Source organism: Myodes glareolus, chromosome 5 (genome assembly GCF_982192425.1).
Source record: "Myodes glareolus chromosome 5, mMyoGla1.1, whole genome shotgun sequence".
NCBI lineage: Eukaryota > Metazoa > Chordata > Mammalia > Rodentia > Cricetidae > Myodes > Myodes glareolus.
In genome coordinates, this window is record NC_142030.1 from 47,186,629 (window position 1) to 47,258,717 (window position 72,089).

Here is a 72,089-nt window from a genome sequence, read left to right on the forward strand (position 1 = left end):
CCCTCCCTTTCTCTCCTTTCTCCTTCTACCCTCTCCCACGGTCCCCATCCTCCCAATCTACTCAGGAGGTCTTGGATTTTGACTTCTTAACCATCTTCTCCTACCCCATCCATGAATGTATTCAGTGATCTCTTGAATTTTTGACCTTTGATCTTATAGGCTGGGCATAAACTCTGGGGGATGCAATATCAGACTTACTTCCCAGAAATAGGTATAAGAGGACTTGTAATGATGAATGTGAGGGAAATACAATTTGAAACATGATGATTTTATTATTGCTATAGTAAGAGAGGAATTCGTGCACACGTGTGCGTAAGACATTTATTATATGTTGTTACTCTCTAAGTCTCAATAGAAATTTATATTTTACAATGATAACACATTATTTAAGTAACTTACAACCATAGCATAGCATTAATAAGTTATCCCTTACCACACAATTGTGGGCATTTCATTTGTATCTGTTTTTATCAGTTGAAGTCTGATTTATACTTGCACTTTAAGGGAAGTTCCTGAAGCCTTTCTGAGTCACAAAATGTGCTGGTAAATATAATCTTTGGAAGGTATGACATCTGACAAAGATGCAGTGAAGTAACTGGAGTCCATGCAGTTGATCAGTAACACACGGGAAGAATCTAAGACGGTATCAGTTCATAGCAAAATATATATTATTTGGAAGGAAGGTATTTAATCATTGGGAGGATCGTTAATTAGCTTAGAAATGCCTCATTTGGGGTCTAAGATGCGCCAGTTTTCATAGAATATGCTATTAGAATAAAAGATACCTGGTCTCTAGCACTTACCCTCCACTGGAAGGTTTGTGTATGAAAAATAGAAAGTAATATTGAAATGTAAAGAGAAAAACAGAGAGTTAAATTTCTCAGGAACCAGACCATGTACTTATTTTAAGTTGGCCCAGTATCTATAAGCTAGGGAACAAATGAGGAAAAGGATCAGAAATGCTTTTAAAAGTTGATCATATGGGGACTGAAGAGATAGCTCGGCTGTTAGGAGCATTTATTGCTCTTTCAGAGGACCCAAGTCTTATTCCCAGTGCCGACGCCAGGTAGCTCACATCTATGCATACTTCACACTTCCGGATTGCCTAATGTGGGTGTTGAAATTTGAACTTTGGTTCTCACAATTGAGCTGCAAGTACTGTTGACCACAGAGCCATCTTTCTAGTCCCCCTGTCTCTTGTTTTGTTGAGAGATCTCCTAAATGAGCTACACTACCATCTCATTGTCTCAGGTTCAACAAGCGTCTCTTCCACAGGCAGTGACGTTTCCTTGGTAGCCTTTTCGGCCTTGCTATGATAACTGGACTTGAATTTTTAAAGCCACTAATTTTCCTTTTCCTCTAGTCTGTTTCTTCTTATCAACACAACCAGAACCCAAAAGAAAAGGGTCTACTGCCGTGGAACAATCTTCATACACTGTAAATATGTAATTTACTCTCATTGTTTACTAACCAGCTGACCAGCCTAAAGGTGGGCAGGACTCCGGGAAGAAGAAGGGTGGAGTCTGAGGAGTCCTGAGCCAGATGCAGAGAAAACACAATATGTAGAAAATGAGGGAACAAGCCATGAACCATGTGGTAGAACTTAGACAAGAAATATGGGTTAATTTAGATAAGAAGAGCTAGCTGATAACAAGCCTAAGCTATCAGTCAAGTATTAATAATTAAAATTAAGTCTCTGTGGTTATTTGGGAACTGGCTGGTGGGGCAGAAAAGCCCATCTGCAGGGTACAAATTAAAAGTTAAAGGAATAAGAAAGAGCAAAGCCTAGTTTTCCCCTTACCAGAGGTAACTCTGAACCAGGGCCTCCATCTTGGATTCTTGATAAGTGCTGTCCTGTGGTCATACCCAACCATCTGGACCTGTTCACTCCTGGCACAGCAGCAAAGACCCTGGGGTTTTCACCATCTGCCAGCTTTCTGATTTATCTGCCTACGCAAACAGGCCAACAGCAGGTATTCCAGAGGCAGAAGGATATTAGCTCCCTGCCTTCTGCAGGGGTTGCCAATATGGCCACTCAGGCAGCCCTGAAAGCGCAGCGGGTGCCAGCCTGGGCCATTTGTGACAGAGGCAGATTGATTTCTTGGTGGGTGGAGTTTACGAGTAGGGCGTGCGCTCCACTGACCCGCTTTTGATTAAGTCGAAGCGAAGTGTTGAGGAGGTTTTCTTGTTGAATGACAAACAGCGAGTGCCCGTGGAGGAACCAGCAGCTTATGTGAGCATTTTATACCTCTGAGGCATTATGGGCATGCCAAGGTCATTCACAACTACTTCAAATAACTGCCTCAGGGGAGCGATGAAAAACAGTATACAATGTAATGAGAGAGAGGCAATATCGCCTAGAGAAAGTGTTTCTTTTTATTACCTAAAGCAGGTGAGTAAAAAATACATAGAGGATGTCTTTGGAGGAGTTCTCTAAGAACCAGCACTAAGATAAAGATGAAGACAAACTCAGTCTATCGTGAAAGCCCGAGGCTGACTGAGAATATAATAAAGTAGCAGGGACTTGGGGACACTGAACACAGCAAGATTAACCTACGAGAGAACTGGTGGACAGAGGAGGACTGGGAATGACTCGCTGTCCCCAGTCACCTTCCAATCCATGTTCCAACTTTTCCTACAGGAACAGTTGCTAACAGTAACAGATATTTAATGTCCAAAGCCCACCTCAGTGAGCTGAAAGGATGGCACGGCCTGGTGATTTGGAAAACCAACATGCATGGCACGCCTTTATGTTTCTATCCCATGCCTTGCTGACTTCTGCTTCTTCATGGCATACATAATAGGTCACCCTCTCTGTGCTCATTTACATTAGGCAGTATGGTCTCTGAGGCTATGGAGCTAATTCTCCAAGTAACGAGATGTTCTCTGGAACATGAGACTCAAAGGAAAAAGAAGCTGAGGCCTTTGTCTGGCTTCAGCACAAGCTAGACAAGAAGGTTTAAACTACATCATCACACTGAAACCAGACACAGTTGAAGGATGATGGGAAATGGCCATAGGCTTTCATGACCCTCTATTAAGATAAAGGATTATACACAATAAACTAAAGTAAACTCTACAGGACATGCGAGGAATGCAGTCTCACACCAGCCATCCAGTCTCTTAATTGAAAGTTTGAAACCCCATGAACACTGGGAATGTGTGTCCTTTTTCCAATCAGGGGCTTTCAACAGTGTGGGAAGAAGCTGGGAAGCTTCCCGAGGACTAACAATAGCTTACTATGAACATCCAGATACTCAGCTTATGGCCTTACATCAAAAGACCTCCGAGGAGAGTCCTATTCAGGTGACCAGCTTTAGACAACTGGCACCCAATAATTGGCCTTGTCTAAGTCTGTTTCCTAGCAACTGAAGAGATGGCTCAGGTTAGGAGCACTTGCTATTCTTGCAGAGGATCCGAATACTCTTCTTAGCACCCACATTGTTTACAACTGCCTGTAATTCAAGCTCCAGACATCCGGACTGTGCTCTGGGCTTCACAAGGAACCGTACACACACGGTGAACGGAAATTCACACAGGCAATACACATACGTAAAAATAAAAATTATCTTTAAATCTGTGTCCTTCTGAGTATAATCTTTTCTCTCCTCAAGATGATCTCTCAAACATCCATCTCTTTGCTTCCATGGTTCAACAGGCTCTTACCTCTAACCACTTGCCCAAGATGGTAATATGTCTTGTCTTTCTTCATTTGAGGCCTATTGCTCTGCTCTATTTACAGATGAGCGATTATTCCTAGAACTCCCTACCCAGATAACTATAGTAGACAAAGAGCTCTATTTTAACAGTGTTTTTAGATTTATTTACTTTATTTAATGTGTATGAGCATTTTCCTACATGTCTGTCTGGGTAGCGTGCGTATGGCTGGGTCCCGCGGGAGGTCACAGCCTGGTGCCAAGCCCCCGGGAACTGTAATTGTAGTGAACAGACATGTGGGTTTTGGTAACCATATGTGGACCAGGTAGGTTACAGGAGCTACAAACGCTACAAAATTATTTTATTACTTTTATTTTTTGGCATATCTGCTTTACAAATGTGTGCATACATATGATTATATTTTGGGACTATATTAGAAAGTCTGATAAATGTCTTATAAAATTGGGTACTTTAAGCTTAAAACCTATTAAAATGGTATTTTTGAGTCTATTAAATATTTCATTAAACCTTAGAATGCTATGTTTATATAAAACACTATTCATTGGAGTAACTAGATAAAAGTTCCATTAAACTGAAATTTTACCACGAATACATAGTTTTTGGCAAAGATTTCCTTACAAAACAAGTCTTGGAAAGGAAAAAAAAAAACTTAAAGTTTTATTTAATGAGTAATTCTGCTGGAGAGTTTTATGTCAATTTGAAACAAACTATAGTCATTTTGAAAGAGGGACTCTCAGTTAAGAAAATGCCTCTACCAGATTGGTTGTGGGCAAGCCTGTGGTAGTAGATTCCTTCCTTCCTTCCTTTCTTTCTTCCTTCCTTCCTTCCTTCCTTCCTTCCTTCCTTCCTTCCTTCCTTCCTTCCTTCCTTTCTTTCTTTCTTTCTTTCTTTCTTTCTTTCTTTCTTTCTTTCTTTTTCTCTCTCTCTCTTCCTTCCTTCCTTCCTTTCTTTCTTTTTTTTGTGATGATGTAGGAGGGCCTAACTCATTGTGGGCAGTGGCAATCTTGGGCTGCTGGTCCCAGGTGCCATAAGAAAGCAGGTAGAGGAAGCCACAAGGAGCAAGCCAGTAAACAGCACCCCTTCATAGCCTTTCTATCAGCTCCTGTCTCCAGAGTTTTGCCCTGTTTGAGTTCCCGTCCTGATTTCCCAGCGATGGAGTGCTATAGAACTGCGTGCCGAAACAAACCCTCTCCTCCTCCAGCTGCCTTTGGTTACTGTACAGACCACAGCAACAGCAATCCTAAGACAGCGACACGCATGAGAAGTCAGGAAAATGCTTCCTGCAAATTGACACACCTCTAAGTTACGTTCATTAAAATTATTGGCTGATCGCTGTGGATTTTATTTTCAGGAATATTATGAACACATGAATGATAAGTGTAACTTCAAAAGAAACTTCTTTTGCACATGCATATGGATGTGTGTCTGTGTCGTAGGGTTATGTGCACAAGGTACGTCAGCAGCCAGAAGGTGCTAGGGTTGGGGACTGAACTCAGGTCCTGCGCAAGCAGCAGTGACTGGCCTTGTTACTGAGCCGTCTCTCTGGACCAAATAAATGTGGCATTTTAATGAAAATGCTAGATACATGCGTCTGCCAAAGATGTTTGTGTGAGGGGCTGCTGAGATGGCTCTGTGGCTAAGGGCACTTGCTGCTCTTCTGGAGGACCCACGTGCCCAGTGGCAGCTTCCAAACTATCCGTATTTCCAGTTCCTGAAAAGTCCAATTATCTTTCTGCCTTTCATGGGCTTCAGGCGCATACACATTGTACAGAGATGTGTGTGCAGGCGAAACATCCATGAACTTTTCATAATGAAGATTAAAGGAGGTAAAACCCCAACAAGCAGTAGCCCCCCATATTCAGGTACCTTATTGTTTCAGCAGTTCCTCACACAAAGATCTTTGACAGACACACCTATCTAACATTTTTTTTATAAAAATACCAAACTTATTTGGTCTAGAACAGCGGATCTCAACCTGTCTGTTTCGACCCCTTTGGAGTGGTGTCGAATGACCCTTTCACAGAAGGCACCCAAGGCCACTCAAAATAGATATTTACGGTACTATTCATAATAGTAGAAAATTACAGTTATGAAATAGCAACAAAAAGAGTTTTATAGTTGGAGCTGTATTAAAGGGTTGCAGCATTAGGAAGGTTGAGAGCCACTGTTCTAGAGAGATGGCCCAGTGGTAAGAACATGCATGGCTGATCTCTTGCATGTACCTACTTACATGCAGTGGAGAAAGCCAGATGGGGTCAGGAGTCACAGTGTCTGAAGGAGTGGCTGTGGTGCCACTGGGCATGCACCACAATATGACTCCTCTCTGTCTGCTTTGTTTCCATTGTCTTCCACGAGGACCATCTCTAAGAAGTTCCTTAGCAGGCACCCTGCACACCAACCTCCACTCAAGCCATCCCAGTCTTCTTCCCAGACAGCGAGTAGAAGAGGCTTTGAATCTAAGATTTCTGTCACTCCACAGAAACCAAAGACATCCATGGCAGCAAATGCCAAGAACAGAGTATTGGATGGGGATATGAGAGTCATTTCTTTAGATTTATTCAGAGTTGCGATCAAATGAAGTCACGGAGATAATGAGCGTAATGGACAGACCATGGGGTAATGTGGGGACCACAGATCTTGATGTCTGATTTAATGGTGGCCAACTCAGAGCCCCAGGGTGTGGACAAGACAGGGAAGGTGCCTAGGTTCCTAAAGAGACCGCAGTCTCCAGAAGTGGGAAGAAAGACAGCACACTATATTTCTGTATTATTATTTTCTAAAGTCATAAGGTCTTTTTCTCAGTGTTACATTGCTTAGCCAAGCTTGCTAGCTCTGTCTTCCCAGTGTTCTGCTCTAGTTCTCTCTGCCCCCACCCCCAGCTGCAAAGCTAAGCCCTTACATCTGGATTTCTTTAATGGATTTCTCGTGGCTGTTTTCAGACTTACCTTTCCCATATCTATCTGCGGTGCAGCCAGAGAGGCTATTTAGCTGAACTGAGGATTGGATTATGGCCGGTCTTTCAGGTGGGCTTTCTCATAGCTCCCAGGCCTGCCTATCTGGTTCTCTCCTGGTTCTTCAAGTTCTGCTATCTCCTCCAGCTATGTGGCATTCATTGGCTTCCGCTTGTTGGTGGTTTCTCTCCTGCTCCTGAATACATCATCCCTTCTCCAATATCTCTCACGGCCAGCGCCTGGGTTCTGTATTCCCAAATGCAGCTGGTTGTCCATTCTGAGGGCTCTGTGAGTCCCTCTCAGTTCACCAAGGCAGACCCAGAGGGGTGATAAAGGAAAAGGTATGACTAACTCACAGCACCGGTGACTTAGCTGTGACCGGGCCTTGTCATCAGAGCGTGGTTCTCTCTCCACCTTGCTACCAGGGCTGCTGCTTCCCATCATTTCCCTGAGGCAGCCCTTGCTGACACCTCTTCCATCTCTGTCCTGTGTAGGCCAAGTCCAGTGACTCATTTCATTTCCACCATTAGGGTTCTCCAAAGCTTTTTCATGTCCAGTCGAGAAACTGTCTGTCTCTAGGATCTGGGTGTGCATTTCCCCAGCACATGCCCTATTTAGGACTAGATAACTTTACTGTAGACATGCTTCATTTCACTGAATAGAAGATACACGCAGCTGAAAAATAAACAGCTATTTAATTGACAACTTAAGGTACAGAAAATACTATTTGAGAGGCTGTGAGACAGCTCCGTGGAGAATATTGCCTGCTACCAAGCCTGAGGATCTGGTCTTGATCCCTGGAACCCACATGCTAGGGGAAGAGGACAGACTCCCATAAGCGCTTCTCTGGTCTTGATGTGTGTGCCCCCAAAGTAAGTAAATATAATAAAAATACTAATTAAATTAAAATACACAACTTCAAACCATGGACCCAGAATGTGAAGATACAGAAGAGAATCCACATGATCACTATTGTGAGAACCATGAGTCAGTTCCAGTTCTCCCTGCCAGAGAAGGCTACACCTGAGAAATCTGTCGGAGTCTCCAAATTCCTGCAGAAACTGCTATCGAGTCACTGTGTGTTTCTCAGCTCTGTATGTTTCTGTGTTTGATGTGAGAGTTCCCTCTGTGTGTTGCTTGTATTAGTTAATGAATAAAGAAACTGCCTTGGCCTGATAGGGCAGAACTTAGGTAGGTGGAGAAGATAGAACTGAATTCTGGGAGGGAGAAAGCTGAGTCAGAGAGACGCCATGGATCTGCCAGAGACAGACACTGGGAATTTTACCTGGTAAGCCACTGTCATGTGACAATACACAGATTAATAGAAATGGGTTAAATTATGATGTAAGAATTAGCCAATGAGAAACTAGAGCTAATGGGCCAAGCAGTGATTTAATTAGTACTGTTTCTGTGTGGTTATTTCAGGGCTACACTAGCTGGGCAGCCGGGATGAACAAGCAGGCCCCTCCTCCTTGAAACACATGATTTCTTTTTCTCCCATTCACAAGCAGGAACTCAGTGACTTCTGTGCACCTATCCTGGGAAGACAGCATCTTGTCCCTGTGTAAAGGTCCTACAAGGAGGAAGACGAATACCCATTGATGAAAACCACAGAGCAACACTGAAGGCAGACCAAATGGGAGGGGTGCTGGAGAGAAATCTATGTAAGAATTTCTTCCACCAGAGCCCGACCCTGGCTCTGCATGAACACACAACACCCGTATTCATCTTCCTCTATGCTTCACGGCCTCTCTCTGCACTCATTCCTTGCTCTTTTCCTCCAAGAAGAACAGTTCTGACTCCGAGAGAGAACCAGCGCTGTGTGAAGGCTTGCTTTCCAAGAGAGGACCACAGCTGTGGTGGAGGCCTGAACTCTGAGGGAGGGTTTGGGCTGTGATCAAATCTTGAGAGTCCTGGAGCTGCTATGAGTGACTGAGTCTGAGTGAGTCCTAGGGTGGGGTCAAAACCTATCTCTGCGGGCAGCCTTCCTGGGTTCCTGTCACTCACTTGTTGGGTTCTGCGTTAGATGAACCAGTTTCTGTGTCAGAATGTCACCGTTGTTAAGACTGTTCCTGTGAGGAACAAATGAATGGAAGTAATGAAGTATGTAGAAATGTGACAGCCCGGGAGAGCATCACAAGGATTGCTGTGTCTGCCCCGACTGAACTCTTTCTATCCGTGTTTACGGCTGAGCAGCTCACCTGTTTCTGAGCTCGGAGGCCTGACTTCACCGTTTAGAGGGTTGGTTTGTCATTTAACTGACAGCAGTAACAGCTGAGTTTTAAGGTAATTAAAAGGAGTGGATAATCCTAAATGCCTACCGTACTGCCAGCTTTTGGTGGAGATGCCCGCCGTTCTCACCCTGGAAAGAGCATCAACCCTCTTGCCAGCGTGTGTCCTCATGGCTCTCAGTGGAACTCCCTGTCTGTGCTTTTAGTGACTTCATTCAGGCTTTTAAAAATACCTTACACAGAGGAGGAAATGAGCAAGCACATGGTAGTGTCTACTAGGGACCCCCGCTGTAGGGATTGAAATCGTACCATACAACACAATACCGCAGCACACCACGCGACATGCATCATTCCATACATACTACAATCGTATAGCAATCATATCATATCGTACCATACTGTACCATATCATATCCTACCTCACTAAACTGTCCTGTAGGAAACACGAAGTCCTTGTTCTCACAGTTAAGCCCTAGGAAAACCAGGAAATTTAAATATGCAGGGTTGTTTCTTCAAAGGGACAGATGCACAGCCTGTGTCCACCTATCAGGCTGGAAGCTGGAGTTGCTGACCGCCTGCTGAGCTCTGTGCTGTCTGTATGGCCAGGCCAGGCTGGCAGGCAGTCTCTAGAGCTCTCCTCCCCAAGACCCTTATGGCTATTGTTTATTCAGCCTACTCCCTTAGTTAATCTCTAGAACCTGTCCTTATGAACGATTTCACATGTCCTTTACAAGAGTTTCGCTGTAGTCATATTTTAAGCTTTGTGGTACACGTGGAATTGGGTTAATTATCACCAGGAAACATTTTTAAATATGTCCGAAATAAATTACCCTGTGTCAGACTTTTGAAGTGTGAACCAAAAGTGACTACTAAACCAGACTTTCCATCTTGTCTCATTAAGATAGTGAGGGGTTTGAAGAGATCCCTATACTGTACCAGGTCACGTATTATACCATACCATACCATACCATACCATACCATACCATACCATACCATACCATACCACACCACACCATACCATACCACACCATACCATACCATATCATACCATACCATGTCACACCATGCCACACCATAACCATACCATAACCATATCATACCATACCATATCCATAACCATACCATACAATTTCACACATCATACCATCTTATATCATATAATACATACCATACCATGTCATTTCACCTCATCATACTTACCACAAAAGATCATATCATAGAATACTATGTGTTATCATGCCATAGCATATTTCATACCATGCTGTCTCATATATCCTGCCACACTATATCGTCCATCCTATTATGCTCTACCATGTTATGTCACATCATATCATCTTATCATGTACCATGGAATATCATATCATACCATGTTATATCATGCTATTCCATGTCATATGTCATACCTCATCTTACCATACCAAACTAAACCATGGCATATTATATATGATACCCTACCATACCATAGGATACATCACATCACACTATATCATATATCATACCATATCTTATATCATAACATGTTGTGCCATATCATAAACATATATCTTATGGAATCACATCATACTGTTTATTATGTCATATCACCATAACATGACAAATCATATTATCTTAATATATATCACATCACACCATATCTTATTATAGCATACCATATTATAGCTATTCATAGCATACTATATATCAATCATACATCAAATTACACTATATAATACCAGGTCATGCCATATCATATGTCATATCATATTAGATGTCTATGATCGCACTCTGCCTCTCAATTCTGCTCACAAGTGTAACGTGAAATTGGTTTTGGTAGAGGGAATTTTACCATTTTCCCCCCTCCTCCTGCCCCAACATATTCTCTGCTATGCTGGCTGTCTCTTTCCTTACACAGTTCACCATGGCATCCTCATTCTCCTGCTTTTGAGATCAGTGGGGATTTTAAGGGAAACATCTGGAAACCTGTGTTTTAAAATTCTGTAGTGAAACTTGGAATTCCTCCTGGAGGACAGCCCCTAACTAAGATCCATCAGGCTGGGTTCGCTGCTGTGTGTCTATAATCTCATTACTGGGAGCTGAGTGAGATAGGAGGGTCAAAAACTTCCAGGGCAGCCTGAGCTACAAAATAAAACTCAAACAAGACTCAAAACACATCTGCTTCTGGCTTTGGCTTTGCTACTCAGCAGAAATCTCTGACTCTGTGTGATCCCTCTACACGGTGATGCTGCACGGTAAACTCGGGGGTTTTACTGCCAGTGGCCCGACAAAGTCCATAGTGGTGTCCCTTCCTTCACGGCTCCCAGTATCAACGCAGGCCCTTCTGGCTCGAGTGCATCACCATTTTCACACTGTTCTTTGACCATTGAATCCAGCATCTGGCTTTCTTGCTTCATTAATTGCTAATTTATTTGGGACAGTTTTCAAGGCTAAGCTGTGGAAAGCCGGATCCGCATGGCTCTAGGAAAATGTTTCTCTTCTCACCTCGCCCACAACATGTCATTTAGAATCATGAAACTAGATCTTGGTGACAGACGTGTGTCACAGCTATTCTGTCATGTTGCACTCTCTATGATCTGTGTGAAATAAAGCTGGAGTTAAAATAAAAACGGGCCAGTTGTGACTACAGGTAAGATTCAAGCGAGGGTTGTACCTCCCTGTATGACTGCTACCCTGCAGGGCCGCTACCCTGTACAGCTGCTACCCTGCAGGGCCGCTACCCTGCAGGACCGCTACCCTGCAGGGCCGCTACCCTGCAGGACCGCTACCCTGCAGGACCGCTACCCTGCAGGGCCGCTACCCTGCAGGACCGCTACCCTGTACAGCTGCTACTCTGCAGGACCGCTACCCTGCAGGACCGCTACCCTGCAGGACCGCTACCCTGCAGGGCCGCTACCCTGCAGGACCGCTACCCTGTACAGCTGCTACTCTGCAGGACCGCTACCCTGCAGGGCCGCTACCCTGCAGGGCCACTACCCTGTATGACTGCTACCACGTGGGTCTTTGATAACACTGAAAGCAGGGAGAGGAAATGCTATTCTTGGTGCAGACGGCTCATCTGTCTGTTTCCCCTCTGTGAATTTACCGGCCCCCAGGACTTCACGTCTCCCAAGTCATCCGAAATCAGTCCGGCTTTCCCCACACTCAGGGTTACACCTTGGTAAGGCGCCACCTTCCCCCTGAGGTGCAGAAGTGGGAACCCTCGCTAGGGTTTTTAGCCAGATCACGTTCTGAACACTTGTATGACTTCCGTACTCAGTTCTGTCCTTCCTTGCTGTGCCTTGTTTTTATCAAGACCTTAGGGGTGTGAGCATGTTAAGCCATAAAACTTCTGGAGGCCCAAGTCAGAGGCTATATGTACACATGCATTTCCTATGGTACCTCACAATTCTTACCACTAAATCAGAGGGTCAATGGCATTCCTCCATCTCCAGAGAACAGGATCCCAGGCTTCTCCCTCACCATGCAGGCTCTCTTCTCTCTTCAGCCTGTGCTGGCTTTATGACTTGGTTTGAATGAGGAAGGCAGGAGACATATGATGCCATTTTCTATCTTGGACCTCCAGAGTTTCTGTGGCTTCATATGCTCCCATCCCTGATATCTTGGGAAAGCAAAGCAGGCTGCTGGGAGATGGGAGATACGTGGCAAGGGCCCATTAAGCGAGTCTAGATAGCTCATGGCCAGGCAACCGGGAATGAGGGAGTCAGTGGCACCCCAGTCAGCTGACCAGGTCTTGTTTGTCTCGAAACACATAGCCAGTGTCATTTGCTGTCTGCAACTGAGGCCTTGTGGCTATGGCATGAAGTGTTACTGTGACAACAGAATGACTTTGTGTCTGAAATGGAATATGACATCATGCTTAAATCCACGAGAGTATTACCCAGGTAGCCTCTCCCCACCACAATTTCCTCACTGTAGAGAAGACCTGATTTTGTTGAAGTATCAAGTGTTTTATGGTTCCTGCCCGTGATACATGGGCAAATACCACCAGAGTTCCTTCTTTCTTAAGAAAAAAACTTCACTACAAAGAAATAAATTAGATTTCTGAAAAATTCAATGATTCTATGCTTCAAAAGACATCATTTAAAACAATGAAAAGACAAGCCACAGGTTTGATAAATAATTCAAAAAAGGTTTTGAATTACGTATCTGATAGATGACTCAATACAGAATAGGAAAATTTTTTATAACTCAATAATAAGAAGACAGACAACCTTATTAAGGAGTAGGCAGGAAATAGGAACAAGCACTTTACTGAGGGAGGTACTCAGATAGCCAGCAGGCAAGTGGAAAGATGTTTTAGTCAAGCCTGTGATACTCCTGTATCCCCTGCTAAAGACAAGGGTACATTCCAGGCTAGCCTGGGCTACGTTCCTCTTACTTTCCGAAGCAGCTTTTGTCTGACTGTCTAAGTTGGTAATATGCCTTGACACTGTGTAATACCACATCTAAATCTGTTTCCCTGTTATGTGTTCAGCTTGTGTGGCATGCCTTTAAGCAAATTTTCTAGCCAACCTAACTGTGCCTTACACTACCCATGTAATGAGCTTTCACAGCCTAAGCTAAATGCATAGTTTTGATTTTAAACTGTGTAGTCTTTCGTGTTCCTGGCTCAGAAGTGTCCATGCGTGTGTGTGTGTGTGTGTGTGTGTGTGTGTGTGTGCATATATATATATATGTGTGCATGTATGTGTGTACATGTGTGGATGTGCATTTGTGTGTGTGTGTGTGTGTGTGTGCGCGCGCGCGTGCATGTGTGTGTGTGTATGTTTGTTTGTGTATCCAAACGGATGTAGACATAGACGTAGGCTCAGATTGAGACACATGCAGCAGACAGACTGAGGACAGAAGACACCAGAACTTGGAGAGAAGGCACATCTGTACTCATTCTCACTTAACTGACTCCCAGGGGAAGGGCTGTTATTTCTTCCCTTAATGTGACACAGATGTGTTATTGGCAACTTAGTTAATCACTGGTGCATGTAATTCTCCAAAGTGGGGACACTACACTCACTGGAATGGCCACCATTAAATACAGGCAATGGCAAACGTTGACAAGAATGAAGAAATAAGACCCTCTTCCATTATGTAGAGAACACAAAATGCATCTGCTCTGGGAATCATTTTTACATCTTCTTAATAAATCTATCAACCTCTTATAAATTTACCCTATGGCCAATCTGCTCTAGTCCTAGGCTGTACTTAAAGGAAATGAACAAAAATGTCCACATCAAGATTGGTACCTGTGTATTCACAGAAATAGTATTTATTATAGCCCAAACTAGAAAACCCTGAACTGGTGAACGAACGGATAAACAAAATATGACATTCTCACAGAAAGGAATATCATTCAACTGCAAAGAAGAATGACATAAGCCGGAGGTGATATGAATAGTAATGTCAACACTATGTGGCGTCGTGAGGCAGGAGGATTAGGAGTCTGTGATGTTCTACAGCTACACAGAGCTGGAAGCCAGCCTGTCTCAAAAATATGGATTAGTAATAAATACTGTAGCATAAATACAGCTTAGAAGCAATGTGAAGAGAAGGCCAGGTGCACAAAGATCACGAGCCATTTCTTTTATATCAAGGTCCAAAACAAAGCAGATTAGGAGAGAGATAGGGAGAGCAGTTGTTGCCTGGGGCCTGGAGGTGGGACTCATGAGTGTGGGCGAACATTGGAAACCTTTGGGTAGGATAGAAATGTTCTAAAGTGGGATGATTGGAAGTTGGTGACAGTGGTACAATTCTGTCAATTTACTAAATGTCTCTGAATCGTGATTCTAGACGTGTGTATTCCATAGTATATGCCACACCCCAGGGAAGCTGTGCAAAGTCACAGTGAGAAAAATAAAAGATAAAAATAATGAGGCAAAGCGTGACGCCCACCAGAGAAAGCTGTTGTCAGGGCAGCCTTTGGCTTTTGTCCTTTCCTGCCTGGAAGGCAGGCTTGATGCCCAAAGAGACGGCAAGTGTCTTTTTTTAAAGGCTATATTGGAATGTAACTGACACATAAAATTGTGTGTATTTATGGCGTGCAACATGACGCTTTTATATATGTGTGTGTGTGTGTGTGTGTGTGTGTGTGTGTATGTGTGTGTATGCTTTGAAATGATCACCACAATCACCTTAACTAATGCCCTTTTAACTTAGTTGCTATTTTACATTGTGATTCGCAGTTATGCTCAGTGTGTGTGTGTGTGTGTGTGTGTGTGTGTGTGTGCGTGTGCATGTGTGCATGTACGTGTGTGTTGAGAACATTGGAGCTTTGTTGCATTTGCAAATCTTGAGCCAATAGTGCAGCATTACTAATGACAGTCACCATGCTACTCTTCATCCTCCCATACACACACACTATGTAGTGAGCGGGTTCTCCACACCAGCCCCAGGTTCTCGCCACCAGCCCCGGGTTCTCGCCACCAGCCCCGTGTTCTCCCCACCAGCTCCGGCAGCTAAGATTCTAAATCGCAGTTCCAGCTCCGCTCTTGGCTGCCCTGCTGCCTGTCTCCGTGGATCTGACTTTTCCCGAGCTCCATGCCTGAGTGAGATCTCGCAGGATTTGCCCTTCTTGGCTACCTTATTTTCTTTCTCATTTTGACATCCCTGTCATTTCTGTTGCATGTGACAGGATTTCCTCCTCTTCTTCCTCTCCTCCCTTCTACCCCGTCATCCCCTTCCTGCTCCTTTGTTTTGGTTGGAAGAGAACTGCATGGCACCTTTTTCTTCATCCATTCATCGTATCACAAGTGTCTCTATTCACAAGGACGACAAGGATGGCGAATGGGGACTCAGGGCTGCCCGGGTTCCTTGCTAACTTGCTTAGAGATGGGTTCTCGCTTTTCCAGCTTGACTTGCTTGAGACTCATTGTACAGATCAGGTTGGGATTGAGACTCCCTGCACGCCAAGTGCTGGGACTGGAAGAGTTTACTATCACACAGGGCTAAGGTAGCTATGTCCCTCCTCCTCCCACCACCTTCCATCTTTTCCCTTTCTTTGTTTCTTTCTTTCTTTGTTTCTTTCTTTCTTTGTTTCTTTCTTTCTTTGTTTCTTTCTTTCTTTGTTTCTTTCTTTCTTTGTTTCTTTCTTTCTTTCTTTTTTCTTTCTTTCTTCCTTCCTTCCTTCCTCCCTCACTCCCTCTTCCTTCCTTCCTTCCTTCCTTCCTTCTTTCCTTCCTTCCTTCCTCCCTCCCTCCCTCCTTCCCTCCCTCTTTCTTTCTTTCCTTTTTTCCTTCCTTCCTGCGGCACTGTGCATTTGACCCAGGCCCTTGTATGTACCAGGTGATTGCTCTTCACTGAGTTCCGCTCCCAGCAGGGTGGGTCCTTCCTAACCTTCATGAGTTCTCCTTGGTTCAGAATTGCCTCCCTCTAGATTTCTAGTTATGCAAAAGAAGGACTCTGCCTTTTCACCTTAACATTTGTTAGATTTCATCCATTATGGGAGATACGAAGTGTGATATCCTCACAGACTTCCTGCTGCTCAGACTCATTAGCCTGACCAATGGAGCCCTTAGTGGTCTAGATATTGCCTGCATCTCTGTGAAGTTCAACAAGCCACTATGTGATTGCATTTGAAACTGATTGTCAGGTTCTTAATAAGTTAGTCAGTTTATCACAAATTTACCCTAAAACCCAGTGGCTCTAATGCCAAACTCACTTAAAAGAAATTGACATAAATGTCCATATGAAGACTGGTACCTGAATATTCATAGCATCATTATTCCTTATAACCCAAACTGGCAGGTGCATAAACAGAAGAGGACCTCTTCACAGAATGAAGCGCTATTCAACAGCAGGGGAAAAAAAGACATTGGTCAGGGCTGCTATGCGCAGTAATGTCCCACTTGAGAAGTGGAGGCCAGAAAATAGAAGCAATAGTTCAGGTCCACATCTCTGAGGCTCTTGTTCCATTCTGAGGTCTAGCCCTGAGGCATCAGCCTTTTTAGTACAGTGGCCACTCAGAGGAAAACAGTCTGTAGAGGAATTTGTCACTGAATTGTTTCTGTTTTCCAGGGATCAGGTTTGCACACTGGTCTCCTGGCATCTCATTCCAGTTTCAGATTGCCGTTTCTCCAAGCTCTTACCAGCTGTCTGCGAGAGAACAAGGGCACAGCAGATTTTCTTCTCTGTAGGTGCACAGAAAAGCTACCATTGTTACCTGGCTCCACAGACACCCCCGCACCAATGCCCTGCTGCATCGGTCTCAAGACTGTGGTGTGACAGGTGCTAAAAAGGCAGCTGGCTTTCCACTCTCAGAAGGCCAGGGGAGGCCCTCAGCCCAGTTAGAAGACTGGTTGGTCCCTCCCTTCTTCCTCCTCCAGGACGAGGGAGGGACTGGGCAAAATGATGGGCAGATGGTGGATGTTATTTTCTCTTGTTATCGTCTTCAGCTCACACAGCTGTGGGCAGGGAGCCATCTGGCTGATTGCCTATCTAAGGCATTAGGACTGGGCTTGAACTTGCTCTGACTTTTAAGTATTTAAGGGAAAGGCATTGAATATATTATTACGTGGCTCCCTGGAAAACTTATTCCAAGGCATTTCAAGGAGATGGAATGTCATTTTCCAAGGGCATTTGGAATATGAGACACGTAACTCTGCACAAATCTGTGTTTTCCCATCACACCTGGAGCCTGGCACACACCCCTGCTTTGCTGTGTCCAATATGTGAAAACACCTAGCCTAGCCATCAACACGGACAGATCTCTACTCTGTTTTAGATGACATGGCATGGTCCCACATGTCCTCAGTTCCGAATGGATACATCTTGATCGATGTATTTCAATGTCTCTGTCCCAACCTTGACTCTTATTCTTTTTCGATGATCTTCTCCCGGGAGCTGAATTTCTGTTTATTCCAGAAACCCCCGTGAGTCCTCAGCTTGTCTTTCCTCTTGGTACCAGCGGGCTTTGCAGCTGGTGCAGCTGGGAAATCTATACCCTCACCCCCAGCTGAGGGATAATTATAGCAATTAAAGCCGAGACTAGTATTTCAAGGGAGCAGAATTTCCATATTACCATTAAAATGCTTTAATCTGCTGTGAAGTCTGAGTGGTAAACATCCTTCCCAATGTTGTGAATTTTGAGACACTCATTGTACCAGTCTGAAGAGCGGACAGCTAACGGAATTACATCTATGCAGTGTACTAAGAACTGGGAAGGAGAGGTCAGCTGTCTTGGACAGAAAAACAAAAAATGTTCGTTTATCAGAAGTTAGGTTAAAATAAATAAATACACATGGGATGGTGAGATGGATCAGTGATCAAAGACACTTGTCCCCAAGTCTGATGACCTGAATTCGATCCCTGGACCTACATAGTGAAAAGAAGAGAACTGACTCTCCAAAAAAGCCCTCTGACCTCTACATGAATGATGGAGTATGCATCCCACTTCCAATTAGTAAATGTAATAAAAAACAATAAAGACCTTATGCTGTATGTTGAACAAAGTGTACACAATGGGAAAAATTGAAAACAAAACAGTAATAATCTTTTTCTGATGACAGTATACCTGAAGAGGTAGGTAGTTCCATTCTAACTCAGTCTGCCAAAGATTGAATTTTCTGTCATTTGAAATTTCATGAACTATATTTGCTTTTGCTGCCCCCTTTCTCTTCCCTACATTCACAAGTTTGACAAAGAGTTTTCCTGTTGGAATCAGTCAGTCTGGTCTTTCCTGACCCCTAAACTCACCTGTTGGAATCGGTCATTCTGGTCTTCCCTGGCTCACAGACACCTGGGGCCCAAAAAAACTGATCATCTCTTCACAAGCATCGAGTCTGGGAACCAGAGCAATGGAAAATCTGTAATAAGAAGAGATTTGTCTCTGTTTTAAACAGATCAGCAGAAATGATAGAAATGCTTCCACCTAAGAGAAGAAAGCAATTTGTCTTTTAAATAGTATTTCTCTGACTAGTACTGGTTAACTGGAATCCACTTTCTTTCTTATAATCTCAAGTGTTAATCAGGGTTTTTATTGCTGTAAAGAGACACCATGACCGTAGCAACTCTTATAAAGAAAACATTTAATTGGAGTGGCTTGCTGTAGGCCGATATTTCTATTTGGTATGGCAGCCAGGCTGCCACTGCCCTAACAAAGGGTCAGGATATTATTTTGCTCCTTTCTTTGTAATTTGGAGGTTGCCTGATAGAGATGCTGATTCAAGCCCACATGCTAGCTAGCATTTAAAGCAGATAGGTAGATGTGGACGTGACTAAAAGCCATTCACCTGGTTACCTAGGAGACAGAATGCTAATGTATTTCCCCTTCAGTTAAGTTTTGGTATAGAGACTGTTTGGAAAATAAATGAGAGGAATTCATCAGGATGTGAACTCAGGACTTCATGAGGGACCACTGAGAATCTCCTTCCCGATAAAGCCATGTGAGTTGTGTCTTTATTTCCGTGCCTCCATGCCAATCCAAAGAGATAGTTTATGTTGGGTCTGGTCAAAAGAAATAATTTATGGTCCAGGCTAGCACCGGACCCTGACAGCTCACCTACTGTTTCAGAGGTTCAATCCATTATTGTCATGGTGGGGAGCATGGCTGCACACAGGCAGATGTGGTGCTGGAGAGGTAGCTGAGTATACTACATCTTGTAGGCAATAGGAAGTCAACTGAGACACTGGGTGGTACACGAAACCTCAAAACCCGCCCCCACAGTGGCACACTTCCTCCAATAAGGCCATACCCGCTACTACAAAGCCACACCTTTTAATAGTGCCACTCCCTATGAGCCTACCACACCTGGTGTTTTAGCTATAAATGAGTATTGAAAATTCAGAATTTAAAAGATTGTTAAGCTGCTTGATATTACCTGAAAATGTATTCTTTCCCCTTTGAATCATAATTTACATGTGGAGTTTCTTAGTGACCATTATGATCCTTCAGCATGTATATCTAGAACAGCCAGAGTAAGGACCAGATCTTTAAATCAGGCTCCTTAAGTTCAGCCCCCACACGGTGAGTCCTTGACTCTCCCCATCCCCAGAATTGCAGCTCCATGAGCCGTTGTTGGATTTTATACTGAGTTTGGCAAATCCTAGTTTAAAAGTCACAGCTGGCCTAGATATCCCGGGACTCTGAAGAACCTTCAGATCGCCTAGAGATGAATCTAGTCTGCAGCGTTTCCTGCATACATTACACTTGGAACTGCTTAGTCTTTTTGTTGTGGGACATTTGGAGCGGTTCTGCATCCTGAGGAATGGCCTCTGGACAAGCCTATTCACAGCTCACCTTCTGTTCCTTCTGGCCTCTGCTCCAGCTGGTCCCTGAAACCACCAGGCAGTTACTGACTTCCCACTACCATCTGATCTCAGTGCCTAGCACGTTCTGATATTTTCTGGCATTGGGCTACTCAGAATCAGGTGTTTAAAAACTTAGTTCAAGGCATGCCTCCCTGGATATGCTTCTGCTCTTTCCCCTTCTCTTCCATGGGAACCTCTGCTGTTATTACTGCCTGGGTGTTTGATTTCCTTGTCTCTTCTCCAGGTCTCTGAATCTTAACCTCTGGACAAAATGACCATGTTTAGTTCTCCATCTTAGTCCCAGGACACAGAATATCCGAAGCACGCTGGCTATTGAAGAAGATAATACTTTCTAAATATAGAACAAATTAGTGCTGATGGTGCCTTCTCTATTGTAGCAGAGCCAGTCTGTTCCTCCTTCCATTTCAAGGCCCCTGTAACAGTTGGACTCAGTATGGGAGACTCATTGTAGCCAAAGACTTCTGGAGGTCACATGTTGAGATTGTGAAACTACACACAGGAGCATCCTGCACCACTCTGTGACAGAAGAAGAACTGTCCTACATCAAATCCCAGACATGAGAGGGCTGGTGGTTATAGCATCAGGGTTTAGTCTATCTTGAGGAAGGTATCACATCAAAGTTAGTGGAATTTGACTCAGGCTGCGATGTTGAAAATGATAGCATAGGAGATCTAGACAGGATCCAGGAGGGTGTTTTGGGTTCTCTGAAATCATTTTTGTTGAAGCTGGGAGGTGGTAATCAGAAGACCCATGAGTACAGGGCAATCTACCTGTCCCCAGACACTGGGTGTGGCTGTGGCAACAGATCGAGGAATCTGTTCCAGATGCCGCCACAGACAGCCAGCCATGCCAACAATAGCTACTTGAGTTTATACTAAGCTGCCTATCTTGAGTTCTTTAATGCAGAAGAAAAATAATATGTGGAGAGGTGAAAACCCAATGTTCCAAGAAGAAGAATCTTCTAATGAAGGGAGTGACTAAGGCTTATTGTCTGCACCGAACAAACTTGATGGACAATTGTTCAGCTTCTTTGGAGCCCTAACAAATTCCTCTTGGAGCCATTTGGTAGTAGTTGGAGGTGGCAGGTCCATAATTTTAAGAAATATAAACATTTATTCTTCACGTCTTGTGCATACAGAAGCATGACTCTTTTAAGAGGCTCTGCTAGTGAGCACATGAATAGGGTATAAGAGCTATGGGTGGCATGTTCCTCAATGGCGGGAGACGAGGTAGATGCACCTACTAGAGCTGGGGTAGATAGACTGACTCCAGGCCAGGACCCACAGGTGTGAGGCTCTACTGCCACCAGCCTGGAGGGGGCAGAGTCAGTCACCAGGCCATGTGCTAAGCAGAGCCATGCAATGGAGGGCCCCACCTCTGCTTAGCAGCTTAAGATTAGGACCACACAGTCATAAAGCATAAAGTCAGGTCCAGACCAAGAAAACCTTTAAATAGGTACAGTGAAAAATGGGTATAGTCAGTCATAGAAAAAGTATATAGTTTAAAAATAATAGAATCAAGTCTTTAAAGAGAGAGTAAAGTAATATTAAAAAATAACTCATATAAAGATGGGAAATGTTCAGGGTGTCTGGATCCTGTATGGTGCTTTGTTGACTTTGAATTTTTTAAATGCTAATATACAAAAAAACAATGGCTGCTGGGAGATGTTGGATTATGGAAACTGGTAAATTAAACCAACCTATATATTTTAATAATGTCTTAACTCCAAAATGGAAGTCAGAAGATATGTTACATTAGGAGAGGTCATGCCTTTGTTTCCAGAAAGAACAAGAAGTTATGGTTCTCTTCAAAAATCAATGAAGATCAGATTTGCTTGGGGAAGATCTCCTGAAAATCTTAAATACAGACATAAAAAAAGAAACCAAAAAAGACTACAATGTAGGTGATGTATGTATGTGCTGATCTCTCTACTATGGAAACAATTCTAAGACTGGATGAGACATAATAAATCTTGTTGGCTACAGAGTCCTCATGACTTTTTATTACATACCCTCCTTTAAAATATCATGGATAGAGTTTGGTTATACAACCCAAACAAACAAAGTTTACAGATACCTTTTACTTGCTCAAGCATCAAATAAAAATTATCTTTAACTGACTTGTGCACACTGTACATTTTATACTTGTGCTAATGTGTGTATATATATATATATATATATATATATATATATATATATATATATATAAACCTTTAAAAGTTTGCATGTTCTCAGAAAAAAAAGTATCAGATACAAATGAAAACAAGTAGCCTAGGTGATCCAGCCTCTTTGAATGATTCTGTGGTAGTTTCTTCAAAATTCTGCATCTAGAACAACATCAAAGCTGCCAGCTGAAATGGCCCAGCCATACAGACTACCCAGCCAAAATTTTAGATGAACTCTACACTTTCCCATCACACAGAAACCAAACAAAAATAAAAAGATAGCTTTTCCAGGACTTTACTATTATCCCAATTTTCTCAGGGCCTTCCAAAGAAGCCATCACCTTCAGATACCAGGAAATAGTCTAGAGAACACAATGCTCCTATTCCCAAGAGGTGGGGTGGGTTTTGCTCATTTGATGGGTAATGGATGTTTGTCATAATTTGGGGGTTGGTTACAAGTTGTTATTGGTTATGGTCAGGAGAAAAGCTAAACAAAGGAGGTTAGTTTCAGGAATCTCTTTCTGAAGGGAAAGGGCAGATATAGTACAAAAATGGTGGGATAAAAGGGTGGATGTCGAGTCTACTTTTGAACTAAAACAATTACTAGTATAAAATATTTTACATTAGTATGTACCTTTCTATATCAATACAAATTTAAGGTTATTTTTATACTGTATATATGCTTTTATTCTTGTTTAAGATGTTACACATATACAACTCATTTAAAAATGTAGTACAAAGTTTTATTCCTTAAAAAAACTATTTAGGATAATAAAGAAATACAGGGTAGTAGTTAGTCATCTATAACAATCAACAAATTTGTAGTTATGTTAAATATGTTTTCAAGGTTAAAACAGAGATATATTTTAAATAGATAGGTAGTCTTCAAACACTTCAAAGACTTATAGATTATGGCATTCAAAATACTTTAATAACACAAAGCTTTTCATGACAATGAGACACGTCTTTGCCTGGCAACATCAATTTACTTCATTAAAGGATGATAGGCATTGACATACCTCCACATGGAGCTTGCTTTCCTTATGGCAAAGTTAGACATTGGATAAGAAACTGTCCTTGCCTTGACTGTTGACAGTATGCTGTCCAAATTGGACATGCAGGACACAAAACTAAGTGACTATTGAACTTTGTTAAGAAAAGGTAGGAGAGTCCTTCAAAATTCCTGCTTCACAGAAAAGTCTGTCAGATATTCTAGGTATGTAGATTGAAGATGGATTGCCCCAAATTGCAGAGTAATCTTGGGTGACTTAGTAGGCAGCCAGTTGTCTCTGTCATTTCTATAATTTTGAAAGGTGTTTGCTTTGCCTTTTTTGTTTACTTTTCAGGTAATATTATATCCTTCTTGGGTCTGTGGTAGAGTTGAAGATGAGATAGTTATAGTTTTTAACTATAGTTTTCTTGTTACTAAATTCAGAAACAAAACTTATAAAAGATATATAAAGTGTATATGGTTAAGAGACATAAAAGTTTAAATTGTTCAACTAAGAAAATGGTTTGGGGTCTAAAAAGATAGTTTAAGATGGTAAAACAAAATGGTTTAGGTATAAAACTTTAAATTCTTCAAGAAAATACTCTTTTATAAATATATATATATATATTTATCAAATCTATATATTGATAATAGAGCATTTTCTCTGAATATGACAAATACAAATAGACTAGACATTGTGAATGTAATTCTTATTTGAGAATTGTTCTTATTGTATATAGTTCTACTATATTAAAGTTAAAACATTTTTTTTTATTTAGACAAAAAGGGGGAAATTTTGTGAGGTATTTGAATACTGTGGGAAGATATATTATGATTGGTTTAACAAAGAGTTGAATGGTCAATAGCTAGGAAGGAGGTATAGGCAGGACTTCTGGGTAGAGATGGATTAGGAGTAGATAATTGACGTGCAGGGGAGACTCCAAGAAAACATGGAGGGAGTCAAACATATAGAATGAAAGAAAGGTAAAAAACCACATGGTAAAAGATAGATTAATAGAAATGGGTTAATTTAAATTCCAAGAGCTAGTTAGGAACAAGCCTATTTAATGATAAGTCTCCATGTCATTATTTGGGAGCTGGCTGGCAAGACTTAAAAAATTCCATACTGAACAATGATCTTTTTGTTTGAAGTAGGTTTCTATTGCATCCTTTTATAAGGAGCATTGTATAGGTTACTTGTAGAGACAATTGGGTAGGCCTGACCATATAGTGTAGCTGACCAATGAAATTTAACTAGACATAAAACCTGTCATGTCTAACTAAAAAGATGGTCACTACAAGTTTAGGCTTCATTGTTCTTTCCTTGGAACAAAATATAGCACCATACATGCTCTTCTATGTTTGAATAGAAAACTGAAAAATCACAGAAAGCAATGCTGGCTGTCTCTGGGCCAGCTCTACAGTGAACCAACAGTATACCATTTTGGAAAGCATTTTGGGTGATAGCTGCCTCCACAATTTACAAAGTAAAGAGCAGTTACTATCTTCTCACTATTCCATGGGCCTGTAGTGATTTGAATAACAATGCACCCCATATGTTCATATATTTGAATTCTTAGTCATCAGGGAGTGGCACTGTATAGAAGGATTAAAAGCACTGGGAGATGTGGCCTTGTTGGAGGAAGTTTGTCAGTGGGCATGGTCTTCGAGGTTTCAAAAGTCCATACCAAGCCCAGTATCTCTCTTTGTCTCTTCCTACAGATCAGGATGTAGCACTTAACTAATACTCCAGGACCTGCCTCCATGTTCCCTTCCATGATGATAATTGACTCTCTCTCTGAAACTGCAAGCAAGCACCAAGGGCATGCCACCTCTTATAATAGTTGCCTGGGTCATAGTGTCTCTTGGTAGCATTAGAACAGTGACTAAGACAGCCTCTGAGGTCCAGAGTAATAAAGCTGTCCGTAGCTGCTTCTGATTGGTTCTGGAGGAGGTCTGGAGCTCTCTGTACACCAAACTGGCATCTTTCCTTCCTCAGATCACAGTCTAGATAAGACTGATCAGATGGAACTTCTCAGGGGTCTGAGGGAGAACAGGGGGTACAATAGGTACTCACTGAGTGTAGATTGTTTACCTAGACAAGTTACCTGTACCTTAACATCTGCGTCAGCTCTGTCACCATCTAATATATCTGTACACACATTCACAACTTCTTAAAATCTTTCTTCTTATTAGTAATTATTATTATTATTGTGTGTGTGTATGTGTGTGTGTGTGTGTGTGTGTGTGTATGTGTGTGTGAGTGTGGCACTCACGAACCACAGTGTCTGTGTGTGTGGGTCAAAGGATGATATGTGGAATATGGAAATTGGTTTTCTCCTTAGGAATCAAACTTGTCGGGCTTGTTTTCAAGTTTCTGTACCTGTTGACCATTGTCACTGGTCTGTGTTAGCAACCTGATACTTGCTAATACATGTCATAATTTGTTTACGGTTTGGTTGAAGATACCTGAGCATATATGGTGGTGCAATTGATTAGGTAGCACTCAATCATGATCTCACATGGAAAAGTTTCCTGGTCAGTTGGTGCCCCATGGTGAGCTTTCTAGCAAAGCGAAGATAGTTATTTTTCTAAAGAATGTTGGCTTGAAGGATGCATATCAGCTTCTGGAGTCTAAGGTTGCTCTCGGTCTGTTGGGGGCACAGTGCACAAACAGCCTCTTTAGTCTGTGATAATGATCTCAGCTCCAGGTCTTAGAAACCTTGACAAACCCAATTGTCTCTATAAAGCCTCTGTTCAGATACACCCTAAGGACATGGAGGCAGGGATCTCCAAGTAGTCAAAGCTCACCCCAACAGGGATGCATCTGAATAGGACCTAGGGTAGCTTTGTGAAGTGTGCCTAGGAAGATGAAAACCATTCTTGGTTGTGATAGATAGCTCTCTCAATAGCATTTCTTAAAGATATTTCTTGATTTTAAATTATGTTTTTCTGTTTGCGCATGCAGGTGTCTATGGAGGCCAGAAGAAAACCTTGGATCCTCTGGAGCTGTAGTTATAGGTGGCTGTGCGCTGTCTCATGTGGCTGTTGGGAACAGAGCCAGGGTCCTCTGCAAAAGCAACAAATGCTCTCAATCACTGAGCCATCTCTCCAGTTCCTCAATGGGCATCTTGTCTTATTACTGTTAGCATTTTGCCCATAGGCCCTTCTTTGGGCTTTTTATTCTGACTCTTCTTTATGGGCAGTCTTTGAACACACCCTGGAGGGTAACTCTAATGGGAGCCACAAGCTTTCCACTTAGAACCCAACAGACAAAATAACAGTCACAGAAAAATAAAAATATTTATTTCCTATCTGGAGGAGTAATATTAAGTACAGCAAAGGCATGAAAGTTTCTGGAAGCTCCTCTTCATGGAATAGTAATAAGACTTTAGTATTATAAACATATTGAAGAAATTTAAAGTACTAAAGTTATGTATTATCCTAAAGTTATATAATATGTATTCTTTTGTGGAATGTGATCATTGATGAAATCTTTGGAAAATGACTAAAGCCCATATTTCGTCTATTACTTGGATAGTTGAAAATTTAAGGTAATTTAATTTTAATAAATATTTATTAAGATCTTACTGTGAGGCATATGCTTTAATAATCTAGGAGAAGGCAAATTGATTTTTAAAAAAGAATAAAAAAGTATGGTCACATAAATAGTAAACTGAGTCACCTCAAGGTTTGAGCAGCTAGTAGGGATAGAGGAAGGAGGAACGGAACTGGAAAGCAGCTTGGAGAGAATCACAGAGATGACTACGGTGCCATCTCTCAGAAGGAAATTTCTACAATAATTTACCACTTAGCTTTTCTCCGAACAGTAGAGTAATAACAATGGAAATATATGCTGATTTTTAGCATTTAGAGTCGACTTATCCTATAACCTAGACTGCCAAATATAGAAGTGTGGACACAATGTAAAAATTACCGACTTTGGCGATGAAAAGGCAAACGTGTTCCTCACTGGAATAGGAAATGAGGAAGGCGGGGTGTGTAGAATGACTGAGATCTTTTCCTCATAAATGTGGGTAACAGTATGTTTTCATATCTAGTTAGGGGGAAAAGGACAAGCTGTATACGTGATTTAAAACCTGACAAAGGTAACCAACAGAAAAGCCGAAATTGACATATCTATCATTTTAGAGAATTGAGGTGAAACAATAAACATCCATGTATATCACGACAAGAAGCAAATAAAAAGATGTCTAGATTGTGTAAAACTTATTAGAACAGAACTGAATCTCTTTGTAAAACCTTATAATCCTGGTCAATTGATTTTGATTTTGACAAAATAATTTCGAAGGCAAAGAACAGCCTTTCTTCCTTTCTTTGTTTTTTCTTTTTCTTGTTGGCAGAGTCTTGATACGTATCCTATGGTATTCCAGACTGGCCCTCCCTGTGATCCTATGTATCACCCTGAGCACTGGGATCAGCTTTCCGGCTAGAGCAGTCTTTGCAATAAATGGGGCTGTGATGACTCCATGTCTAAATGAAAGGAGACACGGGATACTTACCTTCCTCACATGCAAAAAGTAACTGGAAACTGGTGGTAGCCTAGACTGGAAAAGAATGAACTATGAAATCACTAAGAAACATGGGCACAAAAACTTCTATTTTAGGTTAGGTTATGTTTCTTAAATCTGTTATCAAAACAAGCTAAAACTCCTAGCTATAACCCCAGCAGAGCCAGTCTGGCCTGTCTGGGTTGTCATCACAGATCACCACAGACTTGCTGGATTTATTCCTTACAGGTCTGCATGCTGAAAGTCTAAGATTGAGACACAGCAGAATCATCCTTTGGGGAGCTGCTTCCTGTTCACAGACAACTATCCCCACAATGTTAGGAACCGGGTGCACTTGGAGGGTTCTTTTAGAAGGTCAGTGATCATATGGGTAAAGGCAATTCCCTGATGACCAAATCATGTCACAGAGCCCCATAATACGGTCACATGGGAGGGTGTAGCATGAGGGCCGGCTTGTTGGGGTTTCTGTCCTGCCTGGTACCCCACAACCGGCTTATCCCAAAGAAAAATCACACAGAGATCTCCATAAGTTATAAAACTGATTGGCCCATTAGGTCAGGCTACTTATTAGCTCTTATAACATATGTTACCCCATTATCCTTATCTACGTTAGCCACATGGTTCAGTACCTTTCTCAGCTGGGCAGGTTACATCCTGCCTCTTTGGTGGTCTGCACAGGAGTGGCAGAGGGAGCTTCCTGCTTCCCAGAATATTTCTGTTCTCATTGCCCCGCCTCTACTTCCTGTCTGGTTGACCCACCTGTACTTCCTGCCTGGCCAATCAGCATTTATTTAAAATATGATTGACAGATTACAGACACTTCTTCCGCACCAGGAGGGGAGGATTTTGTAATACAAATGGAAGAGTACATTCAGCTACACACACACACACACACACACACACATGCACACACACATATACATACACAGACACTCTCACACGCACACACACACACATATACACACAGACACCCATACACACATACATATACACAGACTCACAGACACAAACACAGACACACACACAGACCGACACTCATACACACATAGCTACACACAGATAGACACACACACATACACACACAGACACACACAGAGACACACACACAGACAAATAGACACACATACACACACAGACACATACACACAGACAGATACACACAGACACACACAGACATACACACATACACACACATATAGACACACAGACACAGACATACACATATACACCCATATAGACACACAGACACACACACAGACACACAGACACACAGACACACATACACACAGACACACACACAAACACACACACAGACACACAAACAGACACACAAACACACACAGACATACACAGAGACATGTACATATACACAGACAGACACATACACAGACACACACACAGATACATACATATACCCACAGACACACACACAGACACATACACACACAGACACATACATACACACAGACACAGACACACACACATAGACACAGACACACAAACATAGACACACACACACATACACACACGTTGTATTGTTTTTATGATGACCACCAGACAAGAAGCAACTTAAGAGAGGAAGGGTTGATTTGGGTTTCCAGTTCAGGGGGCTAAAGTTTGTCATGATGAGAAAGGCATGTCAGCAGGAATGCACAGCCCTGGCCATATTGTGTCTACATGAAGGGAGCAGAGAGCACAGGCCAAAAGTCAGGCTGAGCTCTGAACCCTCAAGGCTTGCTTCTACTCTACTGACTCACAACCTTCCCCGACGGCATCTCCAGCTTGAGGCTGCGTGTTGAAACACAGGATCCCGCGGTCACCATTTGACATCCCAGCCCCACAGGGAAGACTCCGAGCTTCTGACGAGGCAGGCGTGAGCCTGAGTGATCCCTGGAGGGAGAGAAGCTGCTGTCTCACTTGTGCTCCAAGCTGATCGGTGTGACACCGCGATGCTGAGCAGAGCTGGAGACAGAGAGATGGCTGAACGGTAGCCAATCCTCTGCCCCCACAAACGCCAGCTTACCAGTACAGGGCCTTGTAAAATGACATAATAATATGATTTTCATGCAATTCAGACAGCTTGTCATGAGTTATTCAGATCTGGTAAGGAGACAGTCAATGCATGGTCTGGTGGGACCGTCACTTCTGGCCAGATTCTCATGTCTCCTGTTGTAATTGTTTCCAGATCTAGATTTATTCTCAATCTTTCTCATTTCATCAGAGAGCCAGATAACCATTTGAATTCAAGTACAGCATGTATGTAAATTACTGACAGGGTTTCTCTGTAGCTTTGGACCCTGTCCTGGAACTAGTTCTTGTAGACCAGGCTGGCCTCAAACTCACAGAGATCCAGCTGCCTCTGCCTCCCGAGTGCTGGGATTGAGGGTGTGTGCCACCACCGCATGGCTTAATGTATTTAACTCTTGAGGAACTTGAGACGTTTGAAAATCAGAGTGCTGTCACACAATGAAATTGTCCTCTGACTGAATGACGCTGGAATTCTGCAGTCTCCACTGCAGTGACAGTAATTCCAGGAAGGACAGAAGGGGGTGCCAACACTGAGCAGAAATCTCTGATTGTGTGGTCTTTGCTCTCAAACTGAAGGACCTGAGAAGGCCTTTGTTTTATCCTTGTTTCTTGACGTTTTTCTTTGTTTGCTTGCTTTTTTTCCCCTTAGAGGAGCATTGTAATGGTTTGAAGGAAAATGGCCCTGACAGACCTTGGGGGTGGCATTATTAGGAGGTATGGTCTTGTTGGAGGAAGTGTGTTACTAGAATGTCACTAGGACGGGTTTTGAGGTTTCAGATGCTCAAGCCAGGCACAGCATCATTCTCTCTCTCTTCCTGCTGCCTGCTGATGCAGATGTAGAACTGTCAGCTACCTCTCCAGTAACACGTTTGACTGCATACTGACATGCTTCCCACTGTGATGATAATGGGCTGTAAGTCAGCCCCAGTGAAATGTTTTTCTTTATTGTAAGAGTTGCCATGGTCATGGTGTCTGTTTGCACGATAGAAACCGTAACAAAGACAGGCGTTTACAGCAAATACTGTCTTGGCCTCAGAGGATGTTTTAAGGACACAGTGACGTCACACAAGCCTGTACTGTGAGTGGCAAAGTCTATGCTGGAGTCTTTGCAAGATTTTTCCTGCCATTTTCGATACTGATGCATCCTGGCTCTTTTCCAACTATAAAACCTTACCTAAAGAAGTGTGGATCTGTGGGAAAGTTTTCACCCAATTAAACAATGAGGAGGCTTGAAATTGATTGATTAATGGGAATTGATTCATGTGCTTGACTTCCTAACCATTATTTAACTGAGCTTAATATCTTTAACCTTTATAAAAACACTGTGTTGTGTGTTTTCCATTACAAAGGAGTGATATTAAAATTCTTGGAGGTCACACAGCCTCTGCAGGGAGCTCCACCAGGGACTCACTCTGTATTAGGTGTGGTGTTTCCAGCCTATCATAAAATATGTCACTTAAAAATAGCTCTACCAGAGGGCTGTCCAAATGACATATGTAAAGGAGAAAAAACAGTCGAACACCCCGGGGAAAGGAAGGGCTCCAAGCAGAGGCTTGCCTAGGATGGCTGCCTCCCACCTTCTCTTTGTTATTCCATCAGCCTTCACCACTGGATTATTTTTAGGATCTGATCCTGTAAATTGATGCCTCTCTGCTGCTCTCAGCCCTCTTCATGTCACCTGTTCAAAAGCTAAGCTGTGGGTTTTTGCACCTACCAGTAGCCAGCGTGTTTACTGTAGATATTTTTGTGCTTTGTGCTACACATGACCCCCAAATCAATACTTCATACCAGCAAAATCCAGGTTCTAAGCATCCGTCTGGAGGCAAGATGTCAACAGGTCTCTTACCATCTGTGCTGCGGGTGCGTATCCTCATAGCTGTCAGGTGCCAACGGCAGCCTTCCTCCTTTAGGGTAAGGAAGGGTTCCTTCAGACAGGGAGCTTCTGTCCCTGTGGCCAGACTCCAAGCAGATGTTTGCGTCCAGTGTCAGCAACAGCGATTTTCAGGTTCTTTTGTCTCAGTAGAAAGACCCCAACCAGGGATACACAGACCCGTCAAAGCAGAGAAGGTTTACTAAGAAAAGGAGTCTTTCCAAGTTAAGGCAGAGCCAGTCCTAGCAGACTGGGACCTTCGTGGAGACCCTCCTTTAACATATGCTGTTACACAGGAACCCTGATTGGTGAGTTTTTCAGCCTCTCTCTCTCTCTCTCTCTGTCTCTGTCTCTGTCTCTCTCTCTCTCTCTGCGTATGTGTGTCTTTCTCTCTCGTTCTCCCCACCCCTGCTTGCTTTCATATATATATAATATATATATATATATATATATATATATATATATATATATATACCTTCTCTTTTCTACAAGTTAACTTTCACCTCCCAACTTTGTTTATTTTATTTGGTTTATTTTTGTTGGGTAAAGGGTGAGAACCGGTCTGCTAAAACTTCACCCATGGTGATGAAGGGCATAGTTCAACCTAAAAGAAGAAATTCTCTTCTTGTTCTCCTGTTGGTTGGAAATGAGGCTCTGGATCCCCTGTTTACCACAAGGAGGGGTTTAGTTTGAAGCATTAATATCCTAGAAGACACAAATTCTACAAGAATACAAAGTCTGAGCAAGAATACTGGAATATCAGCCAGGTGTAAACAGAGACCGTGCTTTCATTTCTGTAGAAGGCAGCATTTGAATAGGACACAAGAGGGGAGGTTGGATGACGTTGTATTTTCTGTGTCTGGGATCTGTGTAAGACATCACCAGAATCCCCCTGACTCGTTCAATGAGTGAATGCTTGGTGGCCATCTGTGATTGTCTGGTCATTGTCATTGAGTGTGTCTGCATTGCTTGTCTCTGTCTCTAAGTTAACACGTCACTTGCCCTTTGGTGGGAGGGGATGCAGACTGCCCTAGAATCCCTCTAAAAGTGTTTGGTAAAATACTTTCTGAAGGGATTCTCTGGAGGGGAGAGTTATGGTATTCATTTATCCCCAGGAAGACTTCACAGACTGTAAACGTGAGTGGCCTCTTGTAAGGTGGCATAGCCTCCTAAGGGACTGTCTCATCCCCAGGCAGTCAGAGTGGTCTGGAATGTCACGACAAGCTCTGTTGCAAGGAGGGCCGCTTGTTCATCCCAGCCACCCGGCTAGCTTAGCCCCGAAACAACCACACAGAAATTGTATGAATTAAATCACTGCTTGGCCCCGTTAGCTCTAACATCTTATTGGCTAACTCTTACACCTTGATTTAGCCCATTTCTATTAATCTATGTATCACCATGTGGCAGTGGCTTACCAGGAAAGATTCGGCATTTCTGAATCTGGCGGCTCCATGGTGTCTCTCTCCTACTTCGCCTTTCTTCCTCCCAGCATTCAGTTCTGTTTTCCCTGCCTATCTAAGTTCTGCCCTATCAACTAGGCCAAGGTTGTTTCTTTATTCATTAACCAATGAAAGCAACACATACACACAGAAGGAACTCCTACACCAAAGGTCTTCTAGCCGTCTCTGTCATCTCTCTATCCAAGCCGCTGGCTAACTCTTGTTCTTTATCCACCCTCATGGTTGAAAACTTGTGCTCTTTCTACAGGAGTCAGCATTCTTTTGGTTCAGCTGGAACACCCAGAGAAGCAGAGAGTACTTCAGATTCTCCCTGCTCCATCCAATGAAATGTTTTGTTCCGTAAGTTCTGAATGGACCAATTGGTAATAGGAAGGGAGTCAGAGGAAATGGCTTTCTCTAGAGTGGAGGCCAGGAGCCGACTCTACTACATCTGGGCCTTCTTGAACTTGCACACAGAGCAGCTCTGCCTGTGCGGAGGCCAGATAAGCTTTGTCTGAGGCTGTGGAATCATTGTCTCTTCTCCCTTTAAGGAAAGTTCTGGAACACTGTTACGGACAACGGTAAGAAAGGAAGGAAAGAGGAGGTCCCTGTCCCTGTTTATGGTGCATGTCTCCTTTACCACCAGTGATTATAGAATTGGAAGACTCCCAAACCCTCCTGTTTCAGAGAAGCAGGAAGCCCTTATCAGCCTTTTGGACACTGTTTTTTTTTTTTATACACATCAGACTTGATGGTGATGATCAGCAGCTCCTGGCGACTCTGTTTAAAGCTGAGGAGAAAGACTGAATACAGCTGGGAAGCAGGAAGTTAGCTCTGGAGAGGGACAGTGGGACACTGCCTGACGCGGAGGCCTGGGGAGAATAAACCTTCCCATCCTCCTGACCCAATTGGAATCCTAATGCCAGTGAAGGCAAGAGGTTGCTGGACACTGTTCACCAAACATTGTTGGGGGTACGAAGAGCGGCAGCCAGAAAACCTGCCAACTTGTCCTAGGTAAGCAGAATAATTCACAGGCCTGAAGATTCACGGCGGAGAATCATTGCCTGGGTTTCTGGAAAAGCTCTGCTGTCACACACGGTGTTTTTATTCCAATAAGACCTAGATGCTCCCGAAAATCAGCTAGTCACTAATAGTGCCTTTGTCATGCAGATGGCCGCAGACATAAGAAAACTCCAGAAATTAGAGGGATTTGGAGGAATGAATTGGTCTTAACTTTTAGAAATTGCCTAGAAAATTTACAACAGCTGAGATTTAACTGAAGGCAGACAGGGAAAGAAACGCATCTGTGCCGTAACCGTTGCCCTTAGGGACCCAGGCAAGAGAGGAAATAAGGAAAATAGAGTAAAAGAAAGGGAAGGAAAACATCTGGAATGGATCAATGTGCACTGCTAGCATAAGCAGAAGGGTCACTGGGAGAATGAAAGTCCAAGCAGAAAAGAAGAAGAGAAGAATTGCCCCATTCTCCACTTAGCTGAAAATTGATGGGCCCCTGGGCTCCATACGATCTGGCCCCTGAGAGCCCAGGATGCTAGCACCAGTAGGGAGTAAAGCTGTTAACGTTCTGGTAGACACCAGAGCATCCCACTCTGTCTTGACAGGATACCCAAGACCCCTCACATCCAGGAAGACATCAGTCCAAGGAGCAACAGGCCAAACTGCCTCCTGCGCATGGACAACCTTTAGGACCACAGACAAATGGCAAGGCACTGTGACTCTTTCCTTTCTGGTTATGCCTGTCTGTCTATATCTGTTGATTGGAAGGGACTTATAAAAAATTTCAGAACTACCATCTCTTTTGCAGAGGACTCAGCTAGTTTAATTCTGGACTTGGGCCAACTGCCTAGCAATAGTTGAGGAACTGGCCACCAGGAAGAAAGAGCTGTTCCCAGGCTTGCTGCAGGAACTCAGAGCAATGGATTTTGATGATTGGTCCGAGGGTAGCCCACCAGGATTAGCAGTACACCAGCCACCCACCATAGTTCAGTTATTAAATTCTGCAACACTGGTGCAGGCCAAACAATACTCCATTATCCAGAAGGTCTAAAAAGAGATCATCAAACACACCAATCGGTTGAGACAGACAAGAATTCTTCTCCCCTGCCACTCCCCAAGGAACACTCCCTTCCTCCCTGTCTTCTTCTGAAGAGTACAGGATTTGAGGGAAGATCAACAACTGGGTGGAAATCCTCCATTCCACAATACCCAGCCTACCCTCACATCTTCATAAGCTTGTTGCCAAACCCCACCCCATAGAAAGGAAGCTCTATATGGTTCTGGATCTAAAAGATTCTTTATTTTGCTTCCTGCTGGTATCAGTCAGCCAACCCATATTTACCCTTGAATGGATTGACTTAGAGGGTGGATATACTGGCCAATTAACATGGGCTTAGTTGTTACAGGGGTTCCAAAACTCACCAACATGGTTTGATGAAGCCCTGAGTGCAGATCTGTTGGAATTTAGACAAAAATATCTGCAAAACACCCTGCTTCAGTATGTAGATGATCTCTGCATAGCTTTGACCAGGAAGCAGGAACGCAGAAGGCCTTTTGGAAACCCTCCAAGCCCTGAGGTACAGAGACTCAGCCAAACCTAGGCTACAATCTAGAGGAAGGAAAGCTGATGTTTTAGCATGACTGTGTTTCAGCCATCTTGTGAATCCCTGCTCCCACGTTGAAAAGACAGGTGAAAATTCATGGGCATAGGTGGATATTGTTGGCTATTGATAATGGGATTTGCCCAGAGAGCCAAGCCTCTTTATGGAGATGCCTGTGGTATGTAGCTTTTGGCGTGGACTGAGACTGTGCAGAGGGTCTTCAAATCCTAGAAGAAGGCCTGAGTGTCTGCCCCAACATGTCAGACATTACTAAGCCATTCTACTTGTATTTGGATGAGGCCAGAGACATAGCCAAGGGAGTCTTCATGTAAATCCTGGGACTTTGGAAAAGACCAGTTGTTGTAGAATATTTTTTTTAAGATGTGTTAACATTTGTTTATGCTGTGAAACATTTGTTTAACGATGCAAAGATGTGTTGTACTCTTTTATGTTGCATTTGTTTAACTCTGTAAAGCTGTTTTACTTTGACTGTCTAAAGGACCTGATTGATCTAATAAAGAGCTCAACCATCAACATCAAGGCAGGAGAAAGGATGGGTGGGGATGGCAGGAGGATAGAATAAATAGAAGAAGAAAAGGAGGATCAAACAGTAAGAAAAGGAGAAGGAAAGGAGGACATCAGGGACCAACTACCCCAGCTACATAACCGTCAATGGAGTAAGAAAAAAAGGTACACCGAAATAGAGAAAGATAACAGCCCAGAAACAAAAGATAGATAGGCTAATCTAAGTTAAGGAAAGTTGACTAGAAATAAACCAAGCTAAGGCTGTGCATTCATAAGAAAGAACAAGTCTCCCTGTGATTTATTTGGGAGCTGGGTGACAGGCCCCCAAAGACCAAAAGAGTATAAAAGAAAACAACCAACTACAACCAGTGGTGTATCTGTCCAAGAGACTTGACCTAGTCTTAGCTGGATGACCGTCATGTAAAAGGGCCATAGCTACCACTGCTCTGCTGGTGAAAGAAGTGGTTCCTGTATTTGGTTCAACAATCCATCAGCCCTGAATCCTGCCAGTCTCTTGCCAGATGATGACCCTATGACATCCCTGCAAGACCGTCCGGAGGTAACTGGACGGTCCATCAAGCCTGACTGGCTTCCTGCTGGCAACACCAGATGAGGCAGAGGTATTATTCATAGACAGGAACAATCACATCTAAGACAGGATCAGATATGCAGGAGCATTAGCAGTGATCTAAGATAGGACTATCTGGGCACAACCTTTAAGCAGCAGTACTTCAGCTCCATGAGTAGAACTTTTATTTTTGACTCAAGCATATTTTTTTTTGTGTGTGTGAAAGACAGGTTCAGACCAGTTCAGATGGGTAGAGATTGGACCAGACCAGTTCAGACCAATCTTAACCGGTTCAGGCCGATTCAGAACAGTTCAGACTGGTTCAGGTCAGTCTCGGCCAGTTCTGACTGGTTCAGACCAATTCAGACCAGTCTTGACAGGTTCAGGCTGGTTCAGCCCAGCTCAGACTGGTTCAAGCCGGTCCAGTCCAGTCTTGACCTGTTCAGACCGGCCTTGACCGGCTCAGGCCGGCTCAAACCGGTTTCAACCGGCCTTGACTGGTCCACGCAGGTTCAGACCGGCTCAGACTGGTATTGACCAGTTCAGACCAGTTCACACCGGTTCAGCCCATTCTAAACCAGTTCAGATCAGTTCAGACTGGTCTCGACCAGTTCAGATCAGTCTAGATTGGTTCAGACCAGCTCACACCGGTTCAGACCAGCTCACACCGGTTCAGACCAGTTCAGACAAGCTTAATCCAACCTCAACCAGTTCAGACTGGTCTCGACTGGTTCAGGCTGGTTCAAACTGACATCAACCATTCCAGATTGGTTCATGCTGGTCCAGGCAGGTCTTGACTGGTTCAGACTGGTCTCGACTGGTTCAGGCCAGTTCAAACTGACACCGACCATTCCAGACTGGTTCAGGCTGGTTCAGGCCGAGTCAGACCGGTTCAGACCAGCCCAGATCGGTTCAGAGCAGTTCAGACAAGTCTTGACTAGACCAGGCCTGTTCAGACTGGCTCAGACCAGCTCAGTCCAATCTCGAATGGTTCAGACTGGTTCAGGCTAGTCTCAACTAGTTCAGACCAGTTCAGACAAGTCACGACGGGCTCAGGACAGTTCAGGCCGGTTCAGGCCAGTCTCGACCGGTTCAGACTGGTTCAAGCCGGTTCAGTCTGGTCTCGACCAGTTCATGCTGGTTTGGACTGGTCAAGAACAGCCTCAACTGGTTCAGACCGGTTAAGACCAGTCTCGGCCAGTTCAGAGCGGTTCAAGCCGGTCATGACTGGCTCTGGTCAGTTCAGACCAGTCTCAACTGAATCGGGCAGATTCAAACCAGTCTCGACTGGTCCAGACTGGTTCAGACTGGTCCATATCAGTTCAGGATGGTCTGGACTGGCTCAGACCAGTTCAAACCGGTTCAGTCCGGTCTTGACTGGTTCAGTCCAGCTCAGACCGATCGAGATCGGACCTGCTCAGAAACTGTTCAGAAGAGTTTCAACTGGTTGAGACCAGTCACGACTAGATCAGGCCGGCTCAGACCAATCGAGACCGGACCCACTCAGAAACTGTTCAGAACAGTTTCAACTGGTTGAGACTAGTTTCAACCGGTTCAGACTGGTTCAAGCTGGTCCATGCTTACTCAGACCGGTTCATGCCGGTTCAGACCAGTCTCGACTGGTCCAGACCGGTTTCGACCTGTTCAAACTGGTTCAAGCCAGCTTAGACCAGCTCAGATCGGCCTTGACTGATTCAGGCCGGTTCAGGCCGGCTAAGACTGGTCTCATCTGGCTCAGACCAGTAGAGACTGGATCAGGCCGGTTCAAAACGGTCTCGGCCAGTCCGGACCGGTTCGGACCGGTTCAGGCCAGTTCAGACCGGCTAAGACTGGTCTCAACCGTTTCAGACCAGTTTCAACCAGTTCAGACTGGTCAAGACCAGTCTCAATTGGTTCAGACCAGTTCCAACCGGTTCAGACTGGTTAAGACCAGTTCAGACCGGTTCAAGCAGGCTCAGTCCGGTTTAAGTTGACTGGTCTCGACTGGTTCAGCCCGGTTCAGGCTGGCTAAGACCGGTCTCCACCGGCTCAGACCAGTCTTGACTGGATCAGGTCAGTTCAAACCAGTCTTGACCAGTCCAGACCGGTTCAGACCAGTCGAGACTAGTTCATGCCGGTTCAGACTGGCTAAGATCAGTCTCAATCAGTTCAGAACGGTTAAGACCAGTCTCAACTGGCTCAGACAAGATTTAACTGGTTCAGATCAGTTTCAACCGGTTCAGACCGTTTCAAGCTGGTTCAGACTGGTTCAAGCCGGTTCAGACCTGTTCAAGCTGATTCAGACCGGCTCAGACCTGTCTTGACCGGTTCAGATCAGATAAGGCCAGTCTTGACCAGTTCAGACTGGTTTCAACTGGTTCAGACCAGTTCAAGCCAGTTTAGACTTGCTCAGACTGGTCTCGACTTGTTCGGGCCGGTTCAGACCAGTCTCTGCTGGTTCTGGCCAGTTTCTGCTAGTTCTGACCGGTTCAATCCAGTTCAGACCGGCTCGCACTGATCTTGACCGGTTTAGGCTGGTTCAGACCGCTAAGACTGGTTTTGACCGGTTCAGACCGGTTTCAACCAGTTCAGCCTGGTTCAAGCCGGTTTAGACCAGCTCAGACGGGTCTTAACCGGTTCAGTTTGTCCCAGTCTGGCTAAGATCAGTCTCGACCAGTTCAGACCAGTTCAGACTGGTTCAGACCGGTCCAGACTGGTTTCGACTGGTTCAGACTGGTTCAGGCTGATCTTGACCAGTTCAGACTGGTTCGAACCCATTCAGACTGGTTCAGACTGGTTCTGGCAGTTTTGACCGGTTTAGTCCGGTTCTGACTGGTCTAGGCCAGTTCAGGCCTGTCTCGACGTGTTTAGATTAATTCAGAGCCATACAGACCGGTTCAGACCTGGTTCAGATCGGTCTCGACCAGTTCAGACCAGCTTAGACACGTGTGACAGATGCGATTCACATGACAAATACAACACATGTGACAAAAATGACACACGTGAGAGATATGGCAAGCATGACAGACATGATATGCATGACAGTTATAGCACCCGTGACAAATACAGCATGCATGACAGATATGACATGCATGATGGGCGCGACACTAAGACAAATACGACACACATGGCAAAAATGGCGATCGTGACAAGCACAACAAATATGGCACATGTGACAAACATGACTCACATGACGATGTGACACACACAACAAATATGACGCTTGTGCCGGATACGACACACATGGCAGATACGACATACATGACAAATACGGCACACACGACAAATGCTACACGCATATTGGATAATATGACACGCGTGGCAGGTGTGGCATGCATGACAGATATGACACACATCACAAATGTGACTGCATGGTGGATGTGGCGTCTCTGGCAGGTGTGGCACGTGTGGCAAAAATGACACGTGTGGTGGATATGACATGCACGACATGTACATGATTTATTTGTCATGCATGACATGTGTAACGAATATGGCACACATGGCAGATGTGACGCACATGGCAATTATGGAGTACATGACAAATGTGGGATGCGTAACAGATATGGCAAAGCATGACAAATATGACACACATGACTAGGGGATGAGGCGGGAGTCGCTGGCTAACAGACAAGAATCTTGGTGTATCCTGAAAAGCTGCTGTGTGTGTTGGGATGTAAGTATATCTTATGTATTGGTGTGTGTGGATCCACATGGAGGCACGAGGGGAAGCTCAAATGTCATGTCTGGTACCGTATACTTGTTATTGGAAAGGGAGCCTCTTATTGCCATGAAGCTCTGTTCAGCCGGGGTGGCCGAGCAGGGAGCCCAGAGATCCTCCAGGTTCCACCCGCACTGCACTGTCCCTGGCTTCTGCTCTGTTTTGTGGTTTGTTTGGTTGGTTGGTTGCTGGGGATTCCCCTCTGTAGGCTGTGAACACCATTGGTGAATAAAGACACTGTCCTGGCCTGTGATGTGTTAGAACAGATCTAGGTGTGGAAAACTATAATGAATGCTGGGAAAAAGGAGGCAGAGGCAGAGAGAGAAGCCATGGAGCTGCTGCCAGACATGCTGAAACTTTGCTGGTAGGTCATGGCCTTGTGGTGACGCACAGATTAATAGAAATTAAGGTGTAAGATTTAGCTAAAAAGAAGTTAGAACTACTGGAGCAAACAGTAATTTAACTGATAAAGTTTCCATGTGGTTGTTTGGGAGTTTGGGCAGCCAGGTGGTGGGGAAACCAACAAGTGGGCTCATACAACAGTTGGCTTTGCTTTTTTGTGACAGAGTTTCTCTGTGTAGCCCTGGATGTCTTGAATCTCTCTTTGTAGATCAGGCTGGCCTTGAACTCACAGAGATCCACCTGCCTCTGCCTCCCAAGTGCTGAGATTAAAGACATGTGCCATCACTACCTGTCTCACACCTGGATTTTTAATGTGACTTCAGAGGATCAAATTCAGTTCGTCTTGTTTGCTGAGCACTATTCTGAGCGGGCATCTCCCCAGCCCCACAAAGGCTGTTCCCCATATCCCTGTGACTGCAAGGCCCAGAGCACGGGCCTCACTTGTGTTCAGAAGCTGCAGCTGCTGTTTGCTGCTGTCATGGATGCTTCCTCCCAGACCCTCCAGGCAGGCACACATCCCCTGGAGTGTGGATCAGTTGCTGGCAATGACACATCCCTCTGGCCTCTCTTGGGTATGCTCTGGGTTCAGGGCACTGACCGTTGGCCTGCACTGGTCAGTTCTCTGGACCGTGATGTGGTCTCCAAGCTCATGCTGCTTTGGTAGCATGCACCTCAGCTTCTACATGTCACTAACAGCCACAAGGGTCACTTGCTGCTTGCCGCCAGCCAGGTACAACGACTCCATGACCATTTTCCTGAGCCTCCAGTTGTGCAATCAAGGAAACCGAGGCTCATAGAAGCTGAAAGATTTTCCCGAGATCATACCACCTCGAGTATTCAGTAGGATCAATGTTTTAGCCTCTTTTCACTTTCCTTCCCTTAGCTCTTGCTGACACCTGGCTGGGACACTTTCTAAATTCTCCTAATTTAGAATTTGGTGCACAATCGACTAACCCTGAAATCTCATCCATCCTGGATTCTCCTCACGTGCGGTGATGAATCTTTGAGTTGTGGTTTTAATTTGGATCCTGAGCATCCTGATAAATACAAGGTCACAATCACTTACGAAACTGATGTGGGCCGTGAGAGGTCATCAACGACACAGACACAAAGCCAGGAAGCAACAGAAACACCATGGGATTCCCACACTCATCTGATTGTCACTCCCTGGCCACTTCTCATGTCCCAGCTCAGAAGCCATGACACTGATAGCTCAGAACCAGTACACTGAGAGCTCATCTGCTTTTGCTGTAGTCTGTATCCATGGGCTATCTACAGGGAGAGAGGATTGCTAACCTCACCAGGAAAAGAGATCAAAGACAGAGAAGTCATCTTTGTCTTGTTGGAAGCTGTCTGCTAAGGGAAGAGGATGAGCATTGCCTATTGCAAAGGGCACCAAATGGGGATTCCTTTGAAGCCAGAGGCAACAGAACAACTGATTTGACTGCCCAGAAAGTGGTCCTAGAATGAGAGAGGCTTCTTCAAGTCTTGGTAGCCCTGACAGAGGCCAGCTTAGCTGAGTGTGAGATTGACAGGAAGAAAAAAGAACTGGCCACAGAGGACAAACATGGATGGTAGATGCTCCCAGATGGCAGACCCATCCTTCCAGTGAGTTTGGGGAAGCAACTGGTCTTGAATCTCCACCAAGTTATTCCCAGAGGGACCGTGAAAACTGCTGAATTCCTCAAACCCAGTGTAGTGGTTTGAATTAAAATGATCCACAAAGTCTCATGGGGAGTGGGACTATCAGGATGTGTGGTTTTGTCAGAGGAAGTATGCCACTGTGAGGGTAGACTTTTAGGTTTCAAATGCTCAAAGCAGGCTCAAAGTCCCTCTCTCTTCTTGCTGCCTGAGGATCTGGATATAAAACTCTATGTTCCTCCAGCACCATGTCTGTCTGTTTACCATCATGCTTCCTGCCAGGATGATAATGAACTAAATATCTAAATTGTAAGCCAGCCCCAATTAAATGTTTTGCTTTATAAGAGTTGCCATGGTCATGGTGTCTCTTCACAGCAATAGAACACTGACTAAGATACCCAGGTATTCTGTTCTGAAGTTAGAGAGCCTGGGTAAAGACACTGCTTTTAGATGAGCCACTGTGTTCAGATAAACCACAAAGGGGGAAAGAAGATCCCACAGGAATCTGAGCTTGAGAAAACGGACCTGGGGAGCTTTGCAAGTGGGGCTCTACTGAAATCAGGCCTACTGTTTGGGGCTTTAAATATTTGCTGATATTTATTGATCCTGGAAATTGGCACACATTGGCCCTTCGCTCTGCTTGATGTACTCATTACCAGTATTCATTTATTCCTTTTGAAATTATGTTTGGGTGACCACTTGCCATCCTCCCCAAACTCCAAGAAATTTCCCAGGCATAATTCTCACTGCTTCCTTCTCAAGTCCTTACAGGCTCTGAGGGAAGGTCGCCAGATTGTTAGATTGTTGACTGGTCAGTGGAGGGAATCCTGCCATCTCCATTTCCAAACCTACCCACCAGGCCCAGCCAGGAGACTTGGTGGGATAAAGAGGAGCCTTCTCGGACTCTGGAAACTGTCTGGAAGGGACCCTATCCAGTTATCCTCACCACCCCAACTGCTGTGAAAGTAGATGGTATCATTCCATGGCTCCATCATTCCCAATTAGAAAAGGCTGCTGAGGATGAGGACAGATAGACCATCACTTGTGCTTTGGATCATTAATCCAGAACATTATGTTCATTCTTTTCCTTCCTCTCTGTATGGGAACAGGAACCTACAGCCCTCAACATCCCCCTATCTGGTCTCGGGACTTAATAATAATAGACACAGGGAAGGTGATAGTACTAGGGATGAGCAACCTCAATTCCATCTAGATATTTGCTCTTTTAGGCCTGCGTTTGGAACTTGGTTAAACTAGAAGGGGTGGTTGTGGGGAGTATCTTTTGAGAGAGAGAGAGAGAGAGAGAGAGAGAGAGAGAGAGAGAGAGAGAGAGAGAAGATAGGAAATTAAGTTCTATGCATATCCTGTTCACTGGACCAGGTAATGGAGGGTAGGATTTTTTACTGTGTCAAGTGGGGTTATGAAATTGGGGTTTCATGGAAGCATGCCACTACTATATATACATAGAAAGAGGAGTCCCTCCTAAATACTGTACAATAGTGAACTCTAGTCCCATAACCATAAGACTGAGCTATTGGAAATAACATTGAGATAACTACATTCCATGGGAAACTGGAAAAACTTGGACAAAAAGACTCTATAATGTTACCAAAGAGAACCATTGAATAAGTTTACCATTCAGAGAAATCCACCACCCTTGAGCCATCTATGGATCCCAACAGAGATCTCCTACTTTTCCCAAGGGGGAAAGACCCGACCCGACCCCAACCATGATCTCTCCCATGAGATTGGTCCCAACCAGTGCCAAAATCATTGCTACCCTTGGTCTCACCAGCACTGGAGTCAGGAATCCTTCTATATTCTCCACCCTTAACAAAGTTTACCATTTGATTAATTACTACCACCTGGGAATTGGCCTGGACTGCTGACTGTGCCTGAACCTTTGATCCCCTTTTTCCACAGGACTAGAGACCAGCAAGACCTTTGATCAAGCAGCAAGTAAAAGCAACTGGACGGGGAGTACCCTAAGATAATGAGGAGGAAGAAAGTGTACGCCTTAACCTGGGTCTGGGGCTGTAATGGGGAAAGCAAACTGCACCCAACCATTGTTCTTCTCCTGGTTGGAGCTGGTATTACTTGGACAACAGCCATAGGAACATCGACCTTCAAAGGCAGTGATAAAACCTTTAGAGAATTAAGTGAACGAGTGGACCAGCACTTCAGGATATTAGATAATAGAAGATTCTTAATCTAGGCTAGAGTAGCAAGTTGACTATAGCAGATGTGGTTCTGCATAATCTAAGGGGCTTAGATCTTCTCTTCATGAAACAAGGAGGATTAGATATGGCTTTAGGAGAACCCTGCTGTTTCTATGCCAACCAATCATGTATAATTAGGCAAAGCTCTGCCATGGTCATGGAAAACCTCAAAGGAAGGAGAGATCGATTATATAATTAATAACAGTCTTTGTTCACCTGGTCTCCATGGCTAACCACCTTAATGTCATTATTAGCCAGACCTTTGATTCTTATCATGAGGAGGCGGGTAGTAAGACATAGAATCTTCAACCGTATGACCAACTATGTATGTCAAACAGAATAGACTCAGTTAAGCTACTGATCCTTAGGACCACCGAGAACAGGACAAGTCAGCAATTTTACTTATGCTCATAGACTCAGTGGGGAATGTGATCGGGTCAGACAATGCAGAGGTTCCTCCATCTTGTATTCTTGATGATATCTTTGCAGGCAAATGCCATGGGAAATTACCCAACACTATTCTAGGAACCCAGATGGGATATCCTAGCTCATTTACTAGGTTCTGATAAGACTGCTGCTTTAAATTGCTTAATCTGTGAAGCCCCCACCTTGTAGTTGCCAAGTGAGATGATGCCAAAACATGGTTTCTGCCTTTAAAAACCACATGTTCTGAACATGTGTGGGTAAACCCTGGTCCCTGAACACTGGGATGTGATCCCAGATGGCTGGAATAAAGATTTTCAATAGACTATACACTGTGTCTGAAATGTCATCTCTGGTGATCTTCCTTTAACAGACAGATAAACTAATCATTTATCATATCTCACCTTTGGAAAAGTCATACTAACCTTTAATTACAGTAAACTTAGTTATGTACATGTTGTCATTGGGTCTCTGTCCCACATAAAACTTGAGAATTACTCAGACCTGTAGTGTGCTTAAGCTCAATTCTTCGTATTTCTATTGTAGAACAATCCTTTACCTTAGGATGAAATAACTGAAATCCATCTCATTTGACAATATTTTCCATATTTAACTTCCTTTACCAGAAATAGGTTTTATACTGATATTTTCAAGGTCATTTTTTACAAAAATTAAAATTGATGTCAATCACACCAGGAATGATTAAGACTTCGACTACAGTTTTCAAACCAAATTTGAAGCAAACTTTATTTTATTTCATTGCAACAGAGAGCTGGCCAGGTCCTACTTCCTAAGAAGAATTAGAGGGGGTGTTGCTGAATCTGTTTCTTAGGGCCTTTATAAGGAGCTAAATTGAGAGTAGGTGAAGAACAGGTTTCTAGAAGTGAGGCTATAGGGTAGTTAGGAAGTAGAGAAAGCAAAAGAAAACACACAAAAGCACAGTCACTGTCACCAGGTCATGGACTAGGGAGGGTGGGGCATTCTCAAAAACAAGTCAAGGTCATGGGTTGGGACAGGTCACAGTCTAGGAAGCAGGAACTCAGTTCTTAAAATAAATGAAAGCTTATTTTTAACAATACAACAACATAGCTCCTGACTTTGAAAGGGAGGCAGGCAGCTCCTCCATGTCAGTACATCAAAGACAGGCCAGGGACCTTCAGGACCTCCTTTTCTTCCAATGTGGCCACATTACATTTTTTCTCAGTTCTTCAGTATTATTCTCTTTAATTGACGTGCTGGGACTGGCGGCCAAGCCTGACCTGTGGGGCTGCCAGTGCCTCTACCTTCCTTTTACTTTTCAGTTACAGGTTAGCTTAGTAACCGCTCACGTATAAGCCAGGAGGTGCAGTTGTATGCAGCAATAGATTTAAAAGTCAAAATTTTTTAGAGATTTTATTTGTTCTGTTTTTAAATGAATTTTTACGTTGGACAGTTGATCTAGTTATTTAGATATAAAGATATCTTTAAAACCTGTACTTTCAAAGACATGACACTTGGTAAACAAAGTAGAATTAGTATTCAAAGACAGGGAGCCACATGTGATCATTGAGGAATCTCTAAGAAGCCTGAAGAGGTGCCAACAGCTTGATTTTATGATCTCCCCACCCTCTCCTTTTTAGTTGGATAAATTAAGAACCTTAGTACTCTTAATTGTTTTTAGGGGGATGAACAGGTAGCGAGACAATAATCTTCATATTTTAAAGGCACAATTGTAAATTAAAAATTATCCTGAAGTTGTCAAGCGTTAGTTCTCTTTTAGAAAGACTTGCTATGGCAACCCTTCCTCTTTATGTAGAGTTAGCTTCCTAGACTCTGAATGTTGCTCTTGGTTGGGCAGTGGCTCCTGTGATTTCCATTATGAAAAGGAAAGTCAACATAAAGATCCTGGACAAACAAACACCCATCATTAATTACTAGGTCTAAGAGATCCATGAAAGCCCCTTGCCCCAGGACAGATAGTTCCTGAAAGGTTGAAGGTTATTGTTTATGGGAGATAACAAGTCAGATGTTTTCAGACCCTAAACAATGTTGTTTGAACTAACTATACTGGATGTGATTGATCACATGTGGGCAGGAGGTTCTCCGGCAAGAACTATGTCAGGCTGTGCTCTTCTGATTGGGTGTAGACAGGAAATATGTCAGGTTGTATGCTTGCCTCTGTTGAACCTCAACAGAAATATTTTAAATCCCTGCAAGCCATGACTAAGAGCCATTTTCTGTAAAGCTGGGTATGAACCTCACCAGAGCCTGTTCACCAGACCAGTATTTAATTAAAGTTTGCTTCAAATTTGACTTTAAACTGCAATAGTGGTCTCATTCTTAACTAATGGATTGATATTTTTCTGGAGGCCCCAGCAAGATTCAGAAAACCCATTCAAATTCTGAAGCTAGACCTTCACTCCAGAACTCCAGGGCTGAGGGGCTGCTTCAGGGGAATGTGAATGTGCCTTGGGAAGTCCCAAGGCTCTGAGACTGCCGCTAGTTCAAAGACTATTGGAGTTAACTTCACTCTGAGAAATACAGTAAGCATCTACAGAGGCCTCATGGTGAGACATAGTTTGGTTCTGTTTTGTGGGATCCCTATGTAGGACATAGCGGGGTTTCGATGGGACCCCAACATTCTCCCATCCCGGGCATATAGTGAGACATCACCTGCCGACCTGAATCTGGTTCTGCTTGGAAAGTTCTGATTGTTTCCTGCAGAAAGGGCTATCTCATTGGAAAGGTTTGTCTGTTTATTTCTCTTGGAAGTTGTGTCTGCCTGTTTTATTGGAAAGTTTTTTTTTTTTCTGTCTGTGTTTTCTAGTGTGTCTGTTAAGTGTTGTTTAAACATGGAGACCGGTTGATGCCTCCTTGGTAGGCCCATTCCATGAGGTAGCTTTAAATCAAGATGGTGGTGAAGTCTTCTCCAACCCTAGCAAAGATGGCGGCCAGACAGATAGCTGCCTAAGGATGGTGTCAATCGACATGTTGCTGATATCCTAAAACGATGCCTTTAAAAATGCATGGATTTTAAACTATCAGTTCCCAGTGTCACTCGTTTTAACTTTTTTCAAAGGTTTTATAACCTTTTCTTAATCCTGTTACTAAGCCCTTTCAAAAGCTCCAACAAACTATCCTGGCTCCAGCCCTTCATCTCCCAGCCCTAACTGGTCCTTTTTCCCTCTTGGTAAAGAAATGGAGAGACCCTTGGGGTCCTAGGTCACCAGCTGGTACCTTGCTTTGCACTTGAAGCATACCTGTCCAAAAAAAAAAAAAAAAAGAAAGAAAGAAAGAAAGAAAGAAAGAAAGAAAGAAAAGAAAAGAAAAGAAAGAAAAAACCCAGACCTTACCACCCAGGGAACTTTAATAGGTGCTGAGCTCTCTATTAGTAAATCAAAGAAACTAACCTTTGGGTCACCCACCACTGTCTTTTCGCACCTGTCTGCCCTGTCTCTTACCTGTCAAAGACTTAGGAAATTTACCTCCTTCCGGAGCCCTTTCTCTCCAAGGGGTGCTATTAGAAGACACCACACTTACTTCCCAATCCCCCACCCCTCAATATCTCAAATCTCCTTCCTCAACCCAATGCTGTCTATTCCCTATCTCATTCTTGCATTGAAACCCTAGAGCATTTACTGCCCCATCCTTCTTCAAACATACAGGAGGACACATTGCCTCAGGCCACCTAGGCCTGGTACACAGATGGCAGCTCCTTTTTAAGTGAGGGGACCGGGAGAGAAGGCTATGCCATAGTGTCAGAGACTGGGGTGGTTGAGGTACAGGCACAACCTGTTCATTCTACTAACTCACAGGCTGAATTAATAGCTCTTACCCAATTATTCAATTGGTACAAGGACAGACAATCCCTAAATGTTTACACAGACCCCAGATACGCTGTTCATATCCCCCTATCCCACACTGTTATCTGGAAAGAGCACGGGCTACTTAAAACAAAAGGAGGACCCATAACTAACGCAGGTCAAATTATGGCCATGCTAAAAGTCTGCCATCTCCCCAAGGCTATAGGGATTATTCACTGCTGGTCCCAGCAGACTGACAGCTCCATTATCTCTGGGGAAACAACCAGGCTGCCAGGCAAACACCTAGCCAGCCGAAGGGTCCTACAACCATATGTCACTACATCATGCATTGCGTGGTTACATCATGCGTTGCGTGGGTGTGTTGAGCTCTGTGGTTCATTCCTCACCACTGTGGCTTCAGACGAACAACAATAGAGGTAACCAAAGTCTATGTTTTCCCATGCCGTGGTTGCTCGTATTCTGGCTTCAAAGTAAACTATTTCTTATTTCCTTTGAGTTGAGGAGTGCGTTTTTGGGTCAGTAACTCCTCAGAGACATAATCTCACTTCCTGGACTGAGAGCTGTTGCAAGCAGACATTGGAGTCTGGTGGACCTCTGCTACGATTTATGGGTTCTTGTGTCTTAAAATGGAACTGGACCAGAGACAGATGTGTAGAGAGATCTCCAAAAGAAGGCAGTGGGCTAGAGGTGAGGGGAAGGTTAGACGTTTAATAGCCCCCCGATTCCAGTGGATGGGGCCTTTGTAGGTCTTTTCTTTTTTTGACGTGTCCCTGGGAAATGCCTTATTGGATACATAGTGACAGTCAAGGTTCATTCCAATTTCCTTCCCTGTGGTAAAGTGTGTAGGGGGGTGTTGGGCTAGAACTGGGGCCGGGTATGGTGTCTGTGGTTTCCTGGAAATCCTTCTTTTGGAAGTTCCCAGCTCTCATTTTGGTCCAGCTCTCAGTTCTACAGTGCTGGCTCAGTTCTCCTCCATATGGAAATAATCACATATCTTTGTGCTTTCCCTAATACCCACAAGCTGTCCATGAGGCAATTTCTGAAATTGGTCTGTTTTCGTTGAAGATCTAGAATAAATTCCAATGAGTCCCCGAGGCTAAAGAATTTCTTTCTTCAACAGAGCAACCTCAACCTCCTCAGGGCCTCACCTTTTTTTCGGCCCCCCCATGCAAGACTAACCCCAGTGTCTTTCTGGCCCACTTCAATAGTTTCTTGGGTCTCACGCATTTCTCCAATCAGTGAGCTGAAAGGTCAAACACTTTGCTTTTTAAAATGAACTCTTGCTGAAGGGGCTTCTACATAATTTTCCGTTTCTGATGTTCAGATCTGAAAGAATAGCCAGTGTCTTTGGATGTCATTGTCCAAACTTGGCGCTCTCAAAAAGAGTACCTTTTAGTGAACAGCAGGCTCCCAGGGAGGCTATCAAGTATGCAGATGCCAGGTTCTGGCTGGAGTCTCGGAGTCCAGCTGTAATTGAGTCTAGCATCAAATCTTCATATCACAAAGTATGTAATTTCACTCAAGGCCTAGGGCCATGAACCCATTAGCCTGTCCTCTCACTTACAGCCTGCCCCCGTGGGAGTGGCAAATTATCTTCAAACCAGCCCTTTGATCAATTTAATGATTTTTTAAAATGGTAAGTGTATTCTGTTGTAATGACTTCATGCTGTAGTTTCTATTTTCAGTGGACTACAGTTTCACTTTGGAGGGCAGGTAAGAGGGTTCATTGGGTAAAAAACTTTTCTTCCTGTAAGCATAAGGATCTGAGCCCAAATTCCCGAAACCCCAGTGCTGGGGCTGGGCAGATGGGAGGATTTCTGGGATTTTGTCTGGGGGTCTTGATTGGGTTCTTTTCTTCCCCTGGTAAAGAATTGAAAGCAAGGAAACATCTCAAGCTCTGTGGGTAGTACCAGGGAAATTGTTCAATGCAGGGAACAGGAGCAGACAAAATCAGCCAATAAAGAAAGGCTTTTTCAGGAGGTGAGGAAACAGGCTAAATAGTCAAGAATAGAGGGGGCCTGAGATTGGAAGCCTGTTCTGTTCTTAAGGACTGGGTTCTTCTTGAGGCTACAACTTATACCAGTGATGAAGAATTAGTGCTCTGCTTGCTTCCTTATATTGACATTATTATACTATTTGACGCTTTTAGGAACATTTTGGCATGTGTTTTATTCATTTCCGTGTCTTCTCTGGCACTTGACACAGAGTAAGATGTGTGTTTGTGTGTCTTTCTGTGTGTGTGCTATTGTGTGTGTGTCTGTGTGTATTTGTATGTGCACATACATATGTAGATGACTCTCATATTGTCACGTTTGGTGAGGACACAATCTTAGCATCACTAGGAACATATTGATGAACGACTGTGTTAATATGTTTATGACGTCAAATAATCAAGTGGTAATTTGAATTCCTAGTTATCTGCAGGTCCAGAGAACCTGAGACAGAAACTTTAAGGGAGGGGGACACGGATTTTTATAGTCTTTCATCCACCTACGTTTATTGAGTTTCCAGTTGGGATTCCTCCATGTCCCCTGAAGATTGCAATCTCTTCCTTTCCATTTTGCAATACCTTGTTCAGTACAATAAAACATTGCTGTGGGTTAGGGTAATGACATGCTCTGCTTTGAGCTGAATCCCTCTCCAGTTCCCTGATTCCAGCTGGATCTTCTGATAGCACGGACCTGACCGGGTTTTGTGTGCCTGGCTTCTGAGTGCCATTATGACTTACTTCCAAGCTATGGAAAGCCTATAAAACCATTTCTAGACTTCTTGCTTCCTTTTGAGGATAAGAGAGAGTCTCTTTTCTAGCAACAAAAAAGCTTACGTAATGGGGAAGGATGACAATAGGGGAGGAAGCAGAGAAAGAATGTCCCTGGCAAGGTTTCTATCCACTGCCCACTCTGACTTCTGAAGAAGCAATTAGCATGCAGATCAGCTGCACAGGTCTTGCATGCATTAGCAACCGAGCACTGGCTTTCCAAGCCCTTCTCTGATTCTCTGCAAACCCGCATGCCCTCTGGCTGCTGTGACATGACCCTGTTCAGAATCCATTAACTGGAGATTTAGGCCATGGACGAAAATGGTCTTTCGCAGTCATGATTAATGAGACAGTTGCTTCAGAATCGCAAGGCGCTATACTGACTAACCACTGTTAGTATTTTCTCACTAATATACCAAAGAAACATTTCATCATATTGAAGTAATTGTTCGGACTGGCTGGGTTGCGGAGGAAGGTAAGTACTGAACATGATTAATAGCAAGTACTATTTTATATCTTTATGAATATAACAATAACACTCAGCTTTGGAACAGCCCGTATTGAACACTGTGGTGCAGTGTGTGGCCATCAGAGCCATCTGGGAAGAAAGCCTGAACACTGTCTTCTCTGTACACAGGAAAACGACACCCTCATCTGCTGACTGACAGATTAGGTTAGGACTGGCAATCACCTGTCGGAGCCGCTTTGCAGCCCTCCCCTGAGCTGGTGGGGAGGACATGGTATCAGGGCAGTTTTTGTCTTTATAAGGAGTGGTCTGCATGCCCCCCGGGAGGGCAGATATGTTGGTTGATGCTAAAAGCAACCAGAGGGACCAGCGTGCCTGATGCTACCCAGGAGAGAAGAAAGACAGAAGAGAGTACTAGGATTCCCGAGGTTTACTAAAATCTAGTGGAATCTTAAACTTTCCAAGGGTCTGATGAGATGGAGGGAGAAAGGCAACCTGGAAGTGACCAAAAAAGGAAGCTTTTCCAGTTTGTAGAGCGCAATGAAAGGAAGGGTTTCAGAGGCAGGGTCTGAGAACAGGACTATGGCTGCAACAGGGGGGCTTAGTGCCATCGGCCTTGGGAACCACACAAAGCAGGTTCCGGGTTTGAGGATGCCACTCACACTGTGGAATCCAGGAAATCCAACCTCTTCAAATGTTAGTGTCATCACATGCAAGGAGGATGGACAGCGAGGAGGATGGGTGTGTGAACCTGAAAGGATCTATGGGAGAATAAAACAGGATGCTTATCAGGTACCCCAAAGAGCTCAAAGCAGGAAGGCATCATTGTTCAAGCACCTTTTAGTGACAGTGAGGGTGACCATGATAAAATATCAGGATGAGCAACAGTAGCCGCTTTGGAAAGGAAACTGACATACATTTTCCCTTAATGAGGTTTGCTGTAAGTAAAGGGCCCCAAAGCCATGATTGGACCTCAAGGTTAAAAAAAAAAAGAAAGAAAAGAAAAAAGAAAAGAAAAAAGGAAAAAAAAGCATTAGATAGGAAAAGGCAAGTATATGGAGACTCTGAACATAGTGGAGTCTTAAAGGGAAGGAAAGGCTTCTCTTTAAAGCTGGATGAGGAGCATCATTAAGAACGAGGGTGACAGAGATAGAAGGCAGGTATGGGGGCATACACCTTTAATTCCAGCATTCCAGAGGCAAAGGCAGAAGCAGAGGCAGAGGGAGGATCTCTGTGAGCTCAGTTTGAGACCAACATGGACCACATAGCAAGTTCCTGGACAGCTAGGGATACAAAGTGAGATCTTATCTGAACACACACACACACACACACACACACACACACAAACCCCACACCACAGGCAGATATAGCAGAGAGAGAAAGAGAGAGAGAGAGAGAGAGAGAGAGAGAGAGAGACAGAGAGACAGAGAGAGACAGATAGAGAGACAGAGAGAGAGACAGAGAGAGAGAGACTGTGCCATCATGCTACCATAAGAGGGATGGAGGGAGGGAGAATCCACAAGAGTGTTTTCTGAAAGCTTCCTTCAGTTACCCACCCTGCAGAGTTTTTAACCAATCTCTAGAATGAAGAGAGATCTACATTTTTTTATAATTCTTCAAGGATGGTGAGAAACCTCACATCACACGATTTAAGTTAGCATAGTGTACATCACAAAGAACACAGAGAAGCCAGGGATCGTAATTGAGCACCGTTGAGTCACAGCACCGACTGTTTCTTAACTCCCGCTCCCAGACAGAGCATCCGGCAGGCATGCCCTGATCCGGACGATGGGATCAGGCCCATCTTCGAACACTCAGGAGACTGTTTCCAGGTTCAGGTCTGGATCTCAATTCCAAGATAAGCCCATTCTGTAAAACAGGAAGAGGTGAACCTAGGCAGAAAGTCTGCCCTACTCAAAGGACACAAGTTAGGGAAGTCATGTGTAGGCTCCTAGAGGGGCCCAAAGGCCCTGACCGACGCCCTCATCTCTCCAGGCAAACTACGGGCTCTCTGAAGGTACCCTACCTGCTGCAGCTCGCCTGTCTGTGCTGTTATAGCAAACTGAATGGGCTCTGAGCTGGAGTGTGTTGTCTCATCTGCACAAGCCCTAATTTTTCATAAGGCCAGGTCTGTGTTTCCCAGAATCCCATGGGTTAAGAAGCAGCCATTATTCCCAGAAGGCCCTGACTGCCACAAAGGGCCTGTGCAGGGCTCTCCATGAACCTGTTTTCTGGGGCTGTGTTCTGTAGTTATTGGTCCCTAAAATCTTCATCTTTTCTTCCCACTGAATTGCTTCAACCTGAAATGTACAGAGGGTGTTACTCATTGCCCTGGCTCCAGGCTCTCCATCCCCACTCTTACAGTTCCTTCTTCCTTCTCGCAAGCCCCGATTCATGAGCCACACTCCCGAATGCCTTCATAGCGCTATAACCCTGCTTTTCTAACGAAGTAGAGAAAGGTGCAGAGGGTGCAGCCTGTTGTCTAATGCTCAGCTTGGCTATCACCAGGGAGGCTTGGGTACGTTTTACCTCAATGATGAGAGCAAATATTTTAGTCTTTGCCGGGCATTCTGACTCTGCTGTAATTGGCTGCTCACCCCCGCCCTCCAGGGGGAAGACAGTTTTCCTCTTCTATTCCTATTGAATGAGGGCAGCCAGGCCCCAGTGTACTTTTCTTTCTGAGCGCTTGCGTTTCACGCAGTTTTTCTGTGCTATGGAAGACTATCCCCCTCCTCCTTTCCTCACCTCCATCCTCCTCTCCAGCTATGAAGAAGCAGCTGGTAAGCAGGCCTAGTCTGCAGCTTGGTAAGATCTGCCTAGAGCAGGACCAAGAGAATCAGCCAGGTCTGAATACGACTGTGAGACATTTACTATGTGGGGTTGGGCACCCTGTCCAATCCCTCTGAGCTTTCCTTCTAAAGTGGGGACACTTACACCTACACTCTGAAGTGGTGTTTCAGCGTTAAGTGAGAACATATGCAGAGCCTTTTGTTGACTGTTGGGTACACAGCTCACGGCTGCCAGCTTTTCTGTCCTCAGATCACTCTTCGGGACTCACAGCTCTCTCTCACTCAATTAAATAGTAACTGAGTGCTGTCTGCAGTTATTGGGGCCTTAACTGGCCTGGGTCAGGGGAAACCCAGCAACACACAGGTAGAAAGACAGAGAGGATTGTCTATTATTCTTTCCTCATAGAGACATAAAGAACACCTTTCTCCTCCTCACAAGGTCCCAACAGAAGACCAAAGCTCAATGCCACCAGAGTTCACCTGGGGAAGCAATGAGCTCATTAGTTGGGGCAGTGAGCAGGAGCATGAGCGACCCAGTAGCAGAGGCTCTGGAAGGTCTGCGCACAGCAGGAATGATGGCCTTCCTGGGACCAGGTGGACAAAGCCTTCTAAGGCTGCCTTCTGCAGCCAGGGCGGAGAGCAAGGGAGTGGAGGTTTTGATATGCTTGATTGACAGTGGTAGATTCCAGATGAGAGATAACTAACTTCTTGATTCCCTAACTTCAGATAATATTTTTGATGTGTTAAACTTTTTGCCGTGAAAGTATACTTAAGAACAGAAATCCACTCAAAGTCCACTAAGGAAATGTCTTATTGTGACATATATATATATAAGCCCACCTGACAGAAAGCATACAAAGCTTCCTGAAACCTTAAGAGGAGTTTGTCTATGACTTCTGTGTTATCCCCCATGTGCACTGACACCTCCCGTGGGAGGACTCTCATTTCTCTGTCCTCAGCAGAGACCTCTCTCCATCCCTTGGTTACAGGGTCCTGCTACTCCAGTTTCTTTGACCCTGACACACACTGTTAACAGGATTTGTTTATTTAGCTGCCTCTCTCCATATTCCTCCTGCTAGAGTGTAAGCACAAACATTTCATGTGATTCTGGTTTTGTTGTGGTTGTTTTTAGATGTTCTTTTGAGATAGGATCTTGTTAGATAGCTTGGACTGGCCTGAAACACTTCAGTTTCTTCTCTTAGACTCTTCCTGAGTGCTGGAATTACAAGCCTGTGACACCATATCTGGCTAGATGGCATTCTTTGTGTGTGTATATGTCTGTGTTTCTGTTTTTATTGTTCGGGAATGTTATACATACATATAACGTGTTTGGTCAGTTGTTGGTTTATTTTCGTATATAAACATACTACTAGTTTTAAATACCAGTATCATTTTTCACATTGTTGCAGTTTCTTAAACTCAAAATCATGATTATGCTGATTTTATCCTTTAGTCTATAGAGTCTGGATCAGTCACAACTAGATCTAGATGGTAATAGGAAACTTCTGATTACTCTTAACAAAGAAGATCAAGGTCCACTTCTCTCTCCACTGAATTAGGATAGAGGGAGGCATTCTGGGACTGGCAGCCCTCTTTAACACATCATCTAGGATGATTTGTTGGCTAAGACTGCCTGAATTTACAGTGGAGTATGTTTAAGACAACTGCGGTAGGTGTTACCGGGCAGAAGTTGGTCACATGACATGTAGCAGAGACTCTACAGTGGGATCCTTTAGGTGAGGAGAACCTATCCCTTGCTAACATCTTGGAGTTCTACCAAGAAAGGAAAGTCATTCACTTCAGGGGAAGAAATGAGATTTCATTGAGTTTCTGCCTTGATTTCTCTGATAATAAACTGTAACCTACCAGATAAACCCTTTTCTCTTCAATTTTGTTAATGGTATTTCATCACAGTAGTAGAAACCCAACACAAAAACTCAAAACAATTTTTAAGGGGAAGGGACTTAGTTCAGCTGTAGAGAACTTGCCTAGCGTACACACAGACCTGGATTTGACCCCATTTGTAATCCATTTGCTCCCCAAGTTTCTAGATTTGTGATGAATGAGATCAGTAGGCCTCAAGGAGGACCTAGTTTGCGAGCTATTGCTGTGTTAGGAGAACTTCCAGAGGCCCAGAGGTTTTCTGATGCTGAACCTCTTCCTTCCTACCTTAATACCTCTCTCTTTCCATTGGAGAAAGGATGTGGAGAATTTTATCTTACCAAGAAAAGGCTTGATTTGATTTTGATTTCTTTCTCTGTGTGTTTGTCTTTTGTATATAGGAAGGCTACTGATTTTTGTGTGTTAATATTTTATCCGCTACTTTTCTGAAAGTATTTATCAGATATAGAGGCTTCCTGATGGAGTTTTTAGGGCCCCCCTTTTTTTAAAAAAATGAAATCATATCATCTACACATAAGCATATTTTGACTTCTCCTTTCCTTATTTATATCCCCTTGAACACCCTCAATTATCTTATTGCTCTAACTAAGATTTCAAGCACTATGTTGCACAGGCATGGAAAAAGTCAACATCCTTGTCTTGTTCCTGATTAAAATGGATATTCTTTGAACTTCTTTCTATTTAGAATAATCTTGGATGAGGGATTTCTGTAAATTGTCTTTATTATGTTGAGTTGTGAAAAAAAGCCATATGGAAATCTACTATAGAAGCTTCCTGAAATATACGCATATATGAAATGAGTTTAAATGGAATTACCACATAGCAGGTGGAGACAAACCCCAGCTAGGCATTATATGCTAAGTAACCTCCCAAGACTTTGAATTGTGGCCAAAGGGGTCCCATTGACACATGAAGCATTATGGGCTATTGCCAATGCTCTTGGCTATTCTCTGCAATCTTACAATAAGATCCTACTGAAGAGACCACATTTTTATGTCACCAAACATGAAAAACTGATCTGGTTATCAGAAGGCGTCACCCCTACTAACAAGCATTCATAGTGCTGGGAAGGTGTTAGGATGCTACCGGGGGAGGAAGCAGTCATTGGTCTTACCTAGATCTAGCCCTTTTTATGATTTATAGACACACCTTCCTTATGAAGGTTTTATAGTCATGGTTTATATTCTCAGACATACTTCCAAGTTCCTGAGGACAGAGATGGTTTTATTCTTCTGAGTTTTACATAACTTAGTACCATACAACCCGGCTCACAGGAGATGCTCAATACACGACTTCTAAATAAACAAATGGCCTTGAGTGGTTGAAGACTGTGCTCTACCCCAGAACATATCAAGAATGGCAACAGATACTAATATTTACCCCCCCCTTATGTCCTGCATTCAGGTTGTCCTAAGTACTATATGCTAGCTCTGTTATCAATGCTGAGTCACAATTTTATGCTAAAGATAAGCTTTATAATTAGTTTTATATTTGTGTGTGAAATCTAAGGCTTGGCAAAGTTAAGTTAATCTGCCTAAAGTAGAACAAATCTATACTGCTCCCTGCTGGCCCCTGTGGACTTGCCTCATTAGCAAAACCAGAAATAGCAACAACAATGAAAAACCCTACATATGTGAAGAGTTGAAATTCGTAGTGTTCTTAAATTCTTGCTATTTCAGCTCACCTTAAAAAAAGCTGTGAATAATTTAGCCTCATTTATGAAGAATACACACCATGAGGGATATGTTTCTAATGTGTGCATTCTTGAAAAATGAGTTGAGAGAACATGAACAAAGGTAGGAAGACTAGGTTCACGTTAAAGGTCAGAGAGAAACGCAGATATTTATAGACATTTTAGCTTTTTATCAGAACAAAATTTGTCCAAATGTTAATATTTATTGCCAACCATGTGGTAAAATGAGTGGGGTGGCACCTGCCTGAAGTCTCAACCCTTGTGATAGGAGAACCATGCAGTCAAGGCCAGCCCAGGCAAGTCATTGAGACTAAAAACAATGTAGCAGAGCATACACGTTTTGTCAAAGTTGTGTTTGTGAGCAGTTCACTAGGGAGACAGTATAATGTATGTTAGGAGGAATTACTAACTCTTCTAAAGCTATGCCACTATTGTATCCTAGGTTGAAATAGCCCTTAAGGAAGCCCTTAGGTGTCTTGGGATCGCTACTGCTGTGATGAATCACCATGACCAGAGCGACTTGGGGAGGAAAGGGTTTATTTCGCTGATGTTTCCACAGCATTGTTCATCATCAAAGGAAGCCAGGACAGGCACTTAAACAGGGCAGGAACCTGGAGGCTGGAGCTGATGCAGAGGTCATAGAGGGGAGCTGCTTACTGGTTGGCTCCCCATGGCTTGCTCAGCCTGCTTTCTTATAGAACCCAGGACCATGCACCCAGATGGTCCCACCCACAATCGGTGGGCTCTCCTCCATCATTACTAATTAAGAATTAGTAATTGATGAGTTGTTATAGGCTTGCTTATAGCCCAAAGCACGGAAGCACTTTCTTAATTGAGATTTCCTCCTCTCAGATGACTTTAGTTTGTATGAAGTTGACATAAAACTAGCCAACACATTAGTGAAATGACAGATTTGCTCTGCCAGAAATACGGAATGGCTCTTTGTGAACTCCCTAGGTGGAGACCTAGAACCCAGTGCACAGACGGGCATCTAAAACTTTCAAGGCATCCATCACCGGCATTGCCTTTAGCCTCTGTCCTGGCTTGAGCCATTTGAGCAGACCTATGCACAGTTATTACTAAGTACATATGTTACAGACATTTTTCCTTTAATTTTCTGTTTGATTCGTTAGTTGTCTATGAACTCAATCCAGACTCCTCTCTAGAACTGGAAATCCTTAAGTCACTGCTTCTTCAGTTCTGATTGATGTTTTTCAGAGCTTACTTCTCGCATTGAGTTTTGATATGATTTCTGAACTATGTTTTCCAAGCACGACTCTCAGTATATTGATCAAAGTGCCTCAATGGGAAATGAGTAATGGCTGACAAGATGACTTAGTGGGCAAAGGGACTTGCTGCCAAGCCTGATGGCCGGAATTCGATTCCTAAGAGCCATATGATGGAAGGTGAAATTCAGCTCATACAAATTGTCCCCAGACCTTCATATTCTGTGGCATGTATACATCTATCTACAACAAAGATAGATAAAAATAAGCATGATAATACAAATATTTAAGCAAAAAATAACAAATACATTTATTGACTTTATTTGGCTCTTCCTTACTTCAGCCTATTTGCCCCCTGATGATTCAAAGCCCCTTCCAGAGTTAAGTGGAATAAAACTGAGGTGTAACCATTAAAGCAAATGTGAAAGTATGGACTTTCTATAGCAGTTTTCCCAATGACGTCATGCATCTTTGATCTATAGTGCAGTGTTGCTTCTGGCCTCCAGGCTCCCTCGGATCTCCAGGCTCCCTCTGGTCTCCAGTTCTCTTGGTGGGAGGATCCGACTGAGTCCCCTTGACATTTTTTCCTCGTGGCTCAGGTGGTTCCATTTCCATCTGCGAGTTTTTGTAAGTGTTTCAAATCTCTCTTTGCAGCACTCTCCTTCATTTCGTGTTGGCGCCACTGTGTGAAAATCGAAGCAACAAACACGGCAGGCTTCTAATAAGTTTCTCAGTTTTGCAGTGTGACTTTTCTCACAGTGGAACAAGAGAGCAGAACGAGATTCTACACAACAAATGCATTTCCACAAAAACCTGTAAAACTATGCAATGTAAACTGCAGCTTCACAGGCCTTTATTTAACCCACTTGAGACTTCAGCTCATAGTCCTTAATTTTAGAAGAGACAATGTTTCTCTGCTGCTAAATCCTCTCAATCTCTAAGAAGAGATTGAGTTTCAGATAGAGGAAGTGTTGAACATGAGTTGAGACTTATGTATGCTTGAATTTCTAGATGCATACAATAAAACAAACAAAGAAACAAAAACAAACAGAAATACAAAACAGGGCCCCTGCACACAAATCAGAACCCAAGGGACTGAGTATAAGCATCATGACTTCATTTTCCTGGCTTATGGGTTTTCAGCAAAATGATGAAAAAAAAATGAATGAAAGATACATTCCATAAGAGTATGGTATTGACAAAAAGATTGCTTTTATCTCAAATAAAATAAGAGGGAATTCATTCTGAGCAAACTGAGTGACTGTGGCTCAGAACTTGGCTCTCTGATGCCCCCATAAAGTGTTCTAAGGCAGAAACAGTTGCATAACATTTATAGTTTAGCGGCAGGACCACCACATAGGCAGATTACAACCAAGTGAGGAAATACAATTAGCTGACATTCTCAGCTTGTGGGGTGGTGGAAGGAAGTCTGGAGCTTTTTAGTACTATCAGAAACTTTGAGGAGCCTCACACTGGATGCTAGAGACTATGGGGGGTTTAGACTTTTTTTATGTGGGGTCTTAGTCTCATAAACAAAATAACTAAAAAACGGATGTGAAGGGAAACACAAGGACAACTTTATGGATCCTTGACAGGAAAACAGCAGTGAAGGCAGCGTCCAGAGGAGAAGATGGAGAGAAGGAGAGGAGGAAAAGAAGGGTGTTTGCAAGCAGCCGCAGGGTAGAAGCAAAGGAGAGAGGAAGCTGGGACTATCCGAAACGAGCTAAATAGACTATGGAAAGAGAGATAGAAGCTAAGGCAAAGTTAAGGCTTAGGAGCCCTGCAGGGTAGTGTCTCCCTAAGCAACTGCACAGTGGTAGCGTTTCTGGAGGAGGAAAAGCACATTGTCATTAAGCAGATAATTATTTCCCCAGCTCCTTAGTGTGGCGTTCCATGAATCATATTCCTGACGGGCGGATTTGTGAGATGAATGTTATGTACAGCTGAATTAACTCGTAAGGGAGAAGAAAATAGTAAGCAGTGTTTTAATCTTTGAAGGATATCAGAATGCCATCACCTTATCCAGGACCTCAATAGATTCCATTCTGTTCATCAGGAGAAAAGAGTTTTCCCTTTTCAAGCCTCGTGCAGTCCTGGTATCCACACGTAATGGCTTCCAAGGCTATTGTAATAGTCCTTCCTGCCTGAAAAGTTGAGTCTCTAGAAGAGTTTAGGAGATGGGCTGAAATTGAGGGCTAAATGTAACCCACCATCATCATGAAATCTAGGAATCCCACTCCAAAGCAGCTCACCAGAAGGGACTGAAACCTCAAACTGAGGTTTCAGTCATGTGTGCAGCCACCAGGTATGGGTGTTTATTTAGAAAGAAGAGACGAGCCAGAGTGTATAATAAGGCTAAGGACAATTATGGCTTTTATCCAATGAGGAGATACTCTCATCTTTAGGATCCCCTTAATCCAAACTACCTAACCATTTCTTTAAAACCCCTGTCCTCATTATTTGCTAGGCAAATTTGTTAGTCAGCTAAGAACCGACCACATTCCAGAACCAGGGTTCCCCCTGCCTTCAATGACCAACACACCTGAGTTTCCCTTGTCACAGGGAGTATCTTCCTATGTGCATGCTCCATACCCTCTCTGAAGCCCACCATTGCGACCCAGTATGTCTCTGTTTTCCATCCTTGCTCAGAGGCAGCCTTGTGCTCCCCACCACCAATAAATTTCTTGCATGAAGTCTGTTGTGTGATTTTTCAGCATTTCTTGACTCTGATTGCGAAGATCCTCTTTTGCTGGAAAGCCCTTTCATTGTAGCAGTGACACGGACAGACCCTTCCAATGTTGGTGCTCCCCCTGGAGTCTAAGCCATATGGGGACCCTACCCATCTGTCTTACACAGACAGACCCTTCCAATGTTGGTGCTCCCCCTGGAGTCTAAGCCATATGGGGACCCTACCCATCTGTCTTACACAGACAGACCCTTCCAATGTTGGTGCTCCCCCTGGAGTCTAAGCCATATGGGGACCCTACCCATCTGTCTTACACAGACAGACCCTTCCAATGTTGGTGCTCCCCCTGGAGTCTAAGCCATATGGGGACCCTACCCATCTGTCTTACACAGACAGACCCTTCCAATGTTGGTGCTCCCCCTGGAGTCTAAGCCATATGGGGACCCTACCCATCTGTCTTACCTGCAACAGATTCACTGGATCACCAATGCTGGAATCTCCATCCCTCATGGGGAATCCGGGAATTCATAAGTTGTCCCTCAAGGTCGGCGTAAACACTTCCTGAATCTGAGAAAGTAAACATTGAGCAGCCAGCACCCCTCTGATACTCTTGGAGGCAGTGGTACCTCCAGGCACAGTCTTTAAGGCCACAATTGACCCTCTTAATTAACCCTAATTCTTTGGGTGAGTCTGTAAAAGGAACGGCAGGCTGCTTCCCGCCGCCTGTCCTGCTAGCTTTACACGAAATAATTACACGGAAATCGTATTCTTTTAAACACTGCCTGGCCCGTTAGTTCTAGCCTCTTATTGCCTAACTCTCGCATATTGATTAACCCATTTCTATTAATGTGTGTAGCACCATGAGCTGGTGGCATACCGGGAAGATTCTAACCTACGTCCATCTTGGGCCAGAGCTTCATGGTGTCTCTCCGCCTCTGCTTTCTTTCTTCCAGGCTTCTGTTCTGTCTTCCCCGCCTACTTATGTTCTGACCTATCAGGCCAAGAAGTTTTCTTTTTTAATTAACCAATGAAAGCAACAGATAGATGGAAGACCCTCTTACATCATGAGTCCTCTTTCTTGAGCCTGGTTTTTCATCTTTTGTCTTCACTTGAAAGCCTTGGTACCAGCTTCCAAGTCTCCTCAAGCTTTAGTCCCTGTTAAATGTGGTGATGACCCTCTGAATGACTGTGTCTTCTCTCAGTCCTCACTGAATCCTGGGAATGCCCTGGACTACAGGCTTAAGATCTTTATCTCTTTTCACCCATGAGAACGCCATCTTCCATACCTTCTGACTCTCCCTTGGGGGAAACTTCTGATCCCTCCACTTATTGCCACTTATCTGCAATAAACCTTTTCCTCCACCATACCTAGGAGTAGTCATGTCTTTCCTTTTTTCTTTTTTTTCTTCATCTGTCTGGTGCTGATACCATGAGGTGGCATAAATGAGCTCCACTCCCCCACCCCCAAAGAGCTCAGCACTTCAAACCAAGATGCTGAAAAGATAACTTTTCTAAAGTATTTATGGATCATTTCTTTCTGCAGGTTCTTGCCAGACATCAAATTTGACCCAGATTTTAGAATCTGCCTTCTCAGTTGATTCTCCTCTCAGGGCTCTAATCATCCCTCTCCTGGTCTATACTGTGAGTGTCTCTTGGACTCCTAGAGCCTTCTAGACCATCCCAAGTCACCTGCCTGAACACTCGTTTTGTGTCTCTTGGCTCTGACTTGCTACACCCATCTGGGTCTCTCTACTAAAAACACTTTGTGTCTTCCCTTTCCTCTGCTCGGCTAGCTTTCTCTTACCTCTGCCTAGAAACTGCAAGCCCTCTAAGCTATCTCTAGTCTCCTTCTGCTTTGAATTCCTCTTGGATGGAGAAATTATAGAAATACCAGTCAGTGGAGTTTCTTTTTTTTGAACCCCCCACTCCTCTTTGGACTACAGATAGCTTGGCCTCAGTATGGATCAATTGCCAAAAAATTGGTCCACTTGATTTCTGTCTCAGGGTTTCTATTTCTGTGAAGAGACACTATGACCATGGCAATTCTTGTAAATGAGAACATTTAATTGGGGTTTCTTACAGTTTTAGAGGTTCAGTTCATTGTCATCATGGCTGGGAGCATGGTGGTGTGTAGGCAGACATGGTGCTGCATTACTAGCTGAGAATTCTACATCTTGCAGGTAACAGGAAGTCGACTGAGTCACTGGGCAGTATCCTGATCACAGGAAACCTCAAAGCCCACCCCAACAGTGACACACTTCCTCCATCAAGGCCATACCTCCTAATAGTGCCAGTCCCTATGAGATTATGGGGGCCAATTACTCTCAAACTACCACAATTTCCAAATTCTCTCAAATTGTAACAACTACCACTGCACAATCGATTTAAAATCTCTTATATATAAACTTGTTCTACTTTACAGCTCCTCAACATTCCACTCTTAAAAATCTTTTATCTCTAAAATTTCTCTGCTCTGCTCTCAAAAAAAAAAAAACTCTTAACACTGCACTGTAAGCTCTATATTTGTAAGCTCACTGGGTATGATTAAAAAAATTTCTATAAAACCTGTAACAAAGTTTGGCCTTAAACTTATAACTAAAAGCTTATACTTAAAAATCTATGCATAGATAATTTTAATTTGTTACCACATATTGTATGTGATTTAACTCTTTTCTAGGATGTGCACACGTGTGTAACTTGGATATACTCATTTTAAAATAGATCTGCTGAGAAAATAGATGTTATAAATAGAAATCATGTGTCTTGATTCCATGTGACTGGCAGCCATCTTTACTAAAGTTAAAGAGCACATGCCATGTGACTTCATCATCCTAAAATGACCTTGTGGTGTGACATTAAGCTACAATTATAAAACTACTCAGTCTCACTGAGCCCTTAATTTCTTATTGTATCTCTTTTGAGACTACAAGGAAGCAAAATAATTAAGTCTCCAAAATATTCTAGGTTTGTATGGATTTTTGTATGATGATAAAAATTCAAAATTATAAAATCTACTCAGATTAACAAAAGCTGACTTAGAAATGTATAGCTAAACACTTATGTCTTTGATGATTGTGTTCAATACCAGACTTTTAGAAAATTTGAATAGTGAACAATATATGCTTGATGAGTGAGGTTTATAAATTCTCAAGGTCTTCTCAGGTTAATGGTAGCTGATTTAAGTTTTAGTTATTTGGATAAACAGAGTCATACAAGAAAAGTGATATTCTGTGGATGTAAACCATAAAAAAAAGATGAGAAAGTTCCCAGTCTTTCCATGAACTGTATTTATGCGCCAAAGTTACTGTATCTATAATTTAATGTTTTATTTTGATGCTAGAAGAACTTCAATTAAATATTCAAATCAACTTTTATAAAGCTCAAACTGAACAGGGGAAAACGGTAAAATCCAAGTCTTGTGAAAGCTGACAACTGAAACTGCTGGGCGGTGGTGGCGCATGCCTTTAATCCCAGCAATCAGGAGGAAGAGGCAGGAGGATCTCTGTGAGCTTGAGGCCATTCTGGTTTTACAAGAGCTAGTTCCAGGACAGGTTTTAAAGTTACAGAGAATCCCTGTCTTGAAAAACAAAAAACAAAACAAAACAAAAAGATAATTAAAACATGCAAGTTAAAGTGTTTTTAAAGTTAAGCCTAAATTAAATAATTAAATCAGGTATACCTAATAGATAGATGTTCCTTAAACTTTTCAGAGATCTACTGAATATGGCATTAAAAATGTTTAATAAAAAACTTCCCATAATAGACATATCACATTCTACTTGGAATCCTTAAGTTTCCAAAGAAGGTAGTTGGGGTACAAGGACTCCCACCTGAATTGTGGTAACTCTAACTACTGGGCAAAACTACCCCAAGCTTCACCTGCTGCCAGGGCTCTGCCCAAACAGTGGACACTTTTGGATTGATTGTCCTACTCTCCCTGGTCAAAGTAATGGCAGTTTTCTCAAATTTCTTCACAGGAAAATCTCTCAGACCTGGGTCTGGCAGCCGAAGGCCAATTCTGCTCTGTGATTATTGCTGCTTTCGATTCTGCTGCAAATTAAATGCTGTCCTGTCCGACCGCTGAAGACCTATGACCACTGCCCCACAAAGACCATTGGAGGCTAGGGCAACTGTCTAGGCTGTGGTTAAATTTCTGTCATTTTAATTAATACAGACACCATTTGGATTATACTTGCTGCCGTAATTTATCCTGCTAAGATCTCTGATGATATTGACTAACTGTAGCTCTGCAGCTTAACAGAAACAAGGACGTGAGCTTCCTCCTCCAAGGCTCCAGCTGACTTCTCTTCATATTTGAAAACCAGGCCTCAGGCCTCACTTCCCTAGACCTAGAGCTGCTAGCCCTTCAGCCGAGAAAGATAAACCGTTTATCTTGCTCTGGGAAGAGATAAACTCACAGAGCAGATTGCAAAATAACTTTTTACTGCTCCTTTATTTAAAGAAACTTGCTTGGCAAGGACTGCTCTCAGAATCAATCTCTGGTCAATTACCACATGGTCAATTATCAAACAGAAAAGAGTTTAAAGCTTGTGTAAGTTCTTAGGTCTAAGAAAGTTCCTTGAGAAACCACCACACTGATTTCCACAGTGGCTGTACAAGTTTGCATTCCCACTATCAATGTATGAGAGTTCCCCTCTCTCCACATCCTCTCCAGCATAGGCTATCATTGGTGTTTTTGACTTTAGCTAATCTGACCGGTGTAAAATGGTATCTCATAGTTGTTTTGATTTGCATTTCCCTGATCGCTAAGGATGTTGAGCATGACCTTAAGTGTCTTTTGGCCATTCGAAGTTCTTCTGTTGAGAATTCTCTGTTCAGATCAGCACCCCATTTTTTAATTGGGTTAATTAGAGTTTTATTGTCTAGTTTCTTGAGTTCTCTGTATATTTTGGAGATCAGGCCTTTATCTGATGAGGGGTTGGTGAAGGAAACTGGGAGTCAACCTCCCTCAGGACCCAGCAATTCCACTCTTGGGAATATACCCAAGAGATGCCCTATCATACTACAAAAGCATTTGTTCAACTATGTTCATAGCAGCACTATTTGTAATAGCCAGAACCTGGAAACAACCTAGGTGCCCCTCAGTAGAAGAATGGTTAAAGAAGGTGTGGAACATATATACACTAGAGTTTTACTCAGCGGTAAAAAACAATGACATCTTGAATTTTGCATGCAAATGGATGGACATAGAAAACGCTTTACTGAGTGAGGTAAGCCAGACCCAAAAAGAGGAATATGGTATGTATTCACTCATAAGTGGATTCTAACCGTAATTAAAGGTCTTTGAGCCTATTATTCGAGATCCTAGAGAAGCTAAATAAGAAGGTGAACCTGAAGAAAATCATGTACTTATCCTCTTGGAGATTGGAAATAGACAAGAGTCCCAGGTAACCTCGGGTGCATGGCGGCATGGGTGGGAGGGTTGTTGGAAGGGGAGAGGGTTAGAGAGAAGGGAGTAGGGGAGGAATGGGGAAAACTCGGGGGACTGAGATGGGGGGAGGGAGGAAGGATGAATATGGGATCAGGGAAGAATATATCTCAACTAAGGGAGTCACTTTTGGGATTACAGGAGACTTGATTATATATGGGATCCCAGGTCCAAGGAGAGATCCCCAGACTGTTCTCTAGACAGAGGAGAGGGTGCCTGAACCGGCCTTGGCCTATAATCATACTGATGAAGATTTTGCTTATCACCATAGATCCTTCATCTGGAGATGGATGACGATACAGACGGAGACCCATATTGGAGCACCGGACTGAGCCCCCCATGTTCCAAATGAGGGGCAGAAGGAGGAAGAACATGAAAAAAAACTCAGGACCGCGAGGGGTGCGATCACCCACTGATACAAGGGGACTGATCTAATGAGAGTTCACCAAGGCCAATTGGACTGGGACTGAACAAGCATGTGATCCAACAAGATTTTCTGAATGTGGCCGGATTCTCTGAATGTGGCTGGCCCGGAGCCTTTCTGAAAAGCCACTGACAATGACACTGGGACTTGTTTCCTCTGCATATACTGGATTTTTGGGATCCAGTCTGTTTGGATACTCACCTTCCTGGACCTGGAGGGAGGGGGGAGGAACTTGAACTTCCCACAGGACTGGAAGCCCTGACTGCTCTTAGGGATGGAGAGGGAGGAGGAGGGGGAGAGGGGAAGTGGGAAGGTGTTGGGAGGAGGGGCGGAAATGGAAACTTTCATAATTTAATAAACTTTGAAAAAAAAAGTTCCCTTAGGTGTATAAATGCCAGTTGTAAAGCTCTGAGGCTGTGTAAGCTTCAGGAAGTTGCCGAGGGTCTTAAAAAGTGCTTTAGATGTATAAGTGCAAGTTATAAAGGCCTCAGGAAGTGTTTTATTTCTTTGCTCCTCCCTACACTAAAATTGCTATAGTTCAAAATCTTAACATCAGTCTAGAAAGTTCTGAAAAGCAAGTCCAGCACTGTGTACTATTATTGGTCACAAGTTCAAGATTTTAAATTTACGTTGGTTGTCTTCTAAAAATAGAAGATGCCTCCTATCATCCTAAAAACATCTGTCATGCATACATGTGTGTATATGTACAGATTCATATATACACATACGTGCACACACACATTCAGACTTCTGTATAGTTCTCTGGATACTGTGTTTATGCCTTTAACCCCAAATTGTTTTTGGGGTTTCCAAGCTTTTACTATAGGTCAAAGACAGGAGACTACTGTCTTTCCTACAACATGGATTTCAGTACAGATTGCAAACAGTGCTAATGCTAACATATCTAAAACTTTTATCTCTTATTATAAACTTCAGGGATTCAGCTTGAATCCACCTCTCACAGGTCAAATAAATTCCAGATAAATCCTCCTTAATTTCCTCACTTGCCTATTCCTGAGAGTGGAATCTCTTTTTCTCCCCTTTTCTGGTGGCTCCCCTACCTCAATCCAGCAGATTTTAATCAATTAAAGACTGCAAACTGCTCCCGTGTGGCCTGCACTTCCCTCGTCCCAGACGGTCCCACAGAGCCTGGACAGTGGGTAAGACAGCCTGCTCTTACTGGCTATCTTGGAACCCCAAAGATGTTGATGGACCTCAGACAAGAGCAGGCAGTCTAGAGAAGTCCTCCCTCACCATCAGCCCTCCCTATTTCCTCACCTTTTATGATAAACAAAAGGGAGGAATATCAGTCAAGTAAGAATATTAGTTCCCTGTTCCTCTTCTCAAGTTTCCAATGAGCTGAGTTGCAGGGCAGCAAACCTGCCATAACCGTGGGTGCTGACCCCAGGAGGCAAAGCTCTTAGGTGTGGCCCTCCGATGGGGCTGCTCTGGAGGAGCTCACAGTGAAGGCTTCCCTGACCATTTCTCGCTGTAATTCTTTGGTGGTCTGTCACACCTGGAGCAGAGCCCACACCTCACATGGTCATTTGAGACAGAAAGTCTTTTCGCTCCTCCTCTACCTTCCGCTGTTAATAAATCTACTACTTGCTCCCGTCAGTTTCCGTTGACCAGGCTTTTGACAGGAGGACAAACCGAACCGATTTGAACGCCTTTGGGTGATGGACACGCTGGGTGGATTTGCAGACTCTTCATGGTGACTCACCTGCCAGAGTTCCAAACTTGCTTTGGAAGTCCTTCACCCTGGGAACGGCCCCCTGCTAAACAGAAATTCTCTGTAGGAAAATAAGTCACTCAGTTTCCCTCGGTCTGCATGCATTTGCCGGTTCACCTGGCTTCTGGATCCCCAGTAGAGAAATGGAGACTTGAAATTGCTGTGTCTTGGTTATTGTAAAGAGAGGTCCCTGTACCTTTCACGACATGTGTGTATGGGGGTGGAGGTGGGGGTGGTGGGGAGGCACATTTACGTGTAATGTCTTAAATGTAAGATTTTAAGTGTGCGTTCTTTTATAGACAGGTTATTTTTTTCCTTTGTAACTTTGGATGTTCAATATATTTTAGAGTACTGAAACCCACAGGTGAGGTATTCTAAGGTGAACATAGTAAAAGAATTCTTTTTCTGCTTTTTCCTACTCTATTTTTCATGAGGTGAGATGTGAGAATGTAAGGTCGAAGTTGAGTGCTTTGTATTAGCATTAAAATTCAGGGAAATCTCGCATCTTATAAAGTACAGAAGAGTGAAGAAAAGATTTTCTGACAAAGGGGAAAAGAGCTTCTCCTGCAGGGCGGATGATGGAATGTGGCTTCTGACCGCTTTCCACAGACTGAGAAAGAGACTTGCCAAGCAACCGCTGTGCACTGGGGCATGCGTCCTCAGAACCAGGGCTGAGAGAGACCAGGAGAGAAGGAGATGTGATTGACTCCACAGGAAAAGATCCCAAGGCTGTAGAAACTGCTATACAAATAACACACCATACCCGGGAGAGTATCTGTGGAGCCCAGGCCCACGGGCGTGCTGATTAACCCGATTTTCTTCATTCCCTAAGAAGTCAGCGTCCCCTACTCTAGTCCACACCTGCACCCCCTCGGCCATGTCCAATGCACTTGTTAGAAATCTGGTTACGTTGCCTGGCAAGCAGAAAGCTAGAGACTGGAAATAAAAATTCTCTTTGTCCAAACTGTCCAGTGTAGATTCCATCTTGTGACTCCTGAGTCATTTGCCGAAAGTGCAAGGACAAGCACAGTGAATCTTTTAGTGAAGGTCAAATTTTGTTCTATACCTCAGTTCCCAGTTCCCAAAGTGCCCCATAAATGTAGACTTGGAATTGCCAGCTCTCTTCCCTCTTTCCTCCCTCCCTCTCCCTGTTCTTTTCTTTGTTTCCCTTCCTTTTATAGCCTTTGAACTAGGCTGTGCCATCTAACAATGGCTAGGTGTAGAATGTTCCAAATAGTCTTGGTTATGGTTATGATCTTCCCAGTGGATACACAAATAGCACTTTGGGCAGCAGCATGAGTGAACTTGAAGAAAGCAAGAACTTACTGAGAGAATCCCCAGTGTTCTCCAGGGTTCAAAGACAGCAGAGTGCCTGGGCATGAGAGAGAAGCCAGAGTTCTTTTGGACATGCGTTAGCAAAACCCAACTCTCCTTGGGGTTGTAGACCACTGACTCAGTGTGAGTTCCAACTGGCATCTGGGCTTGGTTTTCTCTATTTAACTCCAGCCTGCTTTGGGTTCTTCTGCGGTGATAAACAACATGAACAATGAAAGTTGGGGAGGAAAGGACTTGTTTCAGGTTATAGCATCTACTCCATCAAGGAAGGAAGCCAGGGCGGGCAGGAACTGAAGCCGAGCTCATGGAGGATGCTGCTCACTGGCTTGCTGCCTCTGGCTTGTTCTGTCATCTTTCTCAACAGGTTCAGACCTAGCTGCTCAAGGACTGCATTGCCCACAGTGGCCTGGGCCCTCTGACACCAACTAGAAATCAAGCTGCGACAGGCCCTCAGTTAAAGTTCCCTCTTCCCAGGTTGGTCTAGGTTTGTGTCAAGTCCATAGCTGAAGCTAACAATGATACATTACTAGATAGCACACACTAAAAAGGAAGCAGGAAAGGCCCTGTTTCTCGAATCCTAAGCTAGAGTGGCCCCT

At 43.6% G+C, this 72,089-nt stretch overlaps 1 long non-coding RNA gene across 1 annotated transcript; it reads right to left on the reverse strand.

The window, feature by feature from the left end:
- Positions 1-7,512: 7,512 nt before the first annotated feature.
- Positions 7,513-31,876, reverse strand: LOC146894895 (uncharacterized). The gene is made up of 3 exons (XR_015001125.2): positions 31,678-31,876; positions 18,542-18,651; positions 7,513-8,202 (listed from the first exon to the last, which is right to left on the reverse strand). It is a non-coding gene; the product is annotated as an uncharacterized LOC146894895 (long non-coding RNA).
- Positions 31,877-72,089: the final 40,213 nt, after the last annotated feature.